The following is a 72,089-nucleotide window of genomic DNA, read 5'->3' as shown; positions in this document are numbered from 1 at the left end:
TGCGGTACTGAATGCTCGGCATGACAACCACATGCTCTGTTGATGAGAGAAGCAGTGACGTGGCATGGCTTGGAAAATCCAGAAAACAGGTGAGGCGATGGCAGAGTAGCCTTTTTTTCAGGTAAAATATGGTGTATTAGGACTGAAAATGAAAAGTACACTTTGTCTGCAAAGAGTGTTTTAAAATACTGAAAACACTATTTGTGTAGGCTATTTATATATCCAATCGATTCCAACCAGCTAAGATGTAGCCTAACAAAAACACAAGTGTCTCAGATTTATTACACAAGTGTGTAGTTAGTAGGCTAATTAGTCCACATGAGCAGTTGTGACAGAGAAGTTTGGTCACATACGTTCATTTTGAAAAGATTAATATAGTGTTTAAAAACAAAAACAAAATTGTTTTGAAATTGTGTGTAAGAAGCTGAAACAAAAACATTTAAAAAGAGAGCATCATAAGATCAATCATATCTTCTGCGTCCAGCTATGTGATCAACATGCAGCTTAAGCAAGAGGTCGCAGTCTCCATAATCACTGGATGATCCATTGATTTTGATTGACTGAGGAAGTAGAGGCATTAAGCTTGGCAATGAGTCAGTCAATATAATAGCAGCTTGACAGGAGATTGAGGCGCTAGAAGAGAGAAACTACATTGACACTCTTGTTCTCCTTTGCGGTGCCATGCTAAGTGGCTTAGTGGCTTAATGTGCGATTGCGCATTAATGTGCTGTTGGCTCACACAAAAGAACAATTGCCACTGTGTGCATGAAGAGCTGTTTACTACTACTACTACAGCTCTGCCTGCCATTTGCTGGTCTGCCCTGGCCAACTTATTGGACTCCAGCACAAAGACAGACTAGAGTGGAAAATGACAAAACATTGACGCTGCATCTCTATCATCACATTATTACAGTGCATGAAAATGCACTGTACTGTTCTTCCTAGGCTTCTTCTTATTATTATTATAGTGCATGAAAATGCACTATATTGTTCTTCCAAGTCTTCTTATTACAGTGCATGAAAATGCACTGTACTGTTCTTCCTAGGCTTCTTATTAGAGTGCATGAAAACGCACTCTACTGTTATCCGATTTATTAGAGTGCATGAAAATCCACTGTACCTTTCTTCCTAGGCATTTTATTAGAGTTTATTGTTATCCGATTTATTACAGTGCATGAAAATGCACTGTACTGTTATTCCAAAAGTCTTCTTATTACAGTGCATGAAAATACACTGTACTGTTCTTCCAAGGCTTTTTCTTCTGATTATTACAGTGCATGAAAATGCACTGTACTGTTCTTCCAAGGCAACATCAACAACAACTTATTATTATTATTCCGCTTACCACTTTTTCCGTACGCAATTTCTCTTGAACAGTTTAACTTAGAAACTTCGTTCAAACTTTGTAACGTAGGTCTTCAAACGGACCAAGCTGCTATGTCTTTTCAACTTTGAAACTTTTATACTTTTTAAACTATTAAAGAAAAACTTTTTAAAAATCCCCATAGACTTAACATTGCCGATTGTGACATCATAATACGGCCGTTAAGCAATTAGAATCCTATGGCAGGTGTTCAGGCCACCTGCAGCCTCAGGCTTTAACCCTTAAAGGTGTAGGTTTTTGAACATTCTAAGTTCCGCAACAATTGAAGGTTCTAAAATTCTATGTTGAATTCAATGAACCCAGATATTCTTTAGAATGTTAATTTCCCTCCTTACTCCTTTAAGGGTTAAGCATACAATCTGGGTCAATTAAGACTACACATCCTATTCAACTGTTTCCTCTGCCCAAAACTGTTTCAAAATAAAAGTCCTCACTACAATAATCCACTGTTAAACAATGTAACCCATTAAACTACTGAACTTTTTACATTCAACTTTTAAACGGTCTACTTTTAAACTATCATTAAACTATCTATCTATTAAACTAGCTGTCTATCAACAACTTTTAAACTATCTACATTCAACTTTTAAACTTTTAAACGATATACATTCACTAGCTGTCTATCAACAACTTTTAACTTGTCATCAACTACGTCAACACTTTTCATCAACTATGACTCCTACCCACTGTAGCTAGTTAGCATGGTTAGCAAAGTTAGCATGTTAGCATTTTTAGCAAAACTGCTAAAAATGATTAGCTAGGTTAGCTAAGTCACATGGTTAGCATAGTTAGCATGCTAGTTAGCATAGTTAGCATAACAACTAAAAATGATTAGCTAGGTTAGTTAAGTCACATGGTTAGCATAGTTAGCATGTTAGCATTGTATATAAGTATATCGTATATATACTTTTTTGATCCCGTAAGGGAAATTTGGTCTCTGCATTTAACCCAATCGGTGAATTAGTGAAACACACTGCACACAGTGAACACACAGTGAGGTGAACTGCCGTGCAAAGGCAAAAGGCCGTAACTTCAATTTTATCAAAAATTAGTTTTTGTCATTTTTGGAACAATGGGCATCAATTTTATCATGTGGACAAATATCTTGAGTCAATTTTGTTGTTTTCTTATCAAAATAAGATGCTGTTTTTGCCGTAACTTCAAAAAGCAGAGGGTAAGCCAAGGCATAGTCCGTAACATCAGTTGTGGTTCTTTAGCTTTGTTTCGCGGCTCTATAGAACGCTGGAATTAAGTTACAGTGCACCGTAATTTCAGCGCAGCAAACCATATTAACATTGGTGGTGGGTAAAACAAAGGCAGAGTGTCTTATGCCTATGTATTGTATGTAGGCCTAATTGAAGCACTTCAGCCACACTTCAATAAAGTGAAAAGAAAATGTTGCAGTGGTTGTTTTACTATCTATCATTAACTACTTCAGATTTTGTGAAATTCAGCTAGGATGTAGCCTAGTTAGCTAGTTAACTGTTCCTGATCCACAAATAGCCTACATGATAGATGTTGTGCCAGGCAACTGTAAGACACCATAAATGTCTCAAAGCCTGGATACTATTAACTAGTAGCCTAGTACACGTTTTCTCGTGCCATACAGGGTGGCTAGCTGCCTGCCAATCTGCAAGTCCACTCACTGGCAGAAAACAAAGCGAGTGGGTTGGGGACGCCTCACGATACACCTCCCCGTCCCTCCCCGGCGAGGAGAACATGTTGCACACAAACTAACCCAGCAGATAGAACTTAGATCGCAGCTTACCTTTAAAAAAATCCATGGAAAACAACATCCACTGAGAAGACAAATCCATTGTTTAAATCCATCACAAGTTTTCAGCAAGCCCATTCGCAATATAATTATGTGCAGGCTAGCTAGCCTAAAATCTATCAAAGTGCAACGTTGTTCGGATGTTGTCATTCAATTTTAAGTGTCGCTATGAGTAAGCTATTAGCTAAAGCTAGACAGTGTTGGTTGCAAAATATTTGACTCCCATACGAACAAAACTACACAGCATGTCCTTAAGTCGATGTCCCTTTAATTTGTCAAGAAAGAAATCCAATCAATGTGTGACTCCTCCGCCGCCCGCACGACACAGACAGTAAATTATTATGTGTCCATGAGTAGCAAAATTCCTGTAATTGCATACGTTTCCAATGGCATTGGCTTGGATCATGTTGTGGCTGTTTTTTGGTTTTCTGGCTCTTAAAGTGTTATTTTACTTAAATTAAGTACAACGATAAAGTTCTAAAATGTTCCAGTGTAGCCTTCTCATTATTTTGTATTTTGTAATATTCTGTTGATGGAGGCCTAATATTAAGCCTTACTAGACAAAACTCACTAAATGTTATCTTAAGGCTATCATTGTTATCATATAAATGTTTCTATAGAGTGATAAAAGTCCAAATGGTCAATAAATTAGAAGTTAAGGTATTTTGCCTTTGTATGACCCATTATTGTTTTGCAGATAATGCAAAAGCAGAATACAGTAACTTCCAAATAAGGGTCAACGGTCAAGTTTGAGCTGATTTTTTTTCATGTAGATACATGTATTCATTATGACAATTACTTGGCAAATTTTCAGTGTCCTACCTATCATACAATTGGCTGGACAACAAAAAAACGTTAAAGTCATTTTTCTCAGTTTCACACTCTGGCGAGTTAAGGTCTTTTGCCTTTGTAGGGCAGTGAAGCACACACTAATCCCGGCGCAGTGAGCTGCCTGCTTCAACGGCGGCGCTCGGGGAGCAGTGAGGGGTTAGGTGCCTTGCTCAAGGGCACTTCAGCCGCGGCCCACTGGTCGGGGCTCGAACCGGCAACCCTCCGGTTACAAGTCCAGAGTGCTAACCAGTGGGCCACGGTTAGCATGCTAGTTAGCATAACTACTAAAAATGATTAGCTAGGTTAGCTAAGTCACATGGTTAGCATTGTTAACATGGTTAACATGTTTAGCAAAACTGCTAGAAAATGTTAGTTAAGTTAGCTAAGTAGCATGGTTAGCATAGTTAGCATTGCTAACATAGTTAGCATGTTTAGCAAAACAGCTAGAAAATGTTATCTAAGTAGCATGGTTAGCATTGCTAGCACTGCTATAAAACATTAGCTAAGTAACATGGTTAGCAGAATTAAAAATCTTAGCATAACTGCTAGCAAACATTAGAGCCATTCCAACTTTCAGTTATCATCAAATATCTACCTATACACAGCCATTAAACTATTTGAATATCAACATTCATTAAACTTCCAGTCTGTCAACAACTTTTAAACTATTTACCTTCAACTTTTAAACGGTCTACTTTTAAACTATCATTAAACTATCTATTAAACTAGCTGTCTATCAACAACTTTTAAACTATCTACTGTCTATCAACAACTTGTAAACTATCTACATTCAGCTTAAAACATTTCAATTAATGTTTAATTTAATTTAAATTAAACAGTCTACTTTTAAACTATCAACTTTTATTAAGCTATGCAACCACCATGTCTATCCTAGCATCACCGTAGTAACCATCTCTGTATTATCTGTTTTAACTATACATGATATTTTACATCACAACTTTAGCATTTTCATGCACTGGTAATTCCTTGGAATTACAGTGCATGGAAATGCACTGTACTGTTCTTCCTAGGCTTCTTCTTATTACAGTGCATGGAAATGCACTGTACTGTTCTTCCTAGGCTTCTTCTTATTACAGTGCATGAAAATGCACTGTACTGTTATTCCAAGGCATTTTATTACAGTGCATGAAAATGCACTGTACTGTTCTTCCTAGGCTTCTTCTTATTACAGTGCATGAAAATGCACTGTACTGTTCTTCCTAGGCTTCTTATTACAGTGCATGAAAATGCACTGTACTGTTATTCCAAGGCATTTTATTACAGTGCATGAAAATGCACTGTACTGTTCTTCCTAGGCTTCTTCTTATTACAGTGCATGAAAATGCACTGTACTGTTCTTCCTAGGCTTCTTCTTATTACAGTGCATGAAAATGCACTGTACTGTTCTTCCTAGGCTTCTTATTACAGTGCATGAAAATGCACTGTACTGTTCTTCCTAGGCTTCTTCTTATTACAGTGCATGAAAATGCACTGTACTGTTCTTCCTAGGCTTCTTATTCTTATTCTTCTTCTTCTTCTAACGCACTTAATGCAGCTTCAACCGTTTAACGTAGAAACTTCATTCAAACTATGTTACGTAGGTCTTACTTAGGACATGGGTGCTATGTATTTTTCAGCTTTGTAACTTTTATACTTTTTAAACTATTAATTAAAAACTATCAAAATTTCCCCATTGACTTAACATTATGATTATGACATCACAATACGGCCGTTAAGCAATTAGAATCCTATGGCAGGTGTTCGGGCCACCTGGACCAACTGCCAGTCTCAGGCTTTAAGCATACAAACTGGCCCTATTAAGACTACACATCCTGTTCAACTGCTTCCTCTGCCAAAAACTGTTTCAAAATAAAAGTCCTCACTATAATATTTTACTGTTAAACAATTTAACCCTTTAAACTACTGAACTTTTTAACTGTTTAGCCATTGTAACTGTTACTTGTCATCAACTATGACTCCTACCCACTGTAGCTAGTTAGCTAAGTTAGCTAAGTCACATGGTTAGCATAGTTAGCATGCTAGCATGTTAGCATGCTAGTTAGCATTTTTAACAAAACTGCTTAAAATGATTAGCTAAGTTAGCTAAGTCACATGGTTAGCATAGTTAGCATGCTAGCATGTTAGCATGCTAGTTAGCATTTTTAACAAAACTGCTAAAAATGATTAGCTAAGTTAGCTAAGTAACGTGGTTAGCATAGTTAGCATGTTAGCATGCTAGTTAGCATTTTTAACAAAACTGCTAAAAATGATTAGCTAAGTTAGCTAAGTAACGTGGTTAGCATAGTTAGCATGCTAACGTGTTAGCATGCTAGTTAGCATTTTTAGCAAAACTGCTAAAAATGATTAGCAAAGTTAGCTAAGTAACATGGTTAACATAGTTAGCATGCTAGCATGTTAGCATGCTAGTTAGCATAGTTAGCAAAACTGTTAAAAATGATTAGCTAAGTAACATAGTTTGCATGCTAGCAGTTAACATGCTAATTAGCATTTTTAGCAAAAAAACTTAGTTAACATTATTATCTTTGATAACATAGTACCATAACTGCTAGCAAACATTAGGGCCATTCCAACTGTTAGTTATCGTCAATTATCTACCTAAATAATTTAACTATTTAAATGATCCACCTATTTAACCGTTCAATCATTCCAACTATATTAAACCTCATCTACCTAGTTCAGTCATTCCAACTATATTAAACCTCATCTACCTAGCAAATAATTTAACCATTTAAACTATCCACTTATTTAACTGTCCAGTCATTCCAACTATATTAAACTTTGTCTACCTAGCAAATAATTTAACCTTTTAAACTATCCACCTATTTAACTGTTCAGTCATTCCAACTATATTAAACCTCATCTACCTAGTTCAGTCATTTGAACTATATTAAACCTCATCATGTTGGTTGCCAATTAGCACATCATCTGTTTTAACAATATATTTCACACCATATGTTTTGCATTTTCATGCACTGGTAATTCCCTGGAATTGCGTTTTCTAGTTCTTATTCTTCTTCTTCTAACGCACTTAATGCAGCTTCAACCGTTTAACGTAGAAACTTCATTCAAACTATGTTACGTAGGTCTTACTTAGGACATGGGTGCTATGTATTTTTCAGCTTTGTAACTTTTATACTTTTTAAACTATTAATTAAAAACTATCAAAATTTCCCCATTGACTTAACATTATGATTATGACATCACAATACGGCCGTTAAGCAATTAGAATCCTATGGCAGGTGTTCGGGCCACCTGGACCAACTGCCAGTCTCAGGCTTTAAGCATACAAACTGGCCCTATTAAGACTACACATCCTGTTCAACTGCTTCCTCTGCCAAAAACTGTTTCAAAATAAAAGTCCTCTCTATAATATTTTACTGTTAAACAATTTAACCCTTTAAACTACTAACTGTTCGGCCATTGTAACTGTTACTTGTCATCAACTATGACTCCTACCCACTGTAGCTAGTTAGCTAAGTTAGCTAAGTCACGTGGTTAGCATAATTAGCATGCTAGCATGTTAGCATGCTAGTTAGCATTTTTAGCAAAACTGCTAAAAATGATTAGCTAAGTTAGCTAAGTAACGTGGTTAGCATAGTTAGCATGCTAGCATGTTAGCATGCTAGTTAGCATTTTTAGCAAAACTGCTAAAAATGATTAGCAAAGTTAGCTAAGTAACATGGTTAACATAGTTAGCATGATAGCATGTTAACATGCTAGTTAGCATAGTTAGCAAAACTGTTAAAAATGATTAGCTAAGTTAGCTAAGTAACATAGTTAGCATGCTAGCAGTTAACATGCTAATTAGCATTTTTAGCAAAAAAACTTGGTTAACATTATTATCTTTGATAACATAGTAGCATAACTACTAGCAAACATTAGGGCCATTCCAACTGTTAGTTATCGTCAATTATCTACCTAAATAATTTAACTATTTAAATGATCCACCTATTTAACCGTTCAATCATTTCAACTATATTAAACCTTATCTACCAAGCAAATCATTTAACTATATAAACTATCCACCTATTTAACTGTTCAGTCATTCCAACTATATTAAACCTCATCTACCTAGTTCAGTCATTCCAACTATATTAAACCTCATCTACCTAGCAAATAATTTAACCATTTAAACTATCCACTTATTTAACTGTCCAGTCATTCCAACTATATTAAACTTTGTCTACCTAGCAAATAATTTAACCTTTTAAACTATCCACCTATTTAACTGTTCAGTCATTCCAACTATATTAAACCTCATCTACCTAGTTCAGTCATTTGAACTATATTAAACCTCGTCATGTTGGTTGCCAATTAGCACATCATCTGTTTTAACAATATATTTCACACCATATGTTTTGCATTTTCATGCACTGGTAATTCCCTGGAATTGCGTTTTCTAGTTCTTATTATTCTTCTTCTTCTTCTAACGCACTTAATGCAGCTTCAACCGTTTAACGTAGAAACTTCATTCAAACTATGTTACGTAGGTCTTACTTAGGACATGGGTGCTATGTATTTTTCAGCTTTGTAACTTTTATACTTTTTAAACTATTAATTAAAAACTATCAAAATTTCCCCATTGACTTAACATTATGATTATGACATCACAATACGGCCGTTAAGCAATTAGAATCCTATGGCAGGTGTTCGGGCCACCTGGACCAACTGCCAGTCTCAGGCTTTAAGCATACAAACTGGCCCTATTAAGACTACACATCCTGTTCAACTGCTTCCTCTGCCAAAAACTGTTTCAAAATAAAAGTCCTCACTATAATATTTTACTGTTAAACAATTTAACCCTTTAAACTACTGAACTTTTTAACTGTTCAGCCATTGTAACTGTTACTTGTCATCAACTATGACTCCTACCCACTGTAGCTAGTTAGCTAAGTTAGCTAAGTAGCATGGTTAGCATAGTTAGCATGCTAACATAGTTAGCATGCTAATTAGCATTTTTAGCAAAACTGCTTAAAATGATTAGCTAAGTTAGCTAAGTCACATGGTTAGCATAGTTAGCATGCTAGCATGTTAGCATGCTAGTTAGCATGTTTAACAAAACTGCTAAAAATGATTAGCTAAGTTAGCTAAGTCACATGGTTAGCATAGTTAAATGATTAGCTAAGTCAGCTAAGTAACATGGTTAACATACTTAGCATTTTAACATTGTTAGCATGCTAGTTAGCATAGTAACTTGGTTAACAGTATTATCTTTGTTAACATAGTTAGCATAACTGCTAGCAAACATTAGAGCCATTCCAAGTGTCAGTTATCGTCAACTATCTACCTAAATAATTTAACCATTTAAACTATCCACTTATTTAACCGTTCAATCATTCCAACTATATTAAACCTTATCTACCAAGCAAATCATTTAACTATATATACTATCCACCTATTTAACTGTTCAGTAATTCCAACTATATTAAACCTCATCTACTTAGCAACCAATATAGTTTGTTTTTACTCTGTATGATATTTTACATCATATTTTTGCATTTTCATGCACTGTATTTCCTTCAGGAAATGTTTTTCTAGTTCTTATTCTTCTTCTTCTTCTAACGCACTTAATGCAGCTTCAACCGTTTAACGTAGAAACTTCATTCAAACTATGTTACGTAGGTCTTACTTAGGACATGGGTGCTATGTATTTTTCAGCTTTGTAACTTTTATACTTTTTAAACTATTAATTAAAAACTACTCAAAATTTCCCCATTGACTTAACATTGGGCCTTTATGACATCACAGCAATTAGAATCCTATGGCAGGTGTTCGGGCCACCTGGACCAACTGCCAGTCTCAGGCTTTAAGCATACAAACTGGCCCTATTAAGACTACACATCCTGTTCAACTGCTTCCTCTGCCAAAAACTGTTTCAAAATAAAAGTCCTCACTATAATATTTTACTGTTAAACAATTTAACCCTTTAAACTACTGAACTTTTTAACTGTTCAGCCATTGTAACTGTTACTTGTCATCAACTATGACTCCTACCCACTGTAGCTAGTTAGCTAAGTTAGCTAAGTAGCATGGTTAGCATAGTTAGCATGCTAGCATAGTTAGCATGCTAATTAGCATTTTTAACAAAACTGCTTAAAATGATTAGCTAAGTTAGCTAAGTCACATGGTTAGCATAGTTAGCATGCTAGCATGTTAGCATGCTAGTTAGCATTTTTAGCAAAACTGCTAAAAATGATTAGCTAAGTTAGCTAAGTCACATGGTTAGCATAGTTAGCATGCTAGCATGTTAGCATGCTAGTTAGCATTTTTAGCAAAACTGCTTAAAATGATTAGCTAAGTTAGCTAAGTCACATGGTTAGCATAGTTAGCATGCTAGCATGTTAGCATGCTAGTTAGCATTTTAAGCAAAACTGCTAAAAATGATTAGCTAAGTTAGCTAAGTCACATGGTTAGCATGCTAGCATGTTAGCATGCTAGTTAGCAGTTTTGGCAAAACTGCTTAAAATGATGAGCTAAGTCAGCTAAGTAATATGGTTAACATACTTAGCATTTTAACATTGTTAGCATGCTAGTTAGCATAGTAACTTGGTTAACAGTATTATCTTTGTTAACATAGTTAGCATAACTGCTAGCAAACATTAGAGCCATTCCAAGTGTCAGTTATCGTCAACTATCTACCTAAATAATTTAACCATTTAAACTATCCACTTATTTAACCGTTCAATCATTCCAACTATATTAAACCTTATCTACCAAGCAAATCATTTAACTATATATACTATCCACCTATTTAACTGTTCAGTAATTCCAACTATATTAAACCTCATCTACTTAGCAACCAATATAGTTTGTTTTTACTCTGTATGATATTTTACATCATATTTTTGCATTTTCATGCACTGTATTTCCTTCAGGAAATGTTTTTCTAGTTCTTATTCTTCTTCTTCTTCTAACGCACTTAATGCAGCTTCAACCGTTTAACGTAGAAACTTCATTCAAACTATGTTACGTAGGTCTTACTTAGGACATGGGTGCTATGTATTTTTCAGCTTTGTAACTTTTATACTTTTTAAACTATTAATTAAAAACTACTCAAAATTTCCCCATTGACTTAACATTGGGCCTTTATGACATCACAGCAATTAGAATCCTATGGCAGGTGTTCGGGCCACCTGGACCAACTGCCAGTCTCAGGCTTTAAGCATACAAACTGGCCCTATTAAGACTACACATCCTGTTCAACTGCTTCCTCTGCCAAAAACTGTTTCAAAATAAAAGTCCTCACTATAATATTTTACTGTTAAACAATTTAACCCTTTAAACTACTGAACTTTTTAACTGTTCAGCCATTGTAACTGTTACTTGTCATCAACTATGACTCCTACCCACTGTAGCTAGTTAGCTAAGTTAGCTAAGTAGCATGGTTAGCATAGTTAGCATGCTAGCATAGTTAGCATGCTAATTAGCATTTTTAACAAAACTGCTTAAAATGATTAGCTAAGTTAGCTAAGTCACATGGTTAGCATAGTTAGCATGCTAGCATGTTAGCATGCTAGTTAGCATTTTTAGCAAAACTGCTAAAAATGATTAGCTAAGTTAGCTAAGTCACATGGTTAGCATAGTTAGCATGCTAGCATGTTAGCATGCTAGTTAGCATTTTTAGCAAAACTGCTTAAAATGATTAGCTAAGTTAGCTAAGTCACATGGTTAGCATAGTTAGCATGCTAGCATGTTAGCATGCTAGTTAGCATTTTAAGCAATACTGCTAAAAATGATTAGCTAAGTTAGCTAAGTCACATGGTTAGCATGCTAGCATGTTAGCATGCTAGTTAGCAGTTTTGGCAAAACTGCTTAAAATGATGAGCTAAGTCAGCTAAGTAATATGGTTAACATACTTAGCATTTTAACATTGTTAGCATGCTAGTTAGCATAGTAACTTGGTTAATATTATTATCTTTGTTAACATAGTTAGCATAACTGCTAGCAAACATTAGAGCCATTCCAAGTGTCAGTTATCGTCAACTATCTACCTAAATAATTTAACCATTTAAACTATCCACTTATTTAACCGTTCAATCATTCCAACTATATTAAACCTTATCTACCAAGTAAATCATTTACCTATATAAACTATCCACCTATTTAACTGTTGAGTCATTCCAACTATATTAAACCTCATCTACCTAGCAACCAATATAGTTTGTTTTTACTCTGTATGATATTTGACATCATATTTTTTGCATTTTCATGCACTGTATTTCCTTCAGGAAATGCTTTTCTAGTTCTTCTTCTTCTTCTAACGCATTTAATGCAGCTTCAACCGTTTAACGTAGAAACTTCATTCAAACTATGTGACGTAGGTCTTACTTGGGACATGGGTGCTATGTATTTTTCAGCTTTGTAACTTTTATACTTTTTAAACTATTAATTAAAAACTAGTCAAAATTTCCCCATAGACTTAACATGGGCTGATGACATCACAATACGGCCGTTAAGCAATTAGAATCCTATGGCAGGTGTTCGGGCCACCTGGACCAACTGCCAGTCTCAGGCTTTAAGCATACAAACTGGCCCTATTAAGACTACACATCCTGTTCAACTGCTTCCTCTTCCAAAATCTGTTTCAAAATAAAAGTCCTCACTATAATATTTCACTGTTAAACAATTTAACCCTTTAAACTACTGAACTTTTTAACTGTTCAGCCATTGTAACTGTTACTTGTCATCAACTATGACTCCTACCTACTGTAGCTAGTTAGCTAAGTTAGCTAAGTAGCATGGTTAGCATGCTAGCATGTTAGCATGCTAGTTAGCATTTTTAGCAAAACTGCTAAAAATGATTAGCTAAGTTAGCTAAGTCACATGGTTAGCATAGTTAGCATGCTAGCATGTTAGCATGCTAGTTAGCATTTTTAGCAAAACTGCTAAAAATGATTAGCTAAGTTAGCTAAGTCACATGGTTAGCATAGTTAGCATGTTAGCATGCTAGTTAGCATTTTTAGCAAAACTGCTAAAAATGATTAGCTAAGTTAGCTAAGTCACATGGTTAGCATAGTTAGCATGTTAGCATGCTAGTTAGCATTTTTAGCAAAACTGCTTAAAATGATTAGCTAAGTAATCTAAGTAACATGGTTAGCATAGTTAGCATGCTAGTTATGCTAAGTTAGCTAAGTCACATGGTTAAAATACTTAACATTTTAACATTGTTAGCATGCTAGTTAGCATAGTAACTTGGTTAACATTATTATCTTTGTTAATATAGTTAGCATAACTGCTAGCAAACATTAGAGCCATTCCAAGTGTCAGTTATCGTCAACTATCTAACTAAATAATTTAACCATTTAAACTATCCACTTATTTAACCGTTCAATCATTCCAACTATATTAAATCTTATCTACCAAGTAAATTATTTACCTATATAAACTATCCACCTATTTAACTATTGAGTCATTCCAACTATATTAAACCTCATCTACCTAGCAACCAATATAGTTTGTTTTTACTCTGTATGATATTTCACATCATATTTTTTGCATTTTCATGCACTGTATTTCCTTCAGGAAATGCTTTTCTAGTTCTTATTCTTATTATTCTTCTTCTTCTAACGCACTTAATGCAGCTTCAACCGTTTAACGTAGAAACTTCATTCAAACTATGTTACGTAGGTCTTACTTAGGACATGGGTGCTATGTATTTTTCAGCTTTGTAACTTTTATACTTTTTAAACTATTAATTAAAAACTATCAAAATTTCCCCATTGACTTAACATTATGATTATGACATCACAATACGGCCGTTAAGCAATTAGAATCCTATGGCAGGTGTTCGGGCCACCTGGACCAACTGCCAGTCTCAGGCTTTAAGCATACAAACTGGCCCTATTAAGACTACACATCCTGTTCAACTGCTTCCTCTGCCAAAAACTGTTTCAAAATAAAAGTCCTCTCTATAATATTTTACTGTTAAACAATTTAACCCTTTAAACTACTAACTGTTCGGCCATTGTAACTGTTACTTGTCATCAACTATGACTCCTACCCACTGTAGCTAGTTAGCTAAGTTAGCTAAGTAACGTGGTTAGCATAGTTAGCATGCTAGCATGTTAGCATGCTAGTTAGCATTTTTAGCAAAACTGCTAAAAATGATTAGCAAAGTTAGCTAAGTAACATGGTTAACATAGTTAGCATGATAGCATGTTAGCATGCTAGTTAGCATAGTTAGCAAAACTGTTAAAAATGATTAGCTAAGTTAGCTAAGTAACATAGTTAGCATGCTAGCAGTTAACATGCTAATTAGCATTTTTAGCAAAAAAACTTGGTTAACATTATTATCTTTGATAACATAGTAGCATAACTACTAGCAAACATTAGGGCCATTCCAACTGTTAGTTATCGTCAATTATCTACCTAAATAATTTAACTATTTAAATGATCCACCTATTTAACCGTTCAATCATTTCAACTATATTAAACCTTATCTACCAAGCAAATCATTTAACTATATAAACTATCCACCTATTTAACTGTTCAGTCATTCCAACTATATTAAACCTCATCTACCTAGTTCAGTCATTCCAACTATATTAAACCTCATCTACCTAGCAAATAATTTAACCATTTAAACTATCCACTTATTTAACTGTCCAGTCATTCCAACTATATTAAACTTTGTCTACCTAGCAAATAATTTAACCTTTTAAACTATCCACCTATTTAACTGTTCAGTCATTCCAACTATATTAAACCTCATCTACCTAGTTCAGTCATTTGAACTATATTAAACCTCGTCATGTTGGTTGCCAATTAGCACATCATCTGTTTTAACAATATATTTCACACCATATGTTTTGCATTTTCATGCACTGGTAATTCCCTGGAATTGCGTTTTCTAGTTCTTATTATTCTTCTTCTTCTTCTAACGCACTTAATGCAGCTTCAACCGTTTAACGTAGAAACTTCATTCAAACTATGTTACGTAGGTCTTACTTAGGACATGGGTGCTATGTATTTTTCAGCTTTGTAACTTTTATACTTTTTAAACTATTAATTAAAAACTATCAAAATTTCCCCATTGACTTAACATTATGATTATGACATCACAATACGGCCGTTAAGCAATTAGAATCCTATGGCAGGTGTTCGGGCCACCTGGACCAACTGCCAGTCTCAGGCTTTAAGCATACAAACTGGCCCTATTAAGACTACACATCCTGTTCAACTGCTTCCTCTGCCAAAAACTGTTTCAAAATAAAAGTCCTCACTATAATATTTTACTGTTAAACAATTTAACCCTTTAAACTACTGAACTTTTTAACTGTTCAGCCATTGTAACTGTTACTTGTCATCAACTATGACTCCTACCCACTGTAGCTAGTTAGCTAAGTTAGCTAAGTAGCATGGTTAGCATAGTTAGCATGCTAACATAGTTAGCATGCTAATTAGCATTTTTAGCAAAACTGCTTAAAATGATTAGCTAAGTTAGCTAAGTCACATGGTTAGCATAGTTAGCATGCTAGCATGTTAGCATGCTAGTTAGCATGTTTAACAAAACTGCTAAAAATGATTAGCTAAGTTAGCTAAGTCACATGGTTAGCATAGTTAGCATGCTAGCATGTTAGCATGCTAGTTAGCATTTTTAGCAAAACTGCTAAAAATGATTAGCTAAGTTAGCTAAGTCACATGGTTAGCATAGTAAAATGATTAGCTAAGTCAGCTAAGTAACATGGTTAACATACTTAGCATTTTAACATTGTTAGCATGCTAGTTAGCATAGTAACTTGGTTAACAGTATTATCTTTGTTAACATAGTTAGCATAACTGCTAGCAAACATTAGAGCCATTCCAAGTGTCAGTTATCGTCAACTATCTACCTAAATAATTTAACCATTTAAACTATCCACTTATTTAACCGTTCAATCATTCCAACTATATTAAACCTTATCTACCAAGCAAATCATTTAACTATATATACTATCCACCTATTTAACTGTTCAGTAATTCCAACTATATTAAACCTCATCTACTTAGCAACCAATATAGTTTGTTTTTACTCTGTATGATATTTTACATCATATTTTTGCATTTTCATGCACTGTATTTCCTTCAGGAAATGCTTTTCTAGTTCTTATTCTTCTTCTTCTTCTAACGCACTTAATGCAGCTTCAACCGTTTAACGTAGAAACTTCATTCAAACTATGTTACGTAGGTCTTACTTAGGACATGGGTGCTATGTATTTTTCAGCTTTGTAACTTTTATACTTTTTAAACTATTAATTAAAAACTACTCAAAATTTCCCCATTGACTTAACATTGGGCCTTTATGACATCACAGCAATTAGAATCCTATGGCAGGTGTTCGGGCCACCTGGACCAACTGCCAGTCTCAGGCTTTAAGCATACAAACTGGCCCTATTAAGACTACACATCCTGTTCAACTGCTTCCTCTGCCAAAAACTGTTTCAAAATAAAAGTCCTCACTATAATATTTTACTGTTAAACAATTTAACCCTTTAAACTACTGAACTTTTTAACTGTTCAGCCATTGTAACTGTTACTTGTCATCAACTATGACTCCTACCCACTGTAGCTAGTTAGCTAAGTTAGCTAAGTAGCATGGTTAGCATAGTTAGCATGCTAGCATAGTTAGCATGCTAATTAGCATTTTTAACAAAACTGCTTAAAATGATTAGCTAAGTTAGCTAAGTCACATGGTTAGCATAGTTAGCATGCTAGCATGTTAGCATGCTAGTTAGCATTTTTAGCAAAACTGCTAAAAATGATTAGCTAAGTTAGCTAAGTCACATGGTTAGCATAGTTAGCATGCTAGCATGTTAGCATGCTAGTTAGCATTTTTAGCAAAACTGCTTAAAATGATTAGCTAAGTTAGCTAAGTCACATGGTTAGCATAGTTAGCATGCTAGCATGTTAGCATGCTAGTTAGCATTTTAAGCAAAACTGCTAAAAATGATTAGCTAAGTTAGCTAAGTCACATGGTTAGCATGCTAGCATGTTAGCATGCTAGTTAGCAGTTTTGGCAAAACTGCTTAAAATGATGAGCTAAGTCAGCTAAGTAATATGGTTAACATACTTAGCATTTTAACATTGTTAGCATGCTAGTTAGCATAGTAACTTGGTTAATATTATTATCTTTGTTAACATAGTTAGCATAACTGCTAGCAAACATTAGAGCCATTCCAAGTGTCAGTTATCGTCAACTATCTACCTAAATAATTTAACCATTTAAACTATCCACTTATTTAACCGTTCAATCATTCCAACTATATTAAACCTTATCTACCAAGTAAATCATTTACCTATATAAACTATCCACCTATTTAACTGTTGAGTCATTCCAACTATATTAAACCTCATCTACCTAGCAACCAATATAGTTTGTTTTTACTCTGTATGATATTTGACATCATATTTTTTGCATTTTCATGCACTGTATTTCCTTCAGGAAATGCTTTTCTAGTTCTTCTTCTTCTTCTAACGCATTTAATGCAGCTTCAACCGTTTAACGTAGAAACTTCATTCAAACTATGTGACGTAGGTCTTACTTGGGACATGGGTGCTATGTATTTTTCAGCTTTGTAACTTTTATACTTTTTAAACTATTAATTAAAAACTAGTCAAAATTTCCCCATAGACTTAACATGGGCTGATGACATCACAATACGGCCGTTAAGCAATTAGAATCCTATGGCAGGTGTTCGGGCCACCTGGACCAACTGCCAGTCTCAGGCTTTAAGCATACAAACTGGCCCTATTAAGACTACACATCCTGTTCAACTGCTTCCTCTTCCAAAATCTGTTTCAAAATAAAAGTCCTCACTATAATATTTCACTGTTAAACAATTTAACCCTTTAAACTACTGAACTGTTTAACTGTTCAGCCATTGTAACTGTTACTTGTCATCAACTATGACTCCTACCTACTGTAGCTAGTTAGCTAAGTTAGCTAAGTAGCATGGTTAGCATGCTAGCATGTTAGCATGCTAGTTAGCATTTTTAGCAAAACTGCTAAAAATGATTAGCTAAGTTAGCTAAGTCACATGGTTAGCATAGTTAGCATGCTAGCATGTTAACATGCTAGTTAGCATTTTTAGCAAAACTGCTAAAAATGATTAGCTAAGTTAGCTAAGTCACATGGTTAGCATAGTTAGCATGTTAGCATGCTAGTTAGCATTTTTAGCAAAACTGCTAAAAATGATTAGCTAAGTTAGCTAAGTCACATGGTTAGCATAGTTAGCATGTTAGCATGCTAGTTAGCATTTTTAGCAAAACTGCTTAAAATGATTAGCTAAGTAATCTAAGTAACATGGTTAGCATAGTTAGCATGCTAGTTATGCTAAGTTAGCTAAGTCACATGGTTAAAATACTTAACATTTTAACATTGTTAGCATGCTAGTTAGCATAGTAACTTGGTTAACATTATTATCTTTGTTAATATAGTTAGCATAACTGCTAGCAAACATTAGAGCCATTCCAAGTGTCAGTTATCGTCAACTATCTAACTAAATAATTTAACCATTTAAACTATCCACTTATTTAACCGTTCAATCATTCCAACTATATTAAATCTTATCTACCAAGTAAATTATTTACCTATATAAACTATCCACCTATTTAACTATTGAGTCATTCCAACTATATTAAACCTCATCTACCTAGCAACCAATATAGTTTGTTTTTACTCTGTATGATATTTCACATCATATTTTTTACATTTTCATGCACTGTATTTCCTTCAGGAAATGCTTTTCTAGTTACAGTGCATGAAAATGCACTGTACTGTTCTTCCTAGGCTTCTTATTACAGTGCATGAAAATGCACTGTACTGTTCTTCCTAGGCTTCTTCTTATTACAGTGCATGAAAATGCACTGTACTGTTCTTCCTAGGCTTCTTCTTATTCTTCTTCTTCTTCTAACGCATTTAATGCAGCTTCAACCGTTTAACGTAGAAACTTCATTCAAACTATGTTACGTAGGTCTTACTTAGGACATGGGTGCTATGTATTTTTCAACTTTGTAACTTTTATACTTTTTAAACTATTAATTAAAAACTAATCAAAATTTCCCCATTGACTTAACATTATGATTATGACATCACAATACGGCCGTTAAGCAATTAGAATCCTATGGCAGGTGTTCGGGCCACCTGGACCAACTGCCAGTCTCAGGCTTTAAGCATACAAACTGGCCCTATTAAGACTACACATCCTGTTCAACTGCTTCCTCTGCCAAAAACTGTTTCAAAATAAAAGTCCTCACTACAATATTTCACTGTTAAACAATTCAACCCTTTAAACTACTGAACTTTTTAACTGTTCAGCCATTGTAACTGTTACTTGTCATCAACTATGACTCCTACCCACTGTAGCTAGTTAGCTAAGTAACATGGTTAGCATAGTTAGCATGCTAGCATGTTAGCATGCTAGTTAGCATTTTTAGCAAAACTGCTTAAAATGATTAGCTAAGTTAGCTAAGTCACATGGTTAGCATAGTTAGCATGTTAGCATGCTAGTTAGCATTTTTAGCAAAACTGCTAAAAATGATTAGCTAAGTTAGCTAAGTCACATGGTTAGCATGCTAGCATGTTAGCATGCTAGTTAGCATTTTTAGCAAAACTGCTTAAAATGATGAGCTAAGTCAGCTAAGTAACATGGTTAACATGGTTAGCATGTTAGTTAGCATAGTTAGCATAACTGCTAAAAATGATTAACTAAGTTAGCTAAGTCACATGGTTAGCATACTTAGCATTTTAACATTGTTAGCATGCTAGTTAGCATAGTAACTTGGTTAGCATTATTATCTTTGTTAATATAGTTAGCACAACTGCTAGCAAACATTAGAGCCATTCCAAGTGTCAGTTATCGTCAACTATCTACCTAAATAATTTAACCATTTAAACTATCCACTTATTTAACTGTTCAGTCATTCCAACTATATTAAACCTCATCTACCTAGCAACCAATATAGTTTGTTTTTACTCTGTATGATATTTTACATCATATTTTTGCATTTTCATGCACTGTATTTCCTTCAGGAAATGCTTTTCTAGTTGCATTTCTAGTTCTTATTCTTCTTCTAACGCACTTAATGCAGCTTCAACCGTTTAACATAGAAACTTCATTCAAACTATGTTACGTAGGTCTTACTTAGGACATGGGTGCTATGTATTTTTCAGCGTTGTAACTTTTATACTTTTTAAACTATTAATTAAAAACGAATCAAAATTTCCCCATTGACTTAACATTATGATTATGACATCACAATACGGCCGTTAAGCAATTAGAATCCTATGGCAGGTGTTCGGGCCACCTGGATCAACTGCCAGTCTCAGGCTTTAAGCATACAAACTGGCCCTATTAAGACTACACATCCTGTTCAACAGCTTCCTCTGCCAAAAACTGATTCAAAATAAAAGTCCTCACTACAATATTTCACTGTTAAACAATTTAACCCTTTAAACTACTGAACCTTTTAACTGTTCAGCCATTGTAACTGTTACTTGTCATCAACTATGACTCCTACCCACTGTAGCTAGTAAGCATGGTTAGCATAGTTAGCATGATAATATTGATAGCATTGTTAGCATTTTAGCAAAACTGCTAAAAATGATTAGCTAATTTAGCTAAGTAACATGGTTAGCATAGTTAGCATGTTAGCATTCTAGTTAGCATTTTTAGCAAAACTACTAAAAATGATTAGCTAAGTTAGCTAAGTAACATGGTTAGCATAGTTAGCATGCTATCATGCTAGTTAGCATGACTACTAAAAATGATTAACTAGGTTAGCTAAGTCACATGGTTAGCATAGCATCATGCACTGTATTTCCTTCAGGAAATGCTTTTCTAGTTATTATTATTCTTCTAACGCTTTTTGTGCGTATAATGCAGCTTCAACCGTTTAACTTAGAAACTTCATTCAAACTGCGTTGCGTAGGTCTTACTTATGTGACTTCAGCTATGTATGTTCAACGTTGTAACTTTTATACTTTTTAAACTATTAATTAAAAACTACTTAAATTTCCCCATTGACTTAACATTAGATTATGACATCACAATAGAGCGATTAGAATCCTATGCCAGGTGTTCAGGACACCTGCAACCACTGTCTCAGGCTGTCTCAGTCTTTAACCATACAATATGGCTGTATTAAGACTACAGATCCTTTTCAACTGCTTCCTGTGCCCACAACTGTTTCAAAATAAAAGTCCCTTTAAACTATCCAACTTTTTAACTGTTCACCTACTGTCAACTGTTCAACTGTTGTAACTGTCAGTCAACTATGACTCCCATCAACTGTATCCTCTGCCTTCAACTATTTCAAAATAAAAGTCCTCATTAGCTAGTTAGCATCATTAACATTGTTAGCATGGTTAGCATAATTAGCAAATGATTAGCCAATGTAGCTGAGTCACATGGTTAGCACAGTTAGCATGTTAGCATTTTTAGCAAAGCTGCTACAATTGATTAGCTAAGTTAGCTAAGTAACATGGTTAGCATAGTTAGCATAGCTAACACTGTTAGCATCGTCAGCATTTTAGCAAATGATTAGCTAAGTTAGCTAAGTCACCATGGTTAGCATAGGTAGCATGTTAGCATTGCTAGAAAACATGAGATAAGTTAGCTAAATAAATTGGTTAGCATTATTAGCTGTGTAACATAGTTAACATTACTGTGAGCAAACATTAGAGCCATTCCAACTGTCAGTTATCGTCAACTATCTACCTATATACAGCCTTTGAACTATTTGTCTATCAACACACATTAAACTATCAGTCTATCAACAACTTTTAAACTATCTACATTTAACAAAACTTTCAACATTTATTAAACTATATGTATCAACTTCCATTAAACTATCTGTCTATTAACAACTTTTAAACGATCTACATTCAACTTTTAAACTGTCTACTTCTAAACTATCAACTTTTATTAAGCTATGCTATGTCTGTCCTAGCTTCATTTTCATGCACTCGTAATTCCCAGGAATTGCATTCTCTAGTTATTATTATTATTATTATTATTATTAGTTGTAGTAGTAGTAGTAGTATAAATGTTGTTGTTCAGCTGCAGCCCGGCATCTAGTGCGATGGCTCCGTCCTGTCTCGTCCACTACTCCTGCTGAAGCCTCCCTCGACCGTGATCCTGCTAAACTACCTCGTCCGTTTTCCAGCCCCTCAAGCTCTCCCGACAGCGTTGACTGGACTGCTTTGTACTCAAGCTCCGTCTCGATGGCGCATTTTAATTTCTGGTGATTTTAATGTCCATGTTTGCTGTGAGTCCAAACCTCTGACCCGGGACTTTTTAAACCTGCTCGACTCATTTAGTTTAAAACAAGCTGTCACCGGCCCAACTCATGAAAAGGATCACATTTTAGATCTTGTGCTGTCCTATGGCATTTCTGTCTCTGCTATTGAAATCTGTGCCATGTCTTTTTCCGACCACTCCCCAATTCTGTTCACTGTGTCAGTTCCATGCCCAGGTAATACCCACAGTGTCTCCAAACAGGTATCCCGCACGCTAAACCCCTCTACTGCCGGGCATTTTTCAACCATGTTCAATGACTCCCCCTTGTGTAGGCCGTCATTAGACTCTGAGTACACTGCTGATGAGCTTCACTCTATGCTCTCATCCTGCACTGGCATTCTGGACTCCATCGCCCCTTTCAAACCCAAACGCAAAAAAAACACAGTCAACTCCATGGCTCAACGACGCAACACGCAACCTTAGACGCACCTGTAGGCGGGTGGAGCGAAAGTGGCAGAAGGACCGCCTTCACGTCTCCCTCCAAATCCTCCGTAGCTGCTTGTCGGACTACCACGAGCCGTTAAAGCTGCTAAAACTCAGTACATTTCCACCCTGGTCTCCAGAAACAGTCACAGACCCCAGGTTCTTTTTAATACACTGAATTCTCTCTTAAATCCCTGTAATGAATCCCTTGTTGTGCCATCACCCGCCCTCTGTGAAAGTTTTCAAAAATTCTTCATTGACAAGGTTGCCGCTCTAAGGCCTTCAGATACCCCTGCCATCCCACTCCCTACCCCTCCCCCTGCCAGCTGTCCTCAAGCAGTTTGAGCCCATTTCCCTATTCTCCCTCTGACTGCCTACCCCCCCGTCTACTCAAGGCTGCTACTGTCCTCGGCACGGTTGCCCCCTTCCTCCTGCTGCTGATAAACACCATCCTCACCTCTGGTTGCGTCCCGGCTGCCTTCAAGCATGCTGTGGTTCAACCATTACTAAAAAAGCCCAACCTTGACCCCGCTATACTCTCAAACTTCAGGCCTATCTCCAAGCTACCGTCCTTGAGCGAGCGGTTTATGTCCAGCTGCAATCCTTCCTGTCCAACAATAACATCTATGAGAAGTTCCAGTCTGGCTTTAGAACAGCCCACAGCACAGAAACTGCGCTCCTGAGAGTCCTCAATGACCTGCTCCTAGCCGCTGACTGAGGTATCCCTGTGATCCTGGTGCTCTTAGATCTAACAGCAGCCTTCGACACGGTGGATCACAGGATCCTGCTGGCTTGGCTCGAGCATCATGTGGGCATCAAAGACTCAGCCCTGGAGTTCTTCCGGTCCTACCTGGCCGATAGGAGCTTCTCTGTCCAGCTAGGAAACTCTATCTCCTCTCCTGCCCCCCTCACCTGCGGGGCCCCTCAAGGCTCTATTTTGGGTCCCATCCTCTTTTTACTGTACATTTTACCCCTAGGGGATATCCTGGCAAAACACAACATCTCCTTCCACTGCTTTGCAGATGACGTCCAGCTGTATATCCCTCTTAAGGCTGATGGGCAGGCTGCACTCCATCTACTGCGTGACTGTCTTGCTGACATCAAGTCATGGATGGGTGCAAACTTCTTCAACCTTAACGAGAGCAAGACTGAGTTAATTGTCTTTGGCAAAACCTCTCCGGTCTTCTCCACCAATGCCCTGGGCCCCCTTGCCTCTAACATCAGGCCCTCTGTCAGAAATCTGGGCGTGATTTTTGACAGCAAATTCAAGTTTGAACAGCAGGTCAGTGCAGTAGTTAGGAAGAGCTTTTTCCACCTCAGAACCCTAGCTAAGACCAAAGCCTACCTGCCCCAGAGCGATCTTGAGAGAGTCATCCATGCCTTCATCACTTCACAACTGGACTACTGTAATGCTCGTTATACTGGCATCGATCAATCCCAGCTCCGCCGCCTGCAGTTGGTTCAGAACTCAGCCGCCCGACTCCTCACCTGCACTAAAAAACATGAACATATCCCCCCAGTTCTGGCTTCACTCCACTGGCTCCCCATCCGCTACCGCATCAATTTCAAACTCCTCTTGACTGTATATAAATCTCTCCATGGTCTGGCCCCCACCTACCTGTCTGATCTTCTACACCACCATTCCCCTTCGAGAGCACTACAGTCAGCAGACCAACTGCGGCTGGAAGAACCCAGGGCGAGGCTGAAAACTAGGGGGGACAGAGCCTTTTCAGTGGCAGCCCCTAGACTCTGGAACTGCCCCTCCACATCCGTTCAGCTCAGTCTCTAAATGTTTTTAAGTCCCTTTTAAAGACCCACCTCTTTTCACTTGCCTTTGGCTAGTGTCTCCCTTTATGCCCCAGTGTTTAGTTTTAAATGTTCTTTTTCTGCTTTTCTTAATTTATTTTAACTGTAGCCCTTTTTGTTTTGTTTTTGTGCCTTCCTGTTTTTATTTATTGCACTTTATTGTGAAGCACTTTGGTGCGGCTAAGCCGTCTGTAAATGCGCTTTATAAATAAATTTGACATTGACATTGACATTGTTATTGTTGTTGTTAATAATAATAATATTATTAGGTCTATTATTATTGCAATTGTTGTTATTGTTACTATTTTTTTTGTTTGTTTGTGGTTGTTGCTGTAACTATGCATGACTGATCATTTATGGGGATAATGCATGGTGTAGTTAAGAGTTTGAGTACTTGGAAATCCAATATGAATAAAATATCTTGTGTGAGATGCTCATTACAGTTATTTGTAACACATTGTTACCAGCCAATCATCAAGCTGTACTGAATACAATGAGTGATACAATCATTAAATGATCCTGCTCTCTAACAACTGCTCTCTAACAACTGCTGTTTTAATCATAAAAGGTTATAATTAAATCCCAATATACCAGTAGGAGGTTGTGACATGCCTGCAGAGAATGACAATTCAGTTGGATGATGTGAAGTAGCTTATCAATGTCATCCCTATGCAATCGAGCGCTCCATTCAAGATCATTCCATCCATGATTCTCTAGTGATAAGTAGTCAGTGTGTGTGTGTGTGGGGGGGGGATGGGCTGTCAGTGAGAGAGTGGATACGTGAGCAGAAATGTATGATTCTGTGTTTGTTCGCGTGTGTGTGTGTGTGTGTGTGTGTGTGTGTGTGTGTGTGTATGTGTGTGTGCGTGCGTGTGTGTTTGTGGGTGCATGTGTGTGTGTGTGTATGTATACATATGCATCTCTCTCAGCTACTTTACAACAGCCTGCAGTGGTAATCTCAATGAGATGGAAACCAATTTGTGCTGTGAAGCATTTTCACGTCATTGGAATGCCATCTAAATTGAGATTGTCATGAATAACAATAAGAGCCTCCACCACACCCTTGACATTGGACAGTATATGAAGTGACAAGATGAAAATGAGCTAACGGACATGAAGTGAGTGGATGAGGTAATGTGATATCTTATAGGGGATGACTGTCTCCTGGGGAAGGTAATAGTGGTTTGTTTAGAGGCCAGTACTACTGTTGGAACCATTGAGATGGAGTCAAGCTCAATAAGTCAGCGCTACCAGCGCTATCAGAGCTACATGTACAGTGACAAGCTACTAGAATGAATGCCTTATTAACAAGCTGGCAAACGTAATTGTTTGTAATTAAAACAGTTGTGGTGGCATCAGTGTCATCAGTATTCCTCAAGTGACTGCATGATTGAAGTGGAAGATGTACTTTATATTCATCCAATTTAGCATTTCAGATTAACAACAGATAACTTCCTTCACGGCATATTCACATTTTTCCAGTGTTCCAATGACAGTCCTACTAGAGCCAGTCCATCATCAGACCCACAGTGAGTTAGAGAGGTAGACAGGAGAGGACACAGAGGTCAAAGTTAAGGTTAAGGTATAGGCCACAAAATCAACATGTCAACAATTGAGTCGACAAATCAACAGGACTGTCTTTGACATGAATACACACACTGATTGAAAATCAAGTTGCTGATGTCTTCTATGAATCCTTGTTGATGTCTGCTATGTTTTACAAGACATATCACAAGCAAAATAAGCATGGCTGAGGATTTCTGCTAGGAGCTACATTTCACTTTTCAGGATTCGGGAAGATGTAGACAATTTCCAAAATGAGGAAGGTCTAAAGTTACATTTATGCCATTTTAAGACCATGTTTTTTCTATGAAGAAATAACATTCTAAATGTAAACTTTAGAGGAACAGAGAAGAGATTTAGGGGTGTAATAAATTGCTGGAGTTCGTTTTTAACCTAAACGTGCTGTGTAGGATTTTTTCTTTAAATCGTTGACTGACAAAATGATCTAAAAATAGCAGCAGGATGTGAAGAAATACTTGTTTTGATGTAAAAAAGGCCTCTGCTTTGTTACCCAGATACACAGGCTAACCAGCTAGCTTTGTCCATGCTGGGTCTATGAGTGTGGACCCATACTATCTCGTACCTGGAAGCACTGTGTCAAATACAGGCAAGTCAATGGATGAGCGCGGTTGTAAATGTAATGGTGCATTCAAGACAACTTGAGACAACTCTAATTCTATACATATCCCCTTTAACCGCATCTCTTTAATGGAGTCTTTATCGTGCTCCAGGATTTGCCTGATGAAGACCTATAGTGGAAATGCAGCACCATTAAGCATTGCCAGTCATTGCCAATTATACAGAGGCTCCATCAAAGACCCCTAGACCTCATGCCAGGCCTCCTTTCTGTATACTCAGCCAGGCAGATTGGACTTTAATGCCTGCCTTGATGCATCATTAGCAATGCACCCTTCTAACAGAATAGTTCCTGGCTTTTAACGCCAGGACAGAGCCAGTGCCCATCATGGCAAATATCAAAGAGGACACCTGGGCCTGAGATCATAGGGAAAGAGGTGAGTTGAGGACACTATGTATTAGCTTTCACTTGACTTATTGCTCTTGACTGATGTGCGTTTTTATTGTATAAAAGGATTAAGGTTACGTTATAATTATGGAAGGAACTAAGGGGTCAGTTGTTAAGATTATTGACCTTGAAAGAACAGCAGGTGAATCAATACAGTAGCTTTGCATTTTATGGTACTGTACAATGTTTTATATTTTAATTAATGAATATTATAAAAGAGAAATAAGGAATATTCGATGTGCTGTCTGCAAATCCATCCTAATAATGAATCAAACATTTTTTTCTAGACATTAAAGCATAATTACAGGCAGTTATATTAATTTGTGAAATGATTGTTAATAATTACATGTACATCACCACCTGCTTGTGTTAAGGGGAAATTCTACTGTGCTAAAATATCAAACTCCATGTATTATTTTAAAATGTCATTATCTTGGCAAAAATGTAATGTAATTCAGTTCAAACCCTCATTTCAGAGGAGAATTTGAGTATGTAATTTTAACATTTAAACTTTAAGGATCAATCATATTAAGTGGACACTGGAGCAAAGCAAGAGAAAGGGACAGAGCCCAGAGAAAGAAAGCGTCAGGGACAGAGCAGACCATTTGGGAGACCAGATACTGGCACTTAAGATTTTAAAATAAGTTGAGCAGACTCCATAAGAACTCTTGAATACTGGGTCACTGATGAGGGCTCTCTGAAATACTATTTTTTGTATGTGTGTGCATTCATCTTTTCTCAGCTTGTAACTCTGGCTGAGGTGGCTTTTAGTTTGATATCCACTCTCTGAGGTCTCACTTGACCTCTTAGCCGGCCCCCCACCCACAACGGTGAAAACGGGAGCCTGTCTCTGTGCCTTGCTGGCGTTAAAGTGCTCTGGAGAGGAACGCGGTAAAAGAAAGACATTGGAGTAATTTGAGGATAAGCTGCACAGAAGCAAACAGTGAGAACACACGCACACGCACACGCACACGCACACACACACACCTCTGGACGTTCGGTACACTTCATTTAAAGTCTGTGAGATATCCAAGACATGTAGCCAGAGAGGGTTTTTGGAATGTCCTGGTTTCAATTCAAGTGAAATTAAATACACAGGACTGGTAATAAAGAGAACATCTATTTTAAAGTTGCTGTTACCACAGATGCCAGCGAGCATCTTGACGGTGACGTCAACAGCTGTTCTAGTGTGAGACATCTCTTCAGGGAACGGAGACTCAGATGGGAGTCAGACGTACTAATTAAAACAGCAAGAGGGAGAATGAGAAATGCTGGGATATCATTTGGATTACAAATAGCATACAGTGTATGCTGTGTTAGCAAAACATATGTTTAATGTGGATATGCTGTTCACGCAAGAAGTGATAAAAATGTTGGCTTTTCAGGTCGTCTGAGACAGGCTATTTTAAGCCTTTTCAATATGAGCACAGGCCCTGCTGACCTACAGCAGGAGTAATTATAATGATGTAATTATGTCCAAGAAACAGTCATTAGAAACTCTACTGGAAACCCTCATTTGCACCATCATGAATTGCAATCACTTTAAAAGTTGATGTTTTGTTTCAAGCCTCCATCCATCCATCTATCTATCCCTCTATCATCTATCCCATCTATCCACTGTATGTCTGTAATAGTGTATTACTATTATTCTGCCATTTGTTTATCAGCTGTGTGCCGTCGGATAGAAATGCAAAATGTATGTGTGTGATAATGTATCATTTGAACCAAATTCAACTCCTTCAACCTTCAAGGGAGAACTGCTCCATTTTCAGCCCGCGGGAGCCCTCTCGCATGGATTTTAGAAGACGTGCTGATGACTCACTCTCTCTCTCTCACTTTCTCACTCTGGAACAATAAGGGAGAGAGAAGGCAGCCCAGCTGAGATGACTGGCATATTTAACTTTGCACACTTTCACACTCTCCCCAAAACTGCAAACAGACTCGTCAAGACAGCTGGAGCCGCCTGCGCAATGGTGTGTGCATGTGTGTCAGTACTGTGTGTGAGTGTCTATGTGTGTCTAGGAACAGGTGAGTATATGTGTAAAGACATGATTCATCCATCAAAGTCTTGTTAAAGTTGAATGAGACTATGATGCCAGCCAAACTGAAACTAGATGTACCGCAAAGTGGTACAAAATATGACTGGCGCTGAGTTCTGCACAGTCCTCCTCTCTCCGCAAAAAAATCACACTTGTCAATTTGTCTCCATCTCCTACTCCATCCCATAATCTTGTGTATGTAGACATAACTTTTGTCTACATGTCTGTGTGTGTATGTGTGTGCGTGTCTTTGCGTGCATGTGTGAGTATGTGCATACTTGTGTGTGTGTGTGTGTGTGCGCGACGGATCAAAACAGAAAAACAATGGTTCCGTGTCGTAAAATTACTGAAAAAAAAACAAAAAAACAAAAAAATCCGGAAGAAAAAAAAACTCTGACAGAACGATTATTAGTGATTATGATTACTGATATATTTGTCAACAGGTGATGGTGATGAAAACAATTATAAGGCTGTTGTCAGAATTTGACATTTTTCATCTCAGATGGCTTTGCTGAGTTTTGGAAAGGCTGATATGAAAACACTCTATTGCCAGTGGAGTTATGTACTTTGAACCATTCCTACAAGGAAATAAGGGCAATTGAATAGAGAAAGCACTCAAGCAAAGAACAAAGACTAAAAAAATGAAGCCAAGACAGAAAGGGAGAGACAGGAAAAAAGAAACCAAGCAGGCATGGAAGAGAAAGACAACGATGAACAAAAGGGCAGGCCCCTTATATTCCTCTGGGTGGGAAGAGCCTTCCTCTCTCCAGCTCAGCAGTGGAATGGGTTTTCTCTGTTTTAATAGAACATTTTCACCAGTCTTGCATAGCATCAGTTGCAAAATGCATAGCTCCAGAGAGGAGCCCCCCTATATTGGAGCGATGTGGCAAAAAGACGGAGAGTTTGTTTCAGCACAGTAGTAGTTTGAGCTGGTAAACATAGCCTTAAAGGATCATGCTAACTTTATGGTAAATTATCTTATTTGCCATCTACCCCATTGTTAGATACATACAGTATCCTTCTCTCTGACACTGTTAGCCTAGATTAGCATAATTCATAGGAAATGGATTAGCTTATAGCTAGTCTCAAGCGAGTACTTCACCATCCTCTTCCTCAGCTTAGTCAGAGGTCCCCATTTGTAAAAAAAAAACATACAAAAAACTGTTACTCAGAGTTGCATGGATAACCAGTGCCAGTTTGTCTAAGCACAGCAATTTTTAACGAGCTGGCACACCATTATGAGACTCCCGTGCACAGAGTGTACAGTTACTTTTTCTCTCATTCAAAGCAATTTAGCTAATTTCAGAATCCACTTATTTAATTAGCAGTCACTGACTTTCTCAATTAACACTTTTAGCAACTAGCCTTTTATTTTTGAAAATAACAGAGATGACTCACTGTGTTTTATTTTGATTGTTACTGGGGCTTCGAGCAGTTGACATCAGCTGGTCCACTTACTGTTTAAAGTACCATTCCAAAGTCCTATCTTTAATAGCTAAACAGTGTGTGTGTGTGTGCGTGTGTGTGTGTGTGTTTGTATGTGTGTGCGTATAAAACAGTAAAATAAATGCTGGTATTCAAAGATCTTGTGACATTGAAATAATACTAAAATAGACTGGTATTTTTCTGATTTCTATAACTTTCATTAAAAAAAATCTTCACCCCTTGAAGCAAGTGAGAACATTGTCGTGGTGGGGATGTTGACTTTATTCGGGCCTACAGGGTGAACTACAATAATGGCATACTTCCACTTCCTCACTGTTAATGTCATCCAAGCTATCAAAAAAATTTGGGTTAGCCAGATCTCAGTCAATGAAAATTTGAATCAGAAATGTTCATGGCACAACACAACCTCAAAGTACCCTTAAAATGCCAGTTAGATGGCAGTCCTTATTCCTGGCTATTTTTAGAAACCCATGCCAGAACATAATTACATAATGACTGCAATAATTATTGCAGTGACGGTGTAGACCAAAGCAGCTTGCCTACTGCCCTAACTAATCCAACAAGTAAGCCATATCACACACTCTCCACACCACCCTGGCACATCTAGACAACAAAAACTGCTTTGTCAGCTTTTTGTGGACTACAGCTCAGCTGTACAGCTTACTTATACTTACAACAGAGGTGGTAGTGGAATCTAAATGTCTAGCTTCTCTGGCAACAGCATTTTTGTTGTAAATAAAATCAACTGTCCATCATGTAAATGTAAATGTGAATCAGGTTTCTCGGCCAAGGATACAAGGAATTTGGTCTCTGCATTTATCCCATCTGTGAATTAGTGAACACACTGAGCACACAGTGAACACACAGTGAGGTGAAGCACAAACTAACCTGGAACAGTGAGCTGCCTTGCTACAGCGGCGCTTGGGGAGCAGTGAGTGGTTAGGTGCCTTGCTCAAGGGCACTTCAGCCGTTCCTACTGGTCAGGGATCTAACCGGCAACCCACCGGTTACGAGCCTGAAGCCCTAACCAGTAGGCCACGACTGCCCCCATCATCGTAGAATGCCCACCCGGACGATTTGATTGATGTGCGCAGCTTTCATACGGGCATAGAGGCCTCTCAGTGGACCGTCCAGACTGAATTTCCCAACTTCAAATTTCCCAGGCTTCACCAGCATGTGCGTATTTGGCAGTAACGCCCAATTCCACCTTGATCCTTGATCCTCGAAGCCCGGTGCTTTAGTCTGAGCCAGACACAGCTAATGAGCCAATACCAAGTTAGCTGACGACACCAACACCAACAATGATGAGACGGCCTACGGAGAGGAGGTTTGGCTACTGGCAACAATCTTGCTCTCAATGTCAGCAAACATGGTCATTGACTTCAGATAACAGGATACAGCTCACACTACATCAGTGGGAAGGCTGTGGAGAGAATTAGTAGCTTTAAATGCCTTGGGGTTACCCTCAGAACACGCAGCAGCTGTCACAGAAAGGGCCCATCAACACCTTCAGTTTCTCAGGCATCTGCGGAAAGCTTGGATGCCCAAAATAGTCCTTACCAGTTTTTACAGGGACTATATCCTCACAGTTTGTATAACATGTATGGCAGCTGCACTGCATGGTACAAGAAAGCCCTCTCAAGGGTATAACCAAGGTGCATCACTCTAGCCTCCCTGCACTGGCACTTTTCTCCTGTCTGCCCTCAGGTCAAGGCTCAGGGCTATCACAGGCACAACAAAATTCTGGAACCGTTTCTATCCCAAGACCGACACTCAACACAACCATAAACATGTATTTACTTCCATTTATCTCTATTTAGTTACTTATGTATATTTATTATTAAACATATGTAATTTTGTGTATATATTTACAAGTATGTGAAGAAGCATTCCAGTAAGAATTTCATTGTAATTGGTAGCCTACACCATATATATATATTCTATATCTATGGCCTACACTACGTTTTACATATGACAATGAACTTTGAACAATTATATTCACACAAGATTACAGCTATTTGCTGCCTCTTCCATTTGAAGAGAGAGCAAAGGAAGATTGCCGAAGTGAAGAGTTACAGTAATTGAAGCATGTCATATTAATCTAGAGAAGATGAGTGGTAAGTAACATGAGGCAAGATGACAGTGTGATAGGGGTTAATTAGTTTCGGGTCGGAGATAAAATAATTCCGAGCTACACGTCAGCACTGTGACATTAAAGGGTCATCAAATTACAAAGAGAAAATGACAGAGATTTATTATAGCCTGCACTCATCTGAATCTCTTCCGCCTCTGATTGACAGCCATGGTGCCATGGTGAACATCATTCTGGAGCATGCCAGCTAAAGTGTTCCTGCCTAGCCGCGGTAGAAACCACCGCCGAGATCTTCAGAGGTTGGGTTTTAATCTGCGGCAAATGTCACCAGGTAATCCATTTGTGATTGGAGGTGGATGATAAGGAGTGCCAATGTCATATTTGCATGTTAGCGTGTGCTAATTAGACCTGTCTCAAGCTGCTTCAGCGGATCTTGCGTGGGTAAACAAGTATCATTACTTCCTCATTATCACTGGAGGGTAGAATGAACAGCAATTAACACTGAGGCTGAAATAAAAGGCGTTAGACACGGATTTGAAACAGCAGTCGTCCACCACATTAGCCCATGGTCATCTGACGCATACGTACACATCATTACTTGAAGAACTGTATGTAGACAGACAGAGTGAGCCATGGATATGCACTATGTGACCTGCCATGGTACTGCAAATGTAAATTAGGCTAAATCAGGTACAATGCATCAAATGGCAACATTTATGTTAAACAAAGTAGGTGTTAGGGGTATGCACCTGATGGCATTTTGTTCTGTTTTATTGTTTTATTTTTACTTAATGTACAGTAGCAGTAAAGTAATAAGAGGATGCTCAGTGTTGCTCTGATGCAGTAACACTTTATAATAAGTACACACAATTCATCATTTATTAAGCCTTTGTTACGTATTAGTTAATGGTTTGTTCATCATTAGTAATTTATTGTTCATACATAATTTATCATCAGTAAAGCATTTGTTCACACAGTTATACATAGTTTGTTCATAATAAATAAGCCTATATCTAAAATATGTTTATACATTATTGTTAATACTTAATAAATGATGCAATAATATATTTTGATGAAGTCATATTTCCATTATTTAACAGTTGTTACATACACATGCACTAATGATTAGCTAGGGTGAGGGTACATATTTTATAAACCACTTCCTAATATTATAATTCATGATTAACTCAGGAGTTACAAGTGGTTAGTTAATGATACTTTGTGAGCTCATCTACTGTAAAGTGAGGACGTTTTATGCCTTGCAACACATTTACAAATGAGTTATAAAGTTTACATTAGCATGTATTCATTTAGAAGACACTTTCACCCAAAGCGACTTACACATGTCAATGAAATGAAAGGGCTAGGCCACATTGGTGGACACCGGGGCTTGAACTCCCAACTTTATGGGTTACTGCATGCTAACCCAGCTCCTTATCCACTACACTACTTCTGCCCAGTGGTATCACAACAGTCAATTCAAAAATATTATATAGATATACGTGTTTACTATGAACAAACCATTGTAAACACGATTTACAGATGATAACTAGAAAATGTAATTTCGAGGAAATTACCAGTGCATGAAAATATAAACATACTGTATATTAACATAAAATGCCAAACAAACTTATATTTGGAAACAGTTGGCAGGAGTCATAGTTGATAACATCTGACAGTTGAAATGGCTGAACAGTAAAAAAGGTTGATTAGTTTAAATAGTTATATTATTTAATAGTGAATTATTGTAGTGAGGACATTTATTTTGAAACAGTTGTGGGCAGAGGAAATAGTAGTCTTAAGAGAGCCAGATTGTATGCTTAAAGCCTGAGACAGAGTATATAGTTTAAAAGTTGAATGTAGATAGTGTAATGGATGTTGATAGACAGAAAGTTGAATGGATGTTGATAGGCAGATTGTTTAATGGATGTTGATGTATAGTTTAATGAGTGGATGAGTGAATGGTTTGAAGAGGATGAATGGATAGAAAGTTGGATGGAATGTGCCTTATATCTTTGTAGAATGGAGAGACACAGAGAGTGTTGGCCTAGTTAAGCAGAAAGCAGTTGATACAGGTGCAATCAGTTTAACTGGTCCTTTGATGGGTCCTAGTAGTGAGCAGCTGGAAGTTGATACAGGTGCAAATCAAGTTAATTAGTCCATTGTGATGTCATAGTGCTAATGCAAAGTCTATGGGGAAAAATAAGCTTGTTTTTTATTAATATCTCAAAAAGTATAAAGTTTACAAAAGTGAAAAATACATTCCCCACGTGTCCTTTTCAAGACCTACGTTACAAAGTTTGAACAAAGTCCCTACGTTAAACGGTTGAAGCTGAATTAGACGCAGAAATTTGGTGGGAAGAATAAGAAGAAGAAGAAGAAGACTTCGGATAACAGAACAGTGCATTTTCATGCACTGTAATTACAGTGCAGTACAGTGTTCTTCCTAGGCATTTTATTCTTCTTCTTCTTCTAACGCAGTTAATGCAGCTTCAACCGCTTAACGTAGAAACTTAATTCAAACTATGTTACGTAGGTCTTACTTAGGACATGGGTGCTTTGTATGTTTCATCTTTATAACTTTTATACATTTTAAAACATTAGCTAAGTTAACTAAGTTAAATAACTTGGATAGGGCCCCAGCCGTGGCGCAACTGGCTGGGGCACCTGCACCGTACACCAGCGACCCAGGTTCGATTCCCGCCCCGTGGTCTTTTCCGGATCCCACCCTGACTCTCTCTCCCACTCACTTCCTGTCATTCTCTACTGTCCTGTCAATTAAAGGCATAAAAGGCCAAAAAATATACTTAAAAAAAATAATAACTTGGATAGCATTATTATCATAGTTAGCATAACTGCTAGCAAACATTAGAGCCATTCCAACTGTCAGTTATCGTCAACTATCTACCTAAATCATTTAAACTATCCATCTATTTAACTGTTCAGTGATTCCAACTATATTAAACCTCATCTACCTAGCAACCAATATAGTTTGTTTTTACTCTGTATGATATTTTACATCATATTTTTGCATTTTCATGCACTGTATTTCCTTCAGGAAATGCTTTTCTAGTTAATGTAGGAAAAATGCTTTACAAACGAAGAATACAGCATTTAATTATAGTTTACAGTTGTTTAATAAATGCTTAACAGTGTGATAGAAGAAGTAATAGAAGAAAACAGAAACTCTTGTATGGTTGTTGTATCTGGGTCAAGGTAGTGTAGTGGATAAGGAGCTGGACTAGCATGCAGTAGCCTGAAAAGTTGGGGGTTTGATTCCTGACTTTAACTATTGTGTCAATGGCCTTCAATTTAATTGACATGTGTACCTCGCTTGTCTTCTAAATGAATGAATGTGAATGTAATCTTTACAACTCACTTGAAAAGGTGTTGCAAGGCATAGAAAGTCCTCACTTTAGATAAGCTCACAAAATATCATTAACTAACCAGTAACTCCTGAGTTAATCATGAATTATAGTATTAGGAAGTGGTTTACAAATATTTATTACACGGCTCTTCAGAGTGCTGCAGAAAGTTCCATTCACATGAATGGGCCTTCCCAACGTTCGGGCCTATGTTAAATCTATATAAATCACCGGCAAAGTATATAATCACCGCTGTTAATGGCAACGGGTTGATTAACGTCTTTCATATCCCTCCGCAAGAATTCCGTTCTCTTATTGCAATGGAATTTTGGGGCAGCCGCGGCTGAAGTGCCCTTGAGCAAGGCACCTAACCCCTCACTGCTCCCCGAGCGCCGCTGTTGAAGCAGGCAGCTCACTGCGCCGGGATTAGTGTGTGCTTCACCTCACTTTGTGTTCACTGTGGGCTGTTTGTGTTTCACTAATTCACCGATTGGGTTAAATGCAGAGACCAAATTTCCCTCACAGGATCAAAAAAGTATATATACTTATACTTAATATATTTCATTGAAAGGGAAAGACGTTGCCACGCAACACCTGAAACTGTCAAGTTCTATCTGTGTGGCGAACTATTTATTTTGTCAGCGGAAGACACGAAACGGTAGCAAAATCATTGTGTTAGGTTTCTTTTCTCGTTTTGGCAAGTAGCCGTGTAATAAGCGGGATAATGTATTGTCCACCGGTAATTATCAGAAAATAAGTCCCGACAGGGAGAACAGAACCCCGACGCGCAGCGGATTATCCCTTACGTATCCTCACCCTAACCAATCATTAGTGCATGTGTATGTAACAACTGTTAAATAATGGAAATATTACTTCATCAACAAAATATTATTGCATCATTTATTAAGTATTAACAATAATTTATAAACATATTTTAGATATAGGCTTATTTACTATGAACAAACTATTTATAACTGTGTACAAATACTTTATTTATGAGATTTAACATAGGAGCAATGCTTTACAAATGATGAACAAAGCATTTTGTAATAGTTTGCAAGGAGTGTATAATGGGAAAATGATTTTATTCATAAGTGGTTGTTTCATTATTTATTAAGTATAAATCATGTACTTACAAACATATTTTTGGATAGGCTTATTTACTATGAACAAACCATTTATAACTGTGTGAACAAGAAATTACTAAGTGTTACCGTGATGCTCAGGACTTCAGATCCTGGTGAGTGAAGGAACCAGAGCATACAAATATTTGTTGTGAACAGATTTGTTTATTATCGGCATAGTGACATTACTAAAATTATGTTTTGAATGTAGTTAGATTTACCAGAGAAGACTCCCTGTGTCAGTGTTGAAACACAGTTCCTGTGATTGGAAATATTCATACCATTATGCTCAAAGTCACTGGCAATGTATAGATAAGAAAAAGACTTCAAGCTATCTCAGACTTCAGATGTTATGTTAAGCTATAGATTCTCTTCTCTTCTTCTCTCTCATTTTGAACATAATGATCATGGCAAATAAAACCTCAGGGTCCAGATGCATGCTTTAGCAGTACCATGTTTTCCTTTTAAAGAGCTAGACTACAAGGCATGCTTTTTTTAAAGAGGGTTTTATGCAATGGTGTATGCTGGACTTCAAACAGACCCCAGTTTGAGATGTTGTCAGTATGTAATTCTTTCACATACGAACACACAGAGCATAGAGAAATCTGAACACTGGCGAGAATTGTGCAAGAGGCAGTGTACACAAATTGTTAATTTTCATAATTTTCATATCATAGTAGGCTACCATTGCCTTATCATATGAGCACACATTCTCTCTCTCTGTCTCACACACACACACACATAGACATACACACACGTGCGTGCATGCACCCCCCCCCCCCCCCCCCCCCACACACACACATTAATTATCTCAGTGGGGGTGTGCCTCCTGCTTATCAAAGTGTGTTTGCTAATGGGGAGTTTCTGCTTGCACCAGGGGTTAGTGTACACGATGAAACATAGAATAGTGTGCCGATTAGAGGCCCTGATGGAATTCTGCCCTGCGCTCTTCTCAACCTGTCTCTTTGTGTTATCTTTCCGTCTTGCTTCCCATTCATGCCCCCCCCCCACCCCTTTCTAATTCTCCTTCCAGATTCTTCCAGCCTCTCCACTGCTATCTCTACAATAACTAGGGGCTTTCATGAAAAGAATAATATCACCATCTGCGATCTTTAACCACACATCATTGGCTGCGAATACAGTGGAAAAATGTAGCAGTAATCCAATGTAATGCTGTGGAGATCCCCACGGCTTTGTGTCAAGCTATCAGAAATGTTTCTGTTTTTTTCCCTAATCGAAGGGCTTGTCTGCTTAAATCATATTGATGGCTGAGATGGCTCGCAGTGCAATGACCCTGTCATGCTGGCCTTTTCAGATCACCATGGAGACTTTTGGGATGAAGTGGTGGTCATATCAATGTTAATGAAATCTCTACAAAGGGCAGCTTTCATCAGCCTCAGAAAAAATAAAGGAGTGAAACCATCTGCACACAAGGCTTTGTTCACAGTTTTTTCCACCTACGTTTTTTGTCATACCAAATTGAGAACCAAATTGAAGTTATTATGGTTTTAATGACAGCAATGAAACAGCAATAACTCAAAAAACACAATCTTCACCTCTTGACCTACTGTCAGTGAAATAATGTTTACTCACAACTTTTGTAATATTCTTTGAATAAATCCCTCTATGTTTCTATGCTCCATCTCTTTACAGCTCGGATATTCCTCATCCTACATTTATCTTGTCTTTCCTGGTGCCATTTTCTCAGACCTCCCACCTTATCCGTTCATCTGCCTCCCAGCTTGTGAGTGGATGGCACTGACGCCATTCCATATGCAATACCACCATCCCGACAGCTTCTGCCCCATTCCCCTCCTCCCCTCCTCCCCCACTCCCCTCCTCCCCTTTCCTCCCAACAGCCCACTTCTGAGCTCATTTTTTTTCTTGCGACGATGTGGAAGAGAATGTCAGTGGCAACCGTCTCCACGGTTACCGTGGTGGGACCCCTTTTGAGTTGGCACGGGTGTGTGTGTGTGTGTGCCGGGGGCGGGGGGAGGTTGATCGCTAGGGGAGATGTGACTCAGTTGTGGCCTCCTGTGGATAAGCAGGGCCTGGTTTGACAGGTTGGCTAATGACAGATGCTCCATAGGTGATGCTCTTGAATCGGCCTGTTATTTGTACGACCTGTCAGGGCGTCTCTCGGGGGGCTGTCAAATGCAGGAGTGGGGAAGACACTGGGAGATAAGCCTGTGGCCCCTGATATATATATATATATATATATATATATATATATATATATGTGTGTGTGTGTGTGTGTGTGTGTGTGTGTGTGTGTGTGTGTATATGTATGTATGTATATATATATATATATATATATATATATATATATATATATATATATATATATATATAACTGCCTTCATATGGAGGAAAAACACACAGACAAAAAATGTCTCTTATTATTGCCAGTGGCAGCATTTTTTGTGTATGTAAAGGTTCAAAGTTCACAATATCTGACCTGCTGCATCACTAGCCTACCACATTCATTGGATGCATGTTTTCTCTGCAACTGACACATTCCAAAAGTTGCTTGGAGCACAATGATCACCGTGTGTGGATATTTTTCAACTTATTTTTACAGTGCATGAAAATGCATTGTTCTGTTATCCGAAGTCTTCTTCTTCTTCTTCTTCCCACCAAATTTCTGCGTCTAATTCAGCTTTAACCGTTTAACGTAGAAACTTCGTTCAAACTTTGTAACGTAGGTCTTGAAAAGGAGGAATGTATTTTTTGGTAACGTAGGTCTTGAAAAGTAGGAATGTATTTTTCACTTTTGTAAACTTTATACTTTTTGAGCTTATTTTCCCCATAGACTTTACATTAGCACTATGACATCACAATGGACTAATTAACTTGATTTGCACCTGTATCAACTTCCAGCTGCTCACTACTAGGACCCATTAAAGGGCCAGTTAAACTGATTGCACCTGTATCAACTGCTTTCTGCTTAACTAGGCCAACTCTCTCTGTGTCTCTCCATTCTACAAAGATATAAGGCACATTCCATCCAACTTTCTATCCATTCATCCTCTTCAAACCATTCACTCATCCACCCATTAAACTATCCATCAACATCCATTAAACAATCTGCCTAGCAACATCCATTCAACTTTCTGTCTATCAACATCCATTACACTATCTACATTCAACTTTTAAACTATATACTCTGTCTCAGGCTTTAAGCATACAATCTGGCTCTCTTAAGACTACTATTTCCTCTGCCCAACTGTTTCAAAATAAATGTTCTCACTACAACAAGTGTATATCATGTAAACATTATCGTGCACCCAGAATTTCTTTAAAATTTTGTGTTAATGTGTCCATCTCACGGAAAACAATTTAATACTACACAGTGGCGCGTTTCCCAAAGCCATAGCTGCTAACTAAGTTAGCAACTTTGTTGGTTGCAATGAAATTTCCCATTGCCAACCAACTAAGTTGCTAACAGGTTAGCAGCTATGGTTTTGGGAAATGCACCCTAGGTTAGCAACCTTGCCCAGCATAGCCTATCAGGTAACTGAGTTGCCAACAGGGAGCTAATAGTGAAGAGTTGAGCTGTCAGGTGTAAAACCAATAACAAACAAAATCAGAAACGAAATCTCTGTTTTTTTTGTTGTTTTTTTATCTAAGACTAGAAACTGTCAATAAGTTAATTTGTCTGAAACTATAATATCAGCCAAGACTATAATAGTAGCCTTAGAAGAGGGAAACTGGTGATAAAATCTCTAAAGCCACTCATTTGATCATGTTGCTGGGTATTTTATAGTATGTTGAAAGACGTGCTAAGAGATTCTAGCACCCCTGGGTTTTGCTCCCTGTAAAATTAAACAAACATGGTGTATCTGAATTTGGTATATACAGTAAATCAAAATTTGCCATTGGCGTTTTCTGTCAGGCACTTATTGAAATGATTGACAAAAGTGTAAATGTTTGATCTGGATTAATGTATGTCTTTTGCAACATATAATGGCTGTAATCACACATGCACACATGGGGCCCGAGGGCGTCGGCAGTGGTGATATAGTTAGCGGGAAGCTACGTCAAGGTGGGGACTCTGAAATGGGTGAGATCTCTCCGGTGAAGTGAAATTGAATAAACCAATCACGTGCAACCAGTGTTCAATTCTGATCTATCTATCTATCTGTTGATAATTAACTTCGGCCTGACTCAGCCCACTTTGTGCGTCTGACTTCGCACATGCACTGTCCGCCAAATGTGCTGTCAAACTTGCACCCATGGTCTGGCACTTTCTCTATAATCGTTATTGAACTTAAGCTCACTTGCTAACGCGCTCGCCTCCCAATCGGAAGTGCTGAAAGTGGATTCAAGTCTGGGCAAGTGCGGGGCTGAACCGTGGGGTCAACACAATGCAGGTTACATTGGTTCCGTGACCTGGATGGGAGTGAGTTTATTGGTAGGCAGCTGGTACATTAATGTGCCAGCTGAGTGTATGTGTTAGGGGAGGGGTACCCAAATAAATTACCTCCCCTACATGCACACACAGACAAACACACACTCGCAAACACACACAGACACACATGCACACCTCGTCTGGCACTTCCTCTATAATCATTATTGGACTTCAATCCAATTTTCAGTTCTTTTGTGGCTGTGAAATAGTGCCTATGTTCAGTCCAGTGCCTTCTTTTGTTGGCACTGAAGGTTGCATTGACCTCACAGACGTGATTTGAGAGGGTGAGTCACTAAGACAAGTCCTTGAGTTCTCCTCCCCACTGCAGGTGTTATAACCGTTTGTGATAAAGAGAGACAATCCTCCTGACTAGACGGTAATCAATATTAAGCAATCAGTTACAGATTTGAGTGTGTTACAAATAACGCAAAAAAATATATTTGCCACAAATGCTACACAGACTGAAGTAAACAGGGAATACATAATAAGTATGGATTAATTCCAGCTTGAGTTTGGTTTTCTGCAATGAGTTTGGTTTTGTGGTTTTATCTTTGATCAATTTTTCCTAACAGACAGAGGTATGTGTGTGTGTATGTTTGTGGGTGAGTACAGTATGTGTTCATGTGTGCATGTGTGCCCATGCATATTTGTGTGTGCGTGTGTGTGTGTGTGTGTGTGTGTGTGTGTGTGTGTGTGTGTGTGTGTATGTTTGTCTGTGAGTACAGTATGTGTTCATGTGTGCATGTGTGCCCATGCATATTTGTGTGTGTGTGTGTGTGTGTGTGTGTGAGGAGCTGTGAGCATCTCTGATAGTAGTGATGAGGGCTGATGGTGATGTCTGGTGCCACTGAGAGTGTTCAGGGCATCTGCCTGAGCTCCTCTGCTGCAACAGCAGCTTCTGCATCAAGCTCCCAACAAAGTCATCCCTGTCCCACTTTCATCTGCTCTCCCCACTGCTTGTATTTTGGCAGTGTTGTGAGACACTAGGTGCTCTACAATGCTTTAGTGTTTCACTGCGTTCCACAAAGCATCTGACATGGTACATGGATACCAACAATATTTCAGCATTCTCATTTTCTTAGCAAACAAAATTTCTTATTCATTTCATAATGCTATATTTGTAGATCCCTATAGGTGTAGTAACCTTAGAGATGTGTATTGCATTTTGGAGATACTGTTTGGGTTGTTTGTTGTAGGCTATAATTAAAAACATTTTTTTCAACATCTAAAATTAGATAGGGGGTTGTGTCTTCTTTTTCAACAAAAGGAGAAGGTAATTAAATGTTTGGTGACAAAAACACTGTTTATCTTACATTCTGTCATGGAGCGACGTCTGCATCTTAGGGAAGTCTTCACTAAGTATGTACTGTACTTCAGCCAAGGCTTTGACATGTCCTGTGAATTCATTTCTTCAGCTACACATTCACACTCACGCACACACAGTCGCACATCTTCCATATATTCCTGGGAGGTCCAGGCAGAAAAAAAAAGACTTCGAGTAGGTTGTGTGAAATGCATGACGCACACCCAAGACCACCTAACAAGGCCGTTTTTCTCGCCTTTCTGGGGTTTGTGGTAATTAAATACCTAGTATTCCTCATGGCTGTCATAACTGGCTGTCATAAGTGGCTCGGGCATAGAGCTGCCTTCTCTTTCACCTCTCTCCTCCACTCCCCAATACACACACATCTGCTCATTTTCTCTATTTTCCCCTCTTTTCCTTGTGGCCTCGCAATTACCTTGGTGTGTAACGGGATTCAACTCTCCATTGTTCAGGCGGCTGGGGCGTCGAGAAAGCACTGTGCTGTCATTGCCTCAACTACGTACTGGCAGTGGGAGGGAAGGAGTGTTTTAAGGAGCTTTTTTTCCCAAACTAATTATCGCACCCACATGCTGTCTTTAGCCTTGTTCTCAGTGGATGATAGCACAAAGCCAAGAGGTGCAGGGACCTGTCTCTCCTTTAGCACAGGGGAATATTGAGAAAATAATTACCCTGAAGGTCTAGTGTGGGGAATGTTCCATCATGCGATGTTAAGAATTAATGGGTGAAAATGTAACTTTGATCAAAGTAAACATGACAGTGGTCATGACAGAGGGAATAGGCCGGGCTGAGCAAAAAAGGATGATCTTGATTTATTTTAAAATGCACTACATTTTATTAGATTCAAGTCACAAATATATAAGTATATTACACACCTTTACAGTAACAAAAATATAGACATCTTTTTTTCCTAAGGCTTCACACTTTTCACCAAAAAGTGCTTAAACTAAACACAACAAACATAATCACCAGAAAGTTGTATTCAAGACCCTAACTGATTTTCTTTAACTTTACGTCAGCAAGTGTGACCGATATATGCCATTTCAGATATCAGCCAAGTGCAAACAAACTACATATCTATAAAAATTTAATGACATTCAAATAGAAATCACCCTGTGTTCGTACCCACTCACTGAAATACAAACAACACAATTAAGCAACTCCAGTAAGGTCAAAATCGACACCATATCACAGCAAATAATTAAATACCCTTGCCAGACACTTTTGTTTTCTTAACCATGATATGAGTTTACTTGGCAATTTGCATCCAACTTGTGAATATAATTTGCAAAGCTACAGTGTCTGCTCTTGCTGAACAGTAAAACAGCAAGAGGCTGTCATCAGTGACAGTTTGAGGTACTTACTGTTGTGTTTAGCCGGTTTACATCTCACACACGCACACAAAGCTACTGGGAAAAGAAAGAAGGAAATGTTGACATGCCCAGCAGTATACAGTACGTGTTAGAATAAAGTGTCACTCTACACTGGGGCATAAAGCTGAAACAAGTACAGTATGTTTCAGTCATGGAGACTGAGGGGAATGAGGTTGAGAACCACCAACATGGAAGCTTACCGTTTATACTGTATAAGGAGGTTTGTGTTGGGTTTTACAGAACATCCCAAAGGCGGGTTTTGGCCCGTTTCATTGATAATTCATTTTAAGCGAAAGTGGAAAATACCCTTAGCTTCAGCTTAAAACACAATATCACTCAGAAAGGCACAACATTTGTGTTTTCACTCGACCACAATGTACAAACATCTCAGAGAAAGAAAACATCCCTCACAGGATTCCTGAACATATACTGTAACAACAATATGCACCACCTTCAAGCAGAGCCTTGTCTCAACGTGACTCTGCCTTCAAACAGAGGTCCAGGCTGCACCATATGGGACAATAGTATGGTGCTGAATCTGAATGCCCAGATTTGTTGCTTAAATTAGTTTAATCAGAATAATGTAAAAACAACCCACCAGTTCAGAAATGGACAACTACCGCAATGAAACAAAATCTATTAATGAAAGCTTTATTTATGCTTTCCATGGAATTACACTCATTTGCTCAGACAATGCATGGCATTTTTTGAAGCATTCCTTCTAAACAACTGATTATATATTGTGTGTGTGTGTGTGTGTGTGTGTGTGTGTGTGTGTGTGTGTTTGTGTGTGCGGGGGCTTGGGGCGGGGGTTGGAGGTCATGTGTAATTTTCTTCAAATTTAGCAATATGGCTTTGACTCTTGGAATCATATTTCATAAAACCTATTGGTTTTCTGCTACATATCTAATCCTTCAGTCCATCATTTTCCCCAAGTAAAGTACCATCTCCTTGGTACTTTCTGACATTGGCTAAATCAGCCATGTCAGAAAGTTCTGACAAACTAGCAGCTTTTCAAGATGGCAATACTTTGTGGTAATTTATAAGACTTTATAAGACATACATCACTCCAGTGAGATAGTACTAAATTGTTACACAACCCCATCTTTGATACTATGAAATCACCTGCATACAAGGAGATATCAGGTTTCAGATGTAAACATCAAAAAACCTGGTAAAATCTATTAGAGTGTAATATAAAAGTATAAAAACTCTTTTTAGCATTCTATTTTTCCTCTCTCTTTATGAACATAATTGTGTTTTTGTTCAAAATATGGGGAGAGAGCTGCCTCTAGTGTATTAAACTTTTACCCTGTTCCTTTTGTAGTGCCACTCAGTTCCTTGGTATTGCTCTTTGTCGTCATATTGCCTTTCCTCTCCGTCTCTCCTGTCTCCTCTTTCTCCTCAGCCTTCTCCTTCATCTCCTCCTCTCTGGTCCTGTCATCCTTCTCTCTCTTCCAGGCTCTGCCGTTCTCCAGCCTGCGTGTGGTGAGTGAGCGTCTCCGCAGCAGGCGGTTCATGATGTCGTGGAAGGTCTTCCTGTACTGGTGACGCAGGAGGGAGTAGACGAAGGGGTCGCACGCCGCCTTGCTGTAGGCCAGACACTTGCACACCACGCCCCAGTGAGGGCTGATGGGAAACAACTCTAACAGCTCCATCACCCTGATGTGGCAAAGACACACACACACACACACACACATCGCTGATTACATATACATATATCAATGCCTTTTAAGCAACACAATGTAGTTATTTTACTTTAAAATGATGATGATACATGGATTTACAGTATGTAGACTTGTGTCTCTGTCAATAACGATGAGTGCTCAGAATGCCTGGTATTGCACTATATACTGTAACTATGCTATTCTGACCAGGAACATGATTCTTTTCGTCAGTCTCCGATGAATTGAATACGCCCTTAGTGCTAAATGGGTACAAAAGGGGACAAAAGGTAGAATTGTGAAAAGGTACATTGTGTTACTTGAAAGTATAGGAATAAGAATAAAATGAAAACAACCTTTCTCATCTATTGTGTACATTGTGTTCCTTCAGTCAGACACAATCATTACATCACACTTACATCTTAACAATGTAGCTGTTGAAAACTGATTGAGATGCTCAATCAGACTATAAATCACTAGCTGAGGGACTGCACTGACTGCAAGATACGTCTCCTGAATTCTGTTTTTAGTGATGTGAAAGGGAGGTAAGAGTAGATCCATGGAAAGAGCTACATCAGCCAGTACCCCACTGCCACTACTCAAATGGGCATGATTGAAAAGGCCCAGGGACACCCCGTTCATCAAAATGGAAATATTCAATCTCCGGTCAATCAGCAATCACTCTGCGATTCAGTGCCATGCACCCATCCATCGTCCACCTGGATGCGGCCCCTGCAGTCTTACCTGGTGATGACATAGGGGGTGAAGCAGACCACGAATGTGCCGATGAAGGTGCTGATTTTCCTTGTGGCCCTCTGCCTGCGCCTCTTCTGCTCCTCCAGACACCGCTGCCTGACGCTGCGGGGGGTTGGGGTGGGGTTGTTTAGGGGTACAAGAAGGGAGGTGGGACAAGGTTGGCAAAGACAAGCTACCATTGGCATCGCCAGCACACTGCTGCACTCTGTGAGGGGTAGAGAGACTGGCAGCGTCCCTTAGTATAAAAGCCCACCCCTGGCTAAATGGAAACGTGGAGATGAATGCCTTACGAATAGGCAGCGCAACAGGGAGTGGTGGGCAATTACGGCATGCAATTGGGCCCATTCTACAGCACACCTGACCGAAGACGAGTCGTTTCCCACACTTTGTGTGAGTGTGCGAGCTCTCAGGATGAGTCTTACACGCTCACCCAAACTCAGTTTGATAGGCCAGATATGGTTTGAGCCCTATGATTATGTGAAATGGTTATTAGAAAGCTCTGTTGACTGTGCAATCAGTGGTGGGTGAAAATGACATTTTGAACAAAGCTGTCGTGATATTGAGTGTTTTGATTATTCTGCCTTCCAGATATTATGTGCGCTTGAACCATTTGCAGCTGAGCATATCTAGCATACAGGCCTTGATCGTCTCCACCATCAAATTCTTCTATTCTTGTTGCTAGGGGAAGGGTCTGGAAATACCAATGATTCAGTGTGTTGCTGAGAACAGTGACCTGATTCATAACAGTAGTTGTAGATTATTAACAGTTGAAACAAGCACTCAGACACGACAAGGACATTTTAGACTGCAGGGGTATGAACACTTGAAAACAAGGAGCAAGCCACTCAGGTCCAGACAATGTTGAATGAAACAAGAAAAAGCTCATTAAGGAATATTAACCATTACACCTCAGTCAGTACATTACCAGAAAGTGTATAGGTTTAGCTGTGTATGTGTTGTCTAGTCTGTATTGGGATAGTCTGTCTGTATACTACTCTATACACTACTCCCAAACTGGGATATTTGGGATCCTCAAAATTTATATACAGCATATACAAAGTAGATTAATGAAATATTATGAGCACAAATAATTTAAGTTTGGCTGGGAAGGCTAGCAAGCTTTAGAGATATGTGAGGCACATATATGTTTAGACTGATGGTGCACCAAAATATCTCCTGCTAGTGTTGTCACCTGAGCTATCGACAGCACACTGAGGTGTGAGAGAAAAGGTCAGGTCTAATCTAAAGATATAATGAAGAGAACAGATCAGGTCTGATCTAAAGGTCTAATATAATGTTCAGTTGTCAAGTTCATGCAAACCAATCATAGCCTACCTCTGAAAGCTACATCAAAGTAGAGCTTTTACATAAAATAGCTCAAAACCGTCAAAGCATATCTAAGGTTTGTGAACACAATCATAGTACATTGAAATACTCTGGAACTGGCGCACATGCGCGCGCGCACACACACACACACACACACACACACACATAAATATTACAAATGGCAAATAAACTTGGACACGACTGTGTTTTGAGACTGATGCAAGCTACCCTGATAATAATGATAAGAATAATAAAAACAAAATACTATTTTACAGGTCATTTCAAGACATGGCCAGTGTACAGCAACAAGGCCCTGAGAAAGAGTACATAATATAATCTAAATACCTCGGGTGGATATCCACAAGCAGCACCAGCGTCTGCATGGTGATCACATCAATGCGTTTGCAGTGAAACCTCGCCACTTTCAGCACTTTGAGATACGTTACGCAGAGCACGACCAGAGACAGCAGGAACGTGACCGAGTGTAAAACAAGCGTGTAGATGACAAATTGGGTCCTCATGCCGCTCGCTCGGGTGTTGCACAAGGTGCACGAGGCGTAGAGTTGATGGTATCCCACCCAGGAGAGGCACGATGCTACTACAGAAAAAGACAGCGAGTGAATCCACGTGTAGCCGAGAGCAATCACGGCGTCCCGATGCCGGATCCTGGAGTGGTAGCTTAGCGGGAAAACCACAGCCACCCACCGGTCTATGCTCAGAGCAGCCATACTCAGCATCGAGTTAGTGGTTAGAAAGGTGTCCAGGAATCCCACTATCTGACAGAATCCGTGCCCGCCCGGGTGACCATTGTAGATGAGTCCTCCAAGAGTCAGGGGCATGTTGGACACCGTGAGCAGCAGGTTGCAGAAAGTGAGATTGAGGATGAACAAGCCCGGCACCTGTTTGCGAATCTCTGCGTTATACAAAAAGCAAATCAGCACCACAACGTTGGACAGCAACGACACCACGATGATCACGACTAACAGGAGAGAAACCACGACCTCCACTGTGTGCATGGTGCGTCCAGCTCTCAGATCCCCTGGCAGGTGACGGCACTTTCAACACACCTGCACATATTGCCCTAATGCATGGTCACACAGCTGCTTTGCAGATGTGTTTCCAAGACGCGAGACGCCTGGTCGCGCAAAACGGAGCGCGATCGATTGGCTGCCTCCTCCCTTTAATTTGCCGAAAAAACGAGGGACCCATCAACTTTACCGCTGAAAATGTTCTTTAAAATCACACAGCACAACACCGGGTCCGAAAAACTGCGTTCACGTTTTACTCCACTTACGCTCCCCGCCGTCCACAGGTCCCCCAAGTATCGTCTTGTTGCGCAATTGCGCAGTGCCAATTCGTTTCGTGCGGCGCTCTTTGAACATCGTCCTCGAAGCTACTTTATGCCTAATTCTGTCTGAAGCGTACCCTTCCCACCCTCGCAAGTAAAACTCACAACTTGCACATGTGTCATCGGCCTTCCTAGAAACGTTTACACCTCGGCTTTTTCTGGATATATCTAATTTTAGGTGCTGATATTTCTGGTGGAGGGAAATCTCTGACATCTGCGTCATAGATACACGCACAGCACGAAACACGATGATATTGTAGTGCATATTATTACACACGCGTCATGCCAGACTATGCATTTTATTCTGCACCCAGTTACTGTTAAGAAATTGTGAAAGTGTCAGTCAATTGGGAAGTGAAGTGCGTTTGTGCAATTTAGGCATGGTATTTTAGAGATGTTTTAAACTGAACTGCTCTCTCATTAAAGCCATATACTGTAAATGTCAGAAGCCATCATCACTGATTTAGTCTTACATGTTATAACTGCCCAATTGCCTCAACTCAAAATGATGAGAATGAAAAAACATCTCTATCTCCCTCTGTGTGTGTGTGTGTGTGTGTGTGTGTGTGTCTGTAAGGTACATTTTTTATCTTTACCTACAAACATTGTGTTCAGTCGGCCTATTAGCTACTAACTGGGAGACACAAGAAGACATAACTGTATCGTCAGTACTGTGTAACTTTTTTGAACTCCCCCTACCTGGTTACATACAAAGGTTCCTACCCAAGTATTTCAACTAACACTACATCCCCCTTTCTGACTAAGGGATGCTTTCACTGGGAATGTATGAAAAACAATACAACTCATAGTGATGTTTTGAAAACGAACAAAAGGTTGTTCACTTCCTTTGAGTGTTTACATAACAGCCTTAACCAGGAAGACATGTGGCTTCCTATTAATCTCATTTCTTAAATAGTCTTTTAACAATTGTACTCCTAACATACTGTCAGTCACTGAAAATATCAAATAATTTCAAGTGTTAACACCAGTCAACAACAACTAGGCTATTACTGCCAACAACTTAGAAATAATTTTGTTAAGACCATTAAGCAATAGAATATTTTCAAAGTTGACATCTTTCAACAACATTCAACACATTTCACTTCACATATTGCCTGTCCTTCTTTTTTTTTTTTTTTCAATGTCAATATCTATGAGCGAACAAAGTCTTTCAAGTACACTGGAGGTACTCTCACTCTGGTAGACACAGCTTTCCTGCAGTGAAGCCTGCTGACCGGGGTCACATGGGATTTCAGGTGTGACAGGTGTACTCTCTGCCTATGGATCAGCACCATCAGGTGTTACCTCAGGTAAGGCAGTGGTTGTTGCTGGTGCTTTAGGGGTGGATGAGAGGTGGTACCGGTTTCTTCTCAGGGTCCCCCTTGGTGTGTCGATGATGTAGGACCTTGGTGTACCTGCATTAGACACCACTGTGCCTCTCTCAAGCATATCCTTGACCCACACGTGGTCACCTTGTTGCAGGAGTGGCATGTTGCGTGCTTTGTGTCGACGGTCGTAGTTTTGTTTCTGCTTTTGTCTGTATTTTTGTTCAATTCTTTTTAGATTTTCCATGTCTGTCCATCTGGGATTGAGCTGAGATGGAATTACAGGAACTGGTGTTCTAATTTTTCTGCCCATGAGAAGCTCGGCTGGACTGTGTCCATTCGCTAGAGGAGCAGCACGCTAGGCCATTAGGGGAATGTACTGTAGGGGTCACTTGATTTCTTCAGGAGACCTTTGACCTTTGATTGTCCTGACGGCCCGCTCTGCCTCCCGTTGCTCTGTGGGAAGTGAGGACTGGACGTCACATGACTGAAACTCCACTCCTGTGCCAACTGTCTGAAGTGCTCAGATGCAAATTGTGGCCCGTTGTCTGAGCGCACCACATCCGGTATTCCATGACGCGCGAAGATGGATTTGCAGTGTTCTATCACAGCTTCAGATGTTGTATGAGTGAGTTTGGCCACTTCGAAGAATCTTGAAAAGTAGTCTACTAAGACCAGGTAATGCCTGTTGTTTTCTGTCTGAAACAGGTCTGCACCGATGATGGACCATGGTCTTGCTGGGAACTCAGTGGGTTGCAGCGTTTCTTTGAAGTTGGTTCTTTCACGACTGCACACATCACATTTCTCTATCAGTTGTGTCAAGTCTTTGCTAAGGCCTGGCCACCATACAGATTGTTTGGCCATCTCTCTGCATTTAGTCATTCCCAGATGGCCCTCGTGCAGTTTATTTAGCATGTCTGCTCTAAGTGATGCAGGGATTACTATTCTACAGCCATAAAGTAGCAAACCCTCATGAACTGTTAGCTCACCTGAGAATGGCAGATAGGGCCAAAATGCTCTTTGTATGGTGAATTTATCCGGTCAGCCCTCCTTGCAGTATGTCTTGAGTGTGTGGAGTAGGGTGTCTTTGTCCTGATGTGTCTGTATTTCTTTAAGTCTTTTTTCTTCAAGCTTGCTATAACTGTGTCTACATACAGGTTCACCTCTTCCTCCTGTAAGCCTTCTGCTGTGTTAGTGACCGGTGCTCTGGAGAGCACATCTGCAGTCGCGATGTCCTTGCCTGGCACGTGTGAGATATTGTAAGAGAACCTCATGAGTCGCATGCGTAGGCGCTGTATACGTGGTGGCAGTTCATCCAGGCTCTTTGAGCTTAGCAGAGGAACTAAAGGTTTGTTTAGAGAAAGGTCTGTCTCTATGTCGAAAGTCTTTCCAATGAGGAATTCAGAAAACCTCTCACAGGCCCATGTTGTGGCTAGAGCTTCCTTTTCAATTTGAGCGTACCGTTGTTCAGTGTTGCTAAGGGCTCTGGAAGCGTATGCCACCGGCTTCCAGTTTTTCTCACCTTGTCGCTGGAGAAGGACGGCCCCCATGCCGTAAGAAGATGAATCAGCTGAGATGAGTGTTTCTGCATTCGGGTCATACACAGCAAGACCTGGCGGTGTAGTTAACTCTTCCTTAATCTTCTCAAAGGCATGCTGCTGTTGTGGACCCCAGGCCCACATATTCGATTTCTTCAAAAGTTCTCTGAGTGGACGTGTTTTCTCAGCCAGGTGAGGCAGAAATTTGCCCAGGTGGTTTGTCATTCCCAGGAAGCGTCTCACCTCGCTGACATTAGTGGACTCTGTCATGGCCTTCACGGCGCTCACCTTGTCGGGGTCTGCACTGACGCCTGAGGCCTCGATGACCTGTCCCAGGAACTTTATCTTACTCTTTGAGAACTCACACTTGTCGTTGAGTGTCACACCCGCCTCCTGCAGGTGTGACAATGCCATCTTCAGTCTCTCATCATGCTCTCTCTGCGTTGCTCCCCAGATGAGCACATCGTCCATCTGGCACACAACACCTTCAAGGCCTTCTAGTATGCGAGACATGCGCTTTTGTAAATGTTCTGGAGCCAACGAGATCCCAAAACAAAGACAGTTATAGCAGTACCGCCCAAATGGGGTTATAAAGATGGTGAGGAGAGAGGACTTGGATAACGGGATCTGCCAGAATCCAGCGTTGACATCAAGTTTAGAAAAAACTTTGGCTCCAGCGAGCTGTCCTAATGTGTGTTCGACTGAAGGCAGAGGATGCTTCTCTCTCATCACTGACTTGTTCAGCTCTGTGAGGTCTGTGCAGATTCTGACTCTGCCGTTGCGCTTGGGCACCACCACCATGGGTGCACACCATGCAGTGGGCTCCTCCACCTTTGAAACGACTCCCTGCTGCTCCATACGACTCAACTCTTCTTTTACTTGCGGCATGAGTGGGAGAGATATCCATCGGGGAGTGGAGAGGGAAAAAGGTTTTGCCCCTGGCTTTAGGACAATGGTGCACTCCCCCTCCATTTCCCCTAGTCCTGAGAAAAGCATTGGGAATTGTCTTTTTACAGTCTCTTTGGTATCCAGGCTGAGGTCATTCAGTCTGGTGACAAGCTGGAGTGTCATGGCAGCTAGTCCACCAAGAAGTGGCGTACGTAGCCCATCCACAACGTAAACTTCCTCTTGTGTGCTTTTATTGTCCTTACTGAGAGTGGCTGCAAATTTCCCTTTTACCATCAAAGGTGTTCCTCCTGGCCCATAGAGAATCTTTGTTGCTCTCAACAGCTTGTTGAACTGGCCCTGTGTGTACAGTTTTGCTGGGACTGCAGTGACGTCTGCTCCAGTGTCAATTTTGAACACTGCCTTATGGTTGTCCACTTTTATTTCTGTCATCCATTGACTGGCCCCTATCTCCTCTGACATAGAGCCCGAGAGAAAGCAACGTCCTCATCGCTGTCTGACTCCTCAGTCACTGCAGCTACATTCACTTCCATTTTCTTTCTAGTTTTGCAGACTCTAGCATAATGTCCTTTTTTTCTGCTTTGATTACACACAGCCTCTCTCGCTGGACACTGCTGCGGATGATGCCCTCGTGTGTCTCCGCATCTATTGCATTGCAGTTGTCTTTCCTGTGTCATTTTCTTAAAAGTCGGTCCACTGTGCTGCTTGTTTTGTTTTGAACTTGAGCTGCTGTGCTGACGTGTGTGCACATTATCTAGCTGAGTATTGCAGGCTTCTGCTTTAAAGTTTGTCTTAAGCATTTCAAGCTGCTTTTTTACCTGCTCACTTTGTCGGGCCTTGTTGATGGCTTTCCCCAACGTCAGTTCGGAATCCAGCTGTAATTGTTCTGATAAGCGTTTATCTCTCAGGCCCACAACCAGTCGATCTCTCACCATTTCGTCGTGCAGAGCACCGTATCCGCAGTGCTCTGCGAGGCAATGCAGCGCCGTGTGAAAGCTGCGTGAACACTACACATTGGACCTTCAACTATGCTTTTGATGTACTGTGCATGGTGAAAACAATGGTGGAGTCATGAGAACAACTTGATAGCAGTGTGTGTGTGTGTGTGTGTGTGTGTGTGTGTGTGTGTGTGTGTGTGTGTGTGTGTGTGTGTGTGACAGACAGACAGACAGACAGACAGACACAAAGGGAGAGAAACAAAAAGACACCTTGCCTTGGACCTGTTCTTTTTGATCTACTGTAGAAACATCGCTCTTTCAAGTAACCATTTATGAATTTTGTGGGTATGCGTAGGTATATCTGTGCCTCTGTGATACACATAGAGAAACTGATAGACAGAGAGAGAATTAAAACATTCTGGTACACAATGTATCTAGCATCGTAACAGGCATACATTTTCTGTTAACTTTGAAATCGTTATTGGTCCAGCCTAACCAATCACATTGATCAGGGATTCCTAACATTATTTTATTATTATATTATTTATTTATGATTTATTAATAACCTTTAGCCTGAAGGACCAGACCCGAGTAATGAAAATGGCCCAACTCAAGGGGCGGCACCAAGCATGCATATGAAAATATCACTGCACACAATTGGATAACACTATAATAATAATAATAATAATAAAGCTTTATTTGTATAGCACCTTTCATACACAGAATGCAGCTCAAAGTGCTTTACATTTGAAGCATGTAACACAATAGTAGTCAGTCAGTCATTATCAATCACTTTTCTTTGCTGTTTATGATATGCTCAGCAACATATCAAAAATATAGAAAATGACGTCATAAGACTGGCAGCCTTAACCCTCTTACCCCCCACAAGCACGCCATATGGCAACTGTGGCAAGGAAAAACTCCCATATTCCAGGAAGAAACCTTGAGCAGAACCTGACTTAATAGGGGGAGCCCATCTGCTTCTGGCTGGCTGCGCCCTCCAATAGTAGCAGATGTAGAATAATCTGAAAATGTAGTCTACAGGATAAGATGAGTTAACTAAAAGCTTTCCTGTACAGGTATGTTTTCAGATCTTTTTTAAAAATATTTACTGAACTCGCCTGCTTGATGTACAGAGGCAGGGTGTTCCATAGTTTGGGGGCATAATGGATAAACGCAGCTTCTCCACTTTGTTTGTGGAGCACTTTGGGTACGATTAAAAGATTAGAATTGGATGATCTAAGTTTCCTTTGTGGTTGATAAGATATTAAAAGCTCAGAGATATATGAAGGTGCTATGCCATTCAGAGCTTTGTAAGTAATTAACATAACCTTAAAATCAATTCTATAGGAAATAGGGAGCCAGTGCAGTTCAGCCAACACAGGGGTGATGTGTTCTCTCTTCTTAGTCTTAGTTAAAAGTCTAGCCGCAGAGTTCTGTATGAGTGCCAATTTCTTTAGATGTTTTTTGGGAAGACCAGTGAAAAGTGCATTGCAGTAGTCTAACCTGCTAGTGATAAAGGCGTGAATTAGTTTTTCTGCATCTTGTTGAGTTAAAAAGGGCCGCACTTTGGCAATGTTTCTCAAGTGGAAATAGGCTGTCTGAGTAACTTTACTGATATGGGGCTTAAAACTTAACTCTGCATCTAAGATGACACCGAGGCTTGTTACTTTTGGTTTGACCTGGTGTGCCAAGTTCCCCAGATTACTAAGAATAATATCTCGCTTTAGTTTTGGTCCAACCAGAAGTACCTCTGTTTTGTCATCATTTAGTTTCAAAAAGTTTTTGCTCATCCACTGATTAATGGAGGTTAGGCATGCAGTGAGGGAGCAAAGGCCATCTGGGTTAGTTGGCTCAACAGAAAGATACAATTGGGTATCATCTGCGTAGCTGTGGAAGTTTACATTATGTTGACTTATGACGTTTCCCAATGGAAGCATATATAGAGAAAATAGCAGGGGACCAAGGCAGCTCCCCTGGGCCACACCAAAAGGCAAGTCATGTTTTTCAGATACATGATCTCCTAGACTGATATAAAAATCTCTGCCAGTAATGTAGGTTTGAAACCAGTTTAGAGCATTATCAGAGAGACCCACCCACTTCGCAAGGCGGTGAATTAGGATGCTATGATCAATGGTGTCAAATGCCGCACTCAAATCCAGAAGAATAAGGATTGAGACTTTGTTTGAGTCGGTAGCTAGTCTGAGATCATTGACTATTTTTACTAGAGCCGTTTCTGTGCTGTGATTTGATCTAAAACCTGATTGGAATTTTTCAAGGATACTGTTTTCGTTGAGGAAGGTATTTAACTGATTACAAACAACTTTTTCAAGTACTTTGCTCAAAAACGATAGATTTGATATAGGCCTGTAGTTGCTCAGATTGGTATGGTCAAGATTTGACTTTTTAAGTAAAGGTTTCACAACAGCGGTTTTAAAAGCAGTTGGAAATATACCTGTTTCTAATGAGGTATTTATTACCTTGAGAAAAAAGGGAGCTAAGCCATCATATACTTTTTTGAGGAATGTAGTAGGGATTGGATCTAAAACACATGTTGAGGAGCCGGTTTGAGTTATAATTTTACCAAGCTCAGATTGAGTAATAGTGCTAAAGGACCTTAATTTTGGGGGGCTGTTTTTGGGTGTACTATCAAACATATTACTTGTGTTACCAATAGCCTCCCTTATAGAAATGACTTTGTTTTTGAAGAAGTCTGCAAATTCTTCGCATCTTAGAGAGGATGCCTGACTGAGTGTATCAAAAGGTGTTTGATGCAATAGCCTATCAATGGTAGAGAACAACACCCTAGAGTTTCCACTGTTTTCAGCAATTACCTTAGAGAAGTGGTTCCTCCTCTCATTCCGAATAGCTCTATTATAATTTGCAATTTTTTCTTTTAGAATGGCACGGTGAACCTGTAACTTAGTTTTTCTCCATGTTCTCTCAGCTTTCCTACATGATCTTTTTAGATCATGGATATTTTCGTTCATCCAAGGTGTCAGTTTGCTACAGGGCCTTTTTTTAGTCTTTAAGGGTGCCACTCTGTCAAGCAGAGCGCCTAATTCACGATTGAGAGCCTCTACCATTTGATCAATGGGATGATGTAAAATATCTAAATTTATGGAGTCTATAAGAGCTATGAACTGCTGTTCTGCTCTAATGTCCAAGAGTCGCGATTTGATTGCAATTTCGGGATGAATTTTTGGAGTATGTAGTACAATATTAAAAGATACACAATGATGATCAGACATATTTATATCATTTACTGATAAGTCTGTGACTTCTATCCCTCTGGAAATGACTAGATCGAGGGTGTTGCCAAGGTTGTGGGTGGGTCCTGTAACATGCTGCTTTAGCTCTAAACTGTCCAACACATTAAGGAACTTACTGGCTTTAGCATCAGTTGTCTTATTGACATGAATATTGAAGTCGCCATTTACAATTATCCGATCAAAGCTAGTGATGATGAGCGACATAAGTTCAGAAAACTGGTCGAGAAAGCCAGTCCATAGTTTAGGAGGGCGGTATAAGGTTAATAGAAGTACAGCTGGGTCAGCCTTCAGAGTGAGGGCAATATACTCAAAGGAAGCGAATTCGCCAAAGTTGACTCGTGTGCAACTATATTTGTTTGAGAGAATGGAGGCAATTCCACCACCTCGTTTGCCTTGTCTAATTGAGTGGAAGAAATTATAATTTGGGGGACAAGTCTCAACAAGAACAGCTTCGCTGTCTGAAGTCAGCCAGGTTTCAACAAGAAACAGAAAATCCAATTTTTTTTCACTAATAAAATCATTGATTGCAAAGGTTTTGGTAGTAAGTGCACCTATATTTAGTAAACCCATGTTAGCTGAAAATGCCTCTGGCTTTTGAGGAATATGCTGAGGTATGGAAAGAATATTTGTTAGGTTTCTAGTTTTAAATTTGTCTTTTCTTTTTACTATACGTTGGGTAGAAATCAACGTTGGAATAGAACTATAAGCATAAGTCATGCTATTGCATGAAGCAGCTTGATCTATGGTAGTAGTATTGTATGTTACCCTGCAGAAAACATTCTCAGACTCATCCACATGTATAATGCCATTCGAATCAATACCTGGGGGGCGTGAATCTGTAATATTTTCTACAGAATGTCAATGTCTCAGTGTGGACGCTACGACCAATGTTTACTGATCGATTACGGACGTCGACGCAATTGGATAACACTACGACCAATGTTTCCGGACATCGACATCGCAGCGCTGTCATTATCTGTTTAGCTCGCCTCTGGCCCGCCTATATCAGATACACCGATGTGATTGGTGCAGCTCGGTTTCATGGGCATAGGTCATAGCATCATTACTCGTTGCCAGAGTCACTCGATGAGCAAATTCAAATTTAGCTCTTGCGAGAACTCTGGATTTCCAGGGTACCTAACCTTTAAAATCTGATAACAAACATCATCCACAGTCAGGAAACACTATATTTAGTCCTACCTTTGCTGTACATAAATTTACACATTCTTCCGACGGCACGTTTTTGATGTTTGCAGGTGTTGCTACAACCATTTATCACAGCCACTTTCTATTTTGAAACTAACGTCATCCCCTCTTGTCACTGATTGGCAAGCCACCCTGGTGGCTGAAGGATATATTATCATGAGCCAGACTAGTATCTCAGTGAAATGAAAATGAACCGAGATACTAGGCGGGCAGGGCCAGGCAATCAGTAAAGGTGGAAATAAATGTATGAAGGGCAAAGACTAGAAAAAGAAAAGGAAAAAGGAGCATGCAAGTGAAATGAAAGAAAGGTGTGGAGGAATGATTACAGTTAGGCTAAGAACTTTAGGATACTTTTTATTTTTATACTTTAAGTACATTCAGACCCTGTACTATGTTACTTTCACTTGAATTAAGAAGTTGAGGATTTATATATATATATAGACAGTATATAATATAGTATAGAGAGTGTGTGCTTTTACCATCTCTGTATATATGCAGGGATCCAATCTATTTGATGTTAATACCGGTATATGTGACTACATTTATGGTCATATCTTCAGAAAAAAATCGATATGAAGGATCAGTCACAGAATAAGTCTGCCTGTACATAGATGTGACTTAAACAGGTGTAGACACCTATAAGTCAGTATGGCGCTCTCTTAATCACCATGACGATGACTCGATGACAGACCTGACAGATGGCCATGGCATCATCAGCACTTTTAGCCCCGTAAAAGGGCCTGAGTGGATTTGGGCAAAATTAGGATTTTTCAATTAACATGACTAAATGGATAATGCCAATGATGGGGGGTGGGGGTGGAGGGGGTCCTTGCCATTTTAAATAACTAATTTAAACCAAATCATTAATATTAAACCATTTCCCAGAATGAATGAAACTGTCCTGATAATATCACATTAATTAAAAGTGATTTTTCCTTTCTTTGTCTTTTTTTTGTCTAGACGCCTTTGCAGTGTGCATCAAAGGGACAGTGGACCCTTTAAAATGAGATGTGTAACGGGCTCTGTTCAGATGGAAATAAAGATGTGATAAAGGATTGATGATAGCCATATGGAAGTAAAGATCGATTCAACAGGCCAATTTTACATGAGAATGTATGCTGGAATTCTTATTACCTATTATCTCTTATTACCTATTACCTCTTATTAGTCCAGCTATATCGTCATCTTGAACGAATACAGTACTTGTCTGTCACTTTAAATCCCTTAGTGTTTAGAAACACAAAGAATCCTGTGGAGTAAACAGTTCTTACATAAGAGTCCTCTGACTACATAAACGGGAAGAGAAAATGCAAGAATGTAGCACTAGTCACATAATAAATCTATCCACGACCATCTTCACCTCCAGAAGATGGCATTAAAATGGCTTACATGTTATTCTATTGTTGTAAGTCGCTTTGGATAAAAGTGCCTGCCAAATTAATACATGTAAATGTAATTGTGGTATTGGTCAGTTCGAATGGGTGTCTAATATGGGCCCTGAGACGCCATTTACGAGCCTTGTTTTATCCGGGCACAGGGAATACAAGTAAGCACAAGCCGTTTTATTGAACTCTACTGTGGGAACAAAGAAGGCATCCCATAGCGGATTTGGAAGGAACACTGAGCAAGCATCACTTCATCTTGCTGTGCTGTGCTGTGCAAACTAAATGATGTTTTTCTTCACGCTCGTTTTCCTTGCTAGATGATTATAAGGCTCTCTCGTTCTCTCTGTCACTCCCTCCCTCCCTCGCTCCCTTTCTCTCTCCTCCTGTGATCCCGTTAAGATAATCAGGTTCCACCATCTGCTTTGATGTACAGGCAGCAGTAATGAGGAGTGTTGCTACAGTGTCAGTTGTGCCAAGCTGCAGGAGCAGGCAGAGGCTGAAGACTCATATTTGATTGAGTCAGATTGATGAAGACTCATATTTGACGGAGAGGACTGTTTGTGTTTGTGTGTGTGTTTGCATGTAATTTAGGTGCATGTAAGCATGCATGTAGAAGTTCACACATCAGTACGGCTAGAGGAACTCATGAGGACTCTTGATTCAGGTGCCATACTGATTTCATAGTGTTCATAGATTTGCACTGTCCAGTGAAGCCTTATGTGCTACAGTACATGAACATTTACACAGTTAAAAAGTTCTAAAACTGACCATGATATGCGCATGTGTGCCTATGCACATTTGTGTGTGTGTGTGTGTGTGTTTGTGTGTGTGTTTCATTGTTTCTGATGGCTGGTCTTCATCTCGTCTGAGTCATGCTTATAGACGGCTAAGCCATATTCATGCATGGCTGGACCTCACTGTCCCCACTGGCTGCAGCACAATTTCAGCCCCTGTCCTTTCTCATCAGCCACCCTTCACACTGACTGCATCCGAACGCTCTGCAGCATGACCATTTAAGTCTATGTGTTTGTGTGCGTGTGTGTGTGTGTACGTTGCTTATGTGCATTAGAATAAAACGTGGGAGGCACACAATATCTCTACTCCCTTTCCCATGGTGACTAAGAATAACAAATACATGCTTCTGCCTGTAGCTGCATGTGATCCTGTGAGGATCGAGTGCACTCTGTCTTCACACGTCTCCAATTTAAGCAGCACAACTCCACGACTCCACAGAGTGAATTGGGATGTGGCAGAATGCATCTCTCTACATTTTAAGTAGTTCTGAACTACAGTACTCAAAGTAGAAAGGTGCAAATATGTGACATAAGACACAAACACACACACACACACACATATATATATATATACACATACACATATATGTACACTCAAGTATGTGTGTGTGTGTGTGTTAGTAAGTAGTTGCTGTGTATCCCACAGTTCTCCCCTATCTTGCATGTAAGCATAGCCACAGGCAGAGATGGAGAGATTCAGCTGGAGAACGGAGGGAATGAAAGAGGGGTGGGTTGACATGAGGTGCCCATCACGCAACAGTGGGCGCCAGAAATAGAGGCTCACATTCAAGTGTCATCATAGCTTATTTATTTTTTTATATTTTTTACATGCATATTTGCACAACACTTCATCTTGTCACTTATACATGCTTCATTGTCATTGTACAGTTCAAACATTATTGACAGATTCCAATATACTCTCAAATGGTAGCAAACCAAAACAAAATGCAGACTAACAAATGGTAGTAAACCAAAACAAAATTCACTCTTTTCTTGTCTGGTAGACTAATTCTGTATTGATTTCTTTAATTAGGCCCCACTTACTACATTAAAAATAACACTGGGTGGGAAGGCTTTTAAAGGATTTTAAAGGCTACAAATAATAGCTGTCATTTTCATACGCCTTGAATTATTCCACCTTCCAAATTATTGGAGTATTCACTTTTACCAGGACTGTGAAAAGACATGGCATTACGGGTTTGCTTAGCAACAGCTGGATTCTCACTAAAAATAGACCGAAAACAGGTGCCTCACTTCTATCCCATAATTACCAAATCTGAAATTAAGACTGAAAATGGCCAAACACCAAAATAATGCTTTGGTTGACATTTCTACATGTGATTCAATATTTTGTACTACTCCAGATATACAGATTTGACAAGCAAATTAATATTAGATCTGAGCATGTTCCTGTTGTTGATTTATTGTCAGAAATAATAAGCCTTGATGGATTTCAATCATAGTCTGTTATTTGTAATGGCTTGCAGTGGAGGTATCAACCTCTGAGTGAACTTCACTGACAAAGAACTGACTTAAGTTGAATGTTACCTCCAGACGTCTCTCAATATGGCCACAAATAACTGACTTAAACAAGAACTACAGTACAGCATCTGCCAGCAAAATATCATTGAACTAGCTGGAAGCAATAAACTGAACTGAACTTTAGTGTGCTGCAAAATGTAATGTACTGGGAAAGAATTATTTTCTTCATACACAAAATGTAATCTCAGTATCTCCAAAATAGCATTTATATAGATGTACATGCAATTTTTCCCACTCCAAGCACAGGCGTTGTTAAAGAGTAGTTCATGTGGCTGGTGTATGCAGTAAGCACACAGCAAGGTCCAGAGCACAGCTTTGTGCCTAATAACTACAGCCAAGTGTGTTTCCGCGCGAATGGAACCGAGCAGAGCCTCAGTCAGAACGCGGCAAGCACACACACTGCCGCCCACACACACGTGCCTGCGCTCATCTCCAGAGGGGGAACCCAGGCCGGCGTCGGCAGGCAGTGCCTCTCATCAGAGGGACCACCACCAGGCTTGCCCTGTTCTCTCATGCTCTCTCTCTCACACACACATACTCTGTCCCAACACTCCCCCCCCCGCACACACACACACAAAGACACACACACACATACACACACACGCCTGCCTGCCTGCCTATCTGTCAGCACGCCCATCAGTGCTCCTGTCATGCTCCCAACCGCAGCTGTCTGCTGCGGGGGTGTACAACGTTTCCTCGCCAAAAGAAAAGATAAGAAAAAAGAGAAAGGAAATAAAAAAATAAAAAAATCATGTGGACTGCCCAATCACAGGGCTGAGATTTTAGAGGCTGACCCAATATCCCCCTCTGGAGGAGGATATCAGCTCTCGACTGGTGAGGAAAGGAGTGCCTCCGTTTCAAAGGGCAAAATAAACGAGGCAGTGTTGGTGATGCAGCACATTCTCAGAATTCTGCCTGCTTCACTGGGAATCGGTTGTCTGTCTAGATCCCAAGCTCTGTGTTTGTGTTTTTGGTTCACTTATAGAAAATTAGTTTTAAGTGGTCCAAATAGGATTAAGTGCTAAGCATCAGTCTTTCATGATGCTTTCCAGTGATGAAGGCCTAGTCAAACTAATTGTCTATAAATTACTATGTGAGTGACAAGACTCTGCATCTTCACCATCCTGTGCACATTATATTTGCTCTCCTCAGTCAAAAGCAATAAGTGAGATCCCCACAAAATATCTTCCCTTTGAATGACTACTGGTACAAGGTTTTTCAAGCTGGCATCATATTTTGCCTAACTGTATGTGTGTGTGTGTGTGTGTGTGTGTGTGTGTGTGTGTGTGTGTGAGTGAGTGAGTGTGTGTGTGTGTGATTTTAAAATAATACGTGTTTATGTCATGTATATGAGATTCTGAATACACATGCATTTTTATGTGAAATCATTGCAGCGCCTAACAATTTTAGAGTATTGTCACCACCTGGTGGAGACAGGCTGCAATATAATTTCTGGCGGTGGTGTGTTATGAGCAACAGGAACACCACTCAAGTAGGAATGCCTCAAATGGTTTTATTTCAGTTAGCCTATTAGCTGGTTTGATTTGCATTGAGCTCAATGAGCATCAAACCAGCTATTAGGCTAACTAAAATAACACCATGCCAGTGGTGGAATGTAACGAAGTACAAATACTTCGTTACTGTACTTAAGTACATTTTCCATGTATTTGTACTTTACTTAAGTAGAATTTATAGTGCATACTTTTGACTTTTACTTCGTTACATTTTACAGCAATTACCTGTACTTTTACTCCGCTACATTTCTACAACACCATCGTTCCTTTTTACGATACATTTCAGATTTTTTTTCTCTCTGACAAACACGTTTGTTTTACCAGGGGGCGGGGATGCTATTCTGCATTCGGTAGGCTATATTCACCAGACCCATGGTTACACTGGACATGCAACTGTGTTCTGTGCCTTTCTCTGTCTGTTATCTGCAGCGTTAGGACCTCCTCTCCGATGAGATTGCTATCCGCGGATCAGCGATGTTAGGCTATGCCCATGCTTCTGTCACACGTCTGATCATTTGCGGCACAAATGAATGGTAGACTATTATAGAACCGCTGGCCGAAGAAAACGTAGCTTTTTCCAGATTAGGAAATATTTCTTAATTGTGTGTGATCAAGAGGCATAGCCTACAATTGGGGGGTAGAAATGTGAGCGCTCATTCAATGTCTATGTGCGTCTGCACAAGTGAAACTGAACCTAATCATAAAGACACCTTTCTAAGCAACTTTTCTGTTCAATCAGCAGAATTGGCCTTACGATCCACCAGACGTTTCCCTGGTCTACCCCGTTAAACTTCAGATTCTCGTGTTTTGCTGAATGATATACTCAGCAGATCACCCTAGTAGATAACCAGAATTACAGTCTCTAGAATTGTAGGTCAGAATGTAAACTGGGCCACAGATGGTAAGCACAATTGCATTAGCTTAAAACTATCTAGTCGAGTATAACCTAAAACTAGCTTAATTGAAATGCCACAGCCGATAGGCTACTAATTTTTCTTTTAGAATATAGATATTAAGAGAATACATCATTATGCAAATACTTTTACTTTTAATACTTAAAGTACATTTAAAAGCAGGTACTTTTTACTTTTACTTAAGTAGGGTTGTCATTGTGGTACTTTTACTTTTACTAAAGTAAATATTTCTCTGTGTATTTGTACTTTTACTTAAGTACTAAGATTCAGTACTCCCTCCACCACTGCACCATGCCAATCTCTAGGTATGGTGAAGGGTATGTGATGATGTGGGGCTATTTCAAATCCAAAGACCAAAGGAACTTTATCAGGATGCATAGTATCCTGGATCCATGAAATAACTGGCCTTTAAAAATAAAAATCTGCCTGCCTCTGGGAATTTAACATAGGAGTGCCAATACTTATGACCCCTGTATTTTAAGGAAGAACATGTATTTATTTTATGATACATTATTCATTCACAAAGAAAGGTTGGATATTTTCTATTTTTTTTTTACTTAAGGCACTACGATCAATTCCTAAAAGATGATTTTATATTCCTCTTTTTAGTCAACTTTAGCAGAGGTGCCAATAATTCTGGGGACAACTGTACATAAATATATTTGCATTCAATATATTTCAGGTCAGAATGATGTATAAACCATGGAAGTATTATTTAGAACTAGAGAGAGTTCCCCATTCATTCCAATGGCCCCTGCTAGGCTATTGACTTCAGTCAAAAAAGTTAGAAATTCACCACAACCATCTTTTTAAAATTTCTGGCACCATCTATAGTTAGCCAATTAGGTACTACCTTACAGATGGAGACAACGTAGAGTACAACATCATGTTGACAATGCGGATTGGGCGTTTACTTACTGTATTTATTTTATTGTGTGGATTTAAATCAATCACTTGATAATTAGTTAATCTATATGCAAGTAGGAGAATAATGCTAGGATGTCAGTAAGCTAATACCCTAAGATTTAGTTTTGTGTTCTTAAAATACTGATTATCACCTGTTGACAGATTTTTACCCACAAAAAGTGCTGGCCATACAACATGTTCACCCATATCTGGTGGCGTTGGGGCCAGTAGGCCAGTTATTTTCAGGACATAAAATCAGCAGTTGGACTCCAAACCAGTTCACCAAACTCAGCTAAGGTTTAGAGTTCTGAACATTCCTCTCTCCCCCCACTAGAGTGCGCTCTTCTACGCTCTACAACAGGCACCACTCAGTTCATAGTTCAATGGCCCAATCCTTCAGCAGGCATTAGACCTTTTCATAAAAACATCATCAGTGACTCATTACTAGTGTTCTGACTGCTACCCCGAAAGCCCCTTGGGACGGGGAGACAAGTGCTCTCTGGCAGGGCCTGGAGGGCAGACACTGGGTTAAGCTGTTGCACACGGGGCAAGAAGAGAGGCCTTTTGTTGCTGGACTTTGCTTAAGGTCAGCATAGCGCCCAGGCTGTCTCTGCACTGAGGTTAAGATCTGCGCAGGTAAGATGGGACTGGACAGCGGTCTGATGGGGCAACTACAGAGGACAGCATGGAGGTGAATAAGTGTTGTCTTATTGTAAAGAGGGAATTCAAAATGTTTTTATTTCAATAGTGTTCAGTTAAAGACAGTGTATGATACATCGTCACTGCTAAAATATATTTTGGGATGTTTTAGTACTATATGTATTTAGAATGATGCTTGATGACCTGATCAAAGATAAGATCTAACCAAGACTTAGAATCTATGATGAAACTATAGATTCTGCAGGAAGAAATGAGAACAGAAACACCAAAGCAACTCAGACACCCACCTGCCTCCCTGCCACACACATTCCCAGCCACACACACACACACACTCATGTCTCCGTTCCACTTGAAATCCTTAACACGACTCACATTCTCTCAACAGCCTGTAGTGCCGTGGCTGACCTCTCTCTCTCTCTCTCTTATTGCACAGTAAAGAAGCCATCATGTCTCAGGGCAAGTCTCTCTCTCTTTTTTCCATCGGTATCATTCACTCCAGCATACCTGCCATGGGGAGTAAGAGATAGCCCAGCTTTCCACCCTCTGACGGGATATATTAGCAGGTAATGTCCTTAAAGAGGATTAGAGGTGGAGGGGGAGGGGGAGGTGGAGAGGCTGTGGGAGGGGGGCTTGCTGCCGCCGGATGAGTAAGATGGAGGGATTGGTAAAAGAGTAAATAAGCAGGTGATAGCAGAGGGGAGATGAGAGAGCACACGCTGCCTGAGGGGACGTGAGGGGATTAGACTCCAGCGAGGACCCCTCAGCATCCTGCTCACTGTGACGTCTAGGAGTGCAGTGTGTGTGTCTGTGTGTGTGTGTAGGCGTAGGTGTATGCCAACACTATCACATTTATATCCGTACACAGTAATCTGCTTTGCCATATAAAGTGACACTAGTGTCATGTCTTAGTGAAAGTTTACTTTAGAGTTTAGAGGTTATTAGGTTATGAGGTCTGGAAATCAAATCTTCTGTTTCTGTCACACACAACAGCATCATGAAGGTTTCAGTGGTGCTAATATAGTCTATAACCTTGTTTATTTGGTTTAAATACTGCCATGTTCAACATGTCGAAAAATTACTCCACTTCAGTAAAGATACACGTGTGATTGTGTGTTTGGATGGGGGGGGGGGGGGGCACTGACACCTGACACTGTGTGCGTTTTACCATTTATGTTTGGGAGAGAGTGGAAGACCGGGACACTTATAGCCATAACGCACCTTTGATTATAGGCCTACAGGCATCAAAACCTGTGCTCTGCTTTGGCCTAGTGAGTCTGTGTTTCAGCTCCTGCCACCGAACCCCTCGGAGGCCCCAGGGCCCAGTGTCTGCCTGCAGCCCCTGATGTTTTGCTGGGTTCGGGATAATCTGTGTTTAGGGCGGATGATCCCGCCACACATGGATGATCCTGGCCTCAAGTGCTTCAGCACAGGTCAGCACAGGTCAGGGGTGAGGCCGACTGGGCTTCGCACTGGGGATCAGAAGGGTTCAAGTGTAAGCTATCCACCAGTTCTGCAGAGATGTCGTCAGTCTATGCATTAATTGTAGCTTCTTGGGGTCCTTTGAGGGAAAATGACCAGTATGTGAAACTGTAACGAGATGCATATAAGATGGCAGATCACTGGTATTATACATGACTTCCTGAGCATTCAGCAAGAACAAAATCAAAATGTTTAGATCAATTAATGGGGTCTACACAATTGAAAAGAGAGATCATATTTAATTTGTCACTATTTGTGATGAAAAATCAAGTGCATGTGACATTTTCATGCTTTTTATGCTAATATTACCATAAATATATTTTCTTTTGCATTGCATGAATTGCCTTTGATACGTCTATCAGTGTGGACCCAGACAGGCTGCATCTCTTTTCCCCACAACTGACAGATGTGGATTAAGTAGGGGTTGGGAGGTGTGACCCTTGTATCACTGTAACTTAAATTACTTAGTGACATTAGTGAGAGAGACCCCAGAATGAACATTATAATCAGAGATCCTACCATGAACATCTCATTCCAAATATATTACCATACTGTCAACTGTAAGTAAGTAAGTAAGTAAGTAAGTAAGTAAATGTAATTTATAAAGCACATTTACACACAGCTTAAACTGACCAAAGTGCTGTACAGTGGATAACTAAAAAGACAAATAACACAAAAAACATGTTGGACCAATAGTCATAACTAGACTGCATTTCCGGCGGGAACTGCAAAAGTGTGCTTGCCCTGGTCCGGTCACCAACGTGAGCAGACAGTGACATACGCTATGCTGAACCTGGCTTGATCCAAGCATTCTAACAGTGCCTTTCAGTGTTGGAGCAGTAGCAATACCTCAAAAGCTCTATTCAACTATTGCCTTGCGGGGTAAATGCGGTTCGTTGGATTTTACCTGTGGCCTGCCTTCGAATTTAGCTTCTATGACTAAAATCAAATCAATAAAATAAAACAACAGCAGTGATTGGCTGCAAAAATAAATAATGTCACGCATCTTGCATCTCTCAAACTGGGCTATCAGGTAACCTAGAGAAAAAAAATAAATTATGAAATATGACTATGGCATTAAAATGCTGCTTGTTTGTCAGGATACTTTTTCACTAATTTATTTTAATATATTCCATCCCCTAATTCTGTTTTACTAATTTATTTGACAAATAATTTATATGGATTTGCTCTATAAAGACCTTATGTCTGTTTGGGATTGTTTTGAGAGCCTATTGATGTATCTCAGAATAAAGGAATGTCCACAACATTAGTGATGTTTTTTTTTTTTTGTGTGTGAATGTATTTTACTTAACTCATTGAATGTAGCTGGATACTCATGAACGCATGTCTCTAATAGCCACAATAGGAGTAATTTTAGCAACACCGTATTTTGTGTGGCCCATAACGACCCAGTGGATCATGAAAACGTGCTAAAAAATTCACATTCCTTGCTTGCTTGTTGGTACATTTTTAATCCCATTCAGATTGCCACTTATCTGTGATGTAAGAGTTCAGTATAGGTTTAAGGTCTGGGGCAGGGATTTGACATTCTGTGACTTCTTCATTGAGGGCTTGCTTGGCAGCACTGTCCGCTTTCTCATTTCCCCTCAGACCAACATGGCCTGGGACCCAGCAAAAAACTACACTCAAGTTCTGGTTCTTTAGACGTTCTAGTTGATCAAGCTCAGCTTTGGTTGTACTTTTTGCGTGACATTAAAGCCTACTGGAAAGATTTTTAATTGCAATTTAATTGAATGCAATTTACTTTTACGATTAAATAAAATTAATTCATCCCTCTCACCCATAGTTATCTATTTATTTACAAATGTACATAGGCCTACTGTAATTACATTTATACATAGTTATTCTACTGATCTTCATACTATTCATCCTGCACATAGACTTACTCTTACTACTCTTATAATGTTGTTTCTGCACTACAATGACACTGTTTCCACACTGCACATAGCTGTATGTTATGTACATATCTGTTATATATTTGTCATATTGAATATCCATATTTATTCTGTTTTATTCTATTCTGTTAATACACTGCATATATCTATATTATTATTTCTACTATTATAATGTTACTGCTATATCTACATACATTATTCTACTTATTGTATGATATAACTGCTAATATACTGCACATATTTATATTTAATTCATATTACTCTAAACCACCTTCTGTAAATCAACTGTATACTACTGTCTACATTGCACTATATTTCTTGACCTGTCTCTGTATATTTCATCACCTTTCTATACTTTGCATCATATTGCATGCATACTGTAGCTACATGAATCACATCTAAGATCCTTGGTTGCTGAAGGCCAGTCGTTCTAAATGGATGGTTGCTATAGCCAAAGGCCAGTTATCTCTGCCGTTGTCAAGCGGGCATATCCTAACTTTATCTTATTTTAAACATCTCTATTTTACTTAGCCTACTTCCACACAGTGAGTCCAATTGAAGTGGCCACTTCATTCGCGCTTACCGCGATTCACGCAGCAAAATTATTAAATTAATCTGTCACCATATGCCTATGCCAACGTTTGCAAAGAGGAGAATCTTTTAATTTGATTCACAATGAAACGTTACATTTAACGTACATATGTAAACAAGGAGTAGGCTAGTTTTTGTTGTTGGTGGTGGTGTTACTGCATCCCTTAGTTATGCCTACAATGCAAAATTGTTCCCTCCTGATTGTTAGACGCATTTCAAAACATCGCGACGTGAAATGCCACCACAAAACATTGTTTGTGAATCGGTCTTATTAGGAGTCCTCGCTTAAGCTGTCACAGACTCAGTCGCTACTTTTAGGGCTAAAATGCTTCCTGAATTACTCTTAGTAAAAAAAAATAGGAGTCCTAAAGTTAGAGTACAAGCATCTCATATCAAATGACCATGGCATTACACTAAGCAACATAAATTCCATAATGTTACAGCAACATCTCCTCCCTATGACATAGCTAGCTAGCTTCTAGCCACACAAGAAATGAATGATGTTAAATCTCCGCTTAGCATTCTAATAACAGAAGAGGCACATTTATGTGGACCACTACAACATGACTCATTATGTCTGTAACTCTATAAAACACTTACTTTCATAAAGGAAGCACACCATCCAGCACTTACACGTGGAAACCGATATTTTAGGTACTTGGCCACGAACTCAAAACGTGTCTCTCTGAAGCTCTGTTCTAGAATCTTTGCTCTGAACACTGTTGCTAGGCAACATCAAATAAACGAAATGATAGTCTTTTCAAGGTATTAAAAGTGTACGTGTGATTACGAGTGGATGTGTGTGGTTTGCAATTAGAATAAACAAGAAATAACAATTTCCAATAATTTCCCATGATAAATTACATAATATTTGCACCTTCCTTACTTGTGAAGCTCACACCATATTTCAAGTACACTAGTGAAATGTAATACAACGTTGCCACTTAGCGTTCAGATGTAGGCTATTTAACATTAACGTGACATTGCTTGCTTATTCTTTCGTCAACTCCATGCTTTTAGGAAAACAATCTTTTTATCATAGTTCCCTCTTCAATGGGCGATTACCAGCTCGTTTTTGTAACAGAGATAGCTGTTTATTGTCCCTAGGTTTACAGAAACGCCTATTCATATTAATACGTATAGCCTACCCTTATCAGAAAGTCCTATTGGATTTAGTTTTTTTCCATTACAATCCTATTGGATAGTGGAAATCCTAAAGGACTTGTCATACCAACAGGATTCCAATAGAGTGTGTATTGTAATTGTTAAAGTCCCATAGGATTCTAAAGGACTGGAGGGTGGTTCTATGGGATTTGGACTTTCCAGTAGGATTTTCCTCATGACTTTCCAATAGGATTTTTTAGGAGAGGCTCAGTGGGTTAGCTATCCTGTCCATTGAAAATACGAGAGCCAGAGCATTAAATATTGGGAACATCGTTGACGATTTTGCACAACGAAAGGCTCGTAAGATGGCCTTCTTCTTAAAGGAGAATTCCGGTGTGATTTTGACCTAAAGTGTATTGAAACATGATACCAAGTGTGAACGTATAGCCCATCTCGGCTTGTCCCCTGCACTCCAAAATCTGGCGCTAGTTAGCCGATGCTACCAACAGCTTTTTCAATAGTGGTGCTTCGGCATCGGGCTAGCCATGCAAATAAATCACTGTTTTACACCAATTTACGAGGCTCAATGTATCTCCACACTTCATTGGTAGACTTCCGAGGGCCTTGACATTTAAAACGAGACATTGAGAACTTTGAAAAAGCACTGCTAGTTTACTTACAAGACAATTTATACAGACAGTATCTTCACGAAGTTTGGCGTTTGCAGCCA

General features: G+C 39.3%; 1 protein-coding gene and 1 long non-coding RNA gene across 2 annotated transcripts; one reads left to right on the top strand and one right to left on the bottom strand.

Moving 5' to 3' along the window:
- Positions 1–28,875: 28,875 nt before the first annotated feature.
- Positions 28,876–49,414, bottom strand: gpr26 (G protein-coupled receptor 26). Its single transcript, XM_042066573.1, has 4 exons — positions 48,367–49,414; positions 46,684–46,797; positions 45,587–45,937; positions 28,876–28,949 (listed from the first exon to the last, which is right to left on the bottom strand). The coding sequence occupies exons 1-4, from the start codon at positions 49,035–49,037 to the stop codon at positions 28,937–28,939; spliced, it is 1,149 nt and encodes a 382-aa protein (XP_041922507.1). The 5' UTR covers positions 49,038–49,414; the 3' UTR covers positions 28,876–28,936.
- On the top strand, positions 34,230–40,619 carry LOC121685810. The gene is made up of 3 exons (XR_006023447.1): positions 34,230–34,239; positions 34,593–34,599; positions 40,524–40,619. It is a non-coding gene; the product is annotated as an uncharacterized LOC121685810 (long non-coding RNA).
- Positions 49,415–72,089: the final 22,675 nt, after the last annotated feature.

The sequence above is a fragment of the Alosa sapidissima genome, chromosome 16 (genome assembly GCF_018492685.1).
Source record: "Alosa sapidissima isolate fAloSap1 chromosome 16, fAloSap1.pri, whole genome shotgun sequence".
NCBI classification, from domain to species: Eukaryota; Metazoa; Chordata; class Actinopteri; order Clupeiformes; family Clupeidae; genus Alosa; species Alosa sapidissima.
Note: the sequence above shows the minus strand (reverse complement) of the source record. Positions and strands in the feature narration are given on the sequence as shown.

Bases quoted from the DNA above. Each gene is read 5' to 3' on its own strand.
- gpr26 (XM_042066573.1), bottom strand. From the start codon at position 49,037: ATGCACACAGTGGAGGTCGTGGTTTCTCTCCTGTTAGTCGTGATCATC. The intron at 46,798-48,366 runs GTATTTAGATTA...AACCCCCCGCAG, and splicing joins CTTGTGGATATCCACCCGAG to CGTCAGGCAGCGGTGTCTGG. The intron at 45,938-46,683 runs GTAAGACTGCAG...TTGCCACATCAG, and splicing joins ACCCCCTATGTCATCACCAG to GGTGATGGAGCTGTTAGAGT.